At 34.0% G+C, this 72089-nt stretch overlaps 6 protein-coding genes and 1 long non-coding RNA gene across 9 annotated transcripts; 6 read left to right on the top strand and 1 right to left on the bottom strand.

The window, feature by feature from the left end:
- Nucleotides 1–7268: 7268 nt before the first annotated feature.
- LOC132615099 (uncharacterized) lies at nucleotides 7269–9731 on the top strand. The gene is made up of 2 exons (XR_009572550.1): nucleotides 7269–8434; nucleotides 9425–9731. It is a non-coding gene; the product is annotated as an uncharacterized LOC132615099 (long non-coding RNA).
- A 10047-nt stretch (nucleotides 9732–19778) lies between these two features.
- Nucleotides 19779–20751, top strand: LOC132615872 (uncharacterized). The gene is made up of 2 exons (XM_060330469.1): nucleotides 19779–19978; nucleotides 20391–20751. The coding sequence occupies exons 1-2, from the start codon at nucleotides 19939–19941 to the stop codon at nucleotides 20678–20680; spliced, it is 330 nt and encodes a 109-aa protein (XP_060186452.1). The 5' UTR covers nucleotides 19779–19938; the 3' UTR covers nucleotides 20681–20751.
- Nucleotides 20752–22615: 1864 nt separating this feature from the next.
- LOC132615093 (uncharacterized) lies at nucleotides 22616–24516 on the top strand. Its single transcript, XM_060329649.1, has 2 exons — nucleotides 22616–23287; nucleotides 23864–24516. The coding sequence occupies exons 1-2, from the start codon at nucleotides 23206–23208 to the stop codon at nucleotides 24241–24243; spliced, it is 462 nt and encodes a 153-aa protein (XP_060185632.1). The 5' UTR covers nucleotides 22616–23205; the 3' UTR covers nucleotides 24244–24516.
- A 5008-nt stretch (nucleotides 24517–29524) lies between these two features.
- Nucleotides 29525–30685, top strand: LOC132616111 (uncharacterized). The gene is made up of 2 exons (XM_060330709.1): nucleotides 29525–30228; nucleotides 30323–30685. The coding sequence occupies exons 1-2, from the start codon at nucleotides 30094–30096 to the stop codon at nucleotides 30536–30538; spliced, it is 351 nt and encodes a 116-aa protein (XP_060186692.1). The 5' UTR covers nucleotides 29525–30093; the 3' UTR covers nucleotides 30539–30685.
- A 5575-nt stretch (nucleotides 30686–36260) lies between these two features.
- On the top strand, nucleotides 36261–37646 carry LOC132616025 (uncharacterized). The gene is made up of 2 exons (XM_060330638.1): nucleotides 36261–36417; nucleotides 37097–37646. Exons 1-2 carry the CDS (start codon nucleotides 36357–36359, stop codon nucleotides 37396–37398), a joined length of 363 nt encoding a protein of 120 aa, XP_060186621.1. The 5' UTR covers nucleotides 36261–36356; the 3' UTR covers nucleotides 37399–37646.
- Nucleotides 37647–52029: 14383 nt separating this feature from the next.
- On the top strand, nucleotides 52030–53991 carry LOC132614974 (uncharacterized). The gene is made up of 2 exons (XM_060329531.1): nucleotides 52030–52443; nucleotides 53407–53991. Exons 1-2 carry the CDS (start codon nucleotides 52362–52364, stop codon nucleotides 53766–53768), a joined length of 444 nt encoding a protein of 147 aa, XP_060185514.1. The 5' UTR covers nucleotides 52030–52361; the 3' UTR covers nucleotides 53769–53991.
- Nucleotides 53992–58144: 4153 nt separating this feature from the next.
- Nucleotides 58145–63459, bottom strand: LOC132615941 (uncharacterized). Of its 3 annotated transcripts, XM_060330547.1 has the most exons (4): nucleotides 62811–63459; nucleotides 60880–60935; nucleotides 58535–59462; nucleotides 58145–58446 (listed from the first exon to the last, which is right to left on the bottom strand). In XM_060330547.1, exons 3-4 carry the CDS (start codon nucleotides 58937–58939, stop codon nucleotides 58372–58374), a joined length of 480 nt encoding a protein of 159 aa, XP_060186530.1. In that variant the 5' UTR covers nucleotides 58940–59462; nucleotides 60880–60935; nucleotides 62811–63459; the 3' UTR covers nucleotides 58145–58371. The 3 variants fall into 3 exon arrangements, with proteins under 3 accessions (XP_060186530.1, XP_060186529.1, XP_060186528.1); XM_060330546.1 differs by having other exon boundaries at nucleotides 58145–59462; nucleotides 62811–63458; XM_060330545.1 differs by lacking the exon at nucleotides 60880–60935 and having other exon boundaries at nucleotides 58145–59462; nucleotides 62811–63458.
- Nucleotides 63460–72089: the final 8630 nt, after the last annotated feature.

The raw sequence follows: 72089 nt of genomic DNA, 5'->3' as shown, positions 1-72089 counted from the left end.
ATTTAGGCAAAGCGAGTGTCAAATATCCCAAAAAGAGAGGTATATAGCTGGACAGCAGATATCTACCAAGACAATACTCACATAGTACTCTTAAATAGATTTTATCCACAGAAAAACTGTGTGTGGATTAAAGGAGCAAAGAGACTGATCTCTTGCAATATAAGCATACCTAAATTGATACCAAACAGAGCTTTCTGAATTCAAATCAGCAGACAGGACTTTCCTCTAATTAACAGATTTAGTATTCCCATCTCAAACAAAATTACACTTTCACAAATTCAATAAAATGACAAGGCACAGGTATAGGCAATATACAAACAAGCCTATGTTAAGATAGGCACCGCACTTGGACAGATCCAGCAAAAACCACTCATGCTATTTTATAAAAGCTAAATGAACACAGGCAGTTTTTAATGACATAAACAACCTAGATTGGTCAATATAACTGCAAGTTCACCTTTCACTCATCATTGGACAACCAGAACAAAGCATTTAATCCGAACAAACCTCAACTATGGCTATCTAACCTGACATCACACTATGTCACACACAGAGGCATGCCAACATCCAGTTATTATATTTCAGATTTGCTTAATCGATGGTATTCTTAAATTTAAGTTAATCAGATCCTCAATAGGCCTCCCCAAATTTAGAATTAAGGTCTAAACCCACAGCTACAATAGGGAATTAACAAACTGGAAACTACCTTTTTCTTTTAAAGAAAACGTGCTATTGACATGAGATGCAAGTTCAACTTGTTTTTGAAGGAAAGGAAAAAGAAACACATAATCTGTCCTTAATTCAAAAGATTTGGAACCAACTCTATATTCAAAAGAGAATAAACCAGATAAGTAGTTGTTGTACTCATAAAGCAGTTTTAGAAGGTGAAAAGGCCTGCATTCATCACTACCTCTTTCACTCTAATGTACAAATTCAGGCAGTGTGCTTTGAACAAACTGAGCTATCCTAGAATCTTCCAAATAAATATTCAAACTTACAGTCACATTTCTTATCAGAGAGGAGACAGAGCTTAAATCAGATATGCACATATATTAGTGTTGACAAATAGAATAAGGATCTACAAAGACATACATGATCATTTTTTATGTGAAGGCCTTCTCCATCTCAAATTGACTCAAGTTCTAATTAGACAAAGGCCAAGTAGCTTAGGCAGAACTGAGTTATAGTTTACATTAGAATGGATAAAAAAATATACATCAAACTATGTTTCTAAGCTATTCACAGATGGAGCATGATAGCAAAAGCAGCCAGCAACTTAACTAAAGAGAGTACATCAGTTAGGAAGTTCTTCAAAGATAAAACATTACGTTGACAAACCAATTTCAAGCTCTCAAGTCCTGAACTATGTATTTCAAATCAAACTAAGGCGGTGACCTCTTTTCATGAGAAACTACTTTCAGGTGTTTATAAATTGTGAAGACGAGATTTCTTAATTAACCAACTAAAAAAAGTATAAATGAGAAGCTCGAACATGTCACATCCAGAAGAAGAGAGAAGGAAAAATATGGAAACATTATACTCCTACATACTTGAATAACAACCAAAATGAAACACGAAAACAGATCTGAATTTTTTTTCGAAAGTGTTTAACATTGATATTCGACCGAAGTGAAACTAAACAAATACCTATGGGTTTGAACAAACCATCTAAGATTAAATTCCAAAACACGAAAAAATTGAACCGAACTATGAATTCTACTACCATATGCTACAACTCTTAAATCAGTATTTAGAAACAGCATCAAAATGAACATTCTTTTGTAGTGAATTCATTTCTCCATGAAAAGCAGACTGATTTGGGGTGGTTTCCTAAGAAACAGTTTTAATGTTCGAACTCGAAGGTGATTTTCCTATAATTATGATCTTCTCAAACAAAACCTTTGCACCAACATAACAAACAGTCTTATAATACACCTCAACATTTTGGCTATTTAGGCAGAACAAACATTCTTGTAATCACAAAAGAGAAAAACTAGCTGGTACTCATGACTTTGTTCATATAACTGATAACAAGGAATGACAAGGGAAATGCAACACTTATATTCGACCTGGACTATAAGGAATATTCAGTCACAAGTTGGATTAAACTAATGAGATCAGACTCTGGACAGAAACATAGGCTTAGTGAAATATTTTGGTCATTTGGGAATAGGGGAAACATGTTCAGACAAGTATATCCTCTTTCTTTTACTCTTAAACTAGATCAGATATCCAATCAAACCAACCATATACTAACAACAAACCAACGGTAGCAACAAACCAATCACAACAAACTGATTATTGATCATTGAACTAATCACGAAACTTCAAAAGCCAAAGCGGGATTTGACAATAAACTAAGCATAAACACATGAACCAAAATAGAATTCAAACACTGAAATTACTTAAGGCATAAAAATTATTCACCTTTTTGGGGTGCAGCGAAGTGGTTGCGAAGCCTTCGATATACACTCGAAACACTTCAAATTCGAGGTTGCGAGACTCGGATTCACAACAACCACAGAACAGACGAAAAAAAATTGTTTGAGTATTTTTTATTCGATATTTTGAACTATCACAACGAACTACAAATTTGATATTTTGGAAAACTTTTTGGGATTTTTCAACTTTAATCTCTAAGGGGTTTCTGCGGCTAAAACAACCTGTAACCAGTGTTCCAAAAATCCTCCCCTTCAACGAACATAGAAATCATTATTTATAGGGGAAATCTAGGGTTTGCTTGTGAAGAAGAGAGAGAGGAACGTGAAGCAGGGGAAAGTGGGGAACAGAGGGAAGTGGGAGCGGGGTGTAGGCGGCGGTGGTGGGGGATGAAGATGATGAAGGAGAAAGAGAAAGAAGGGAGCGGGGGACAAAGGGAAGTGGGGGACAAGAGAAAATGGGAGACAGAGGCGTGGTGGAGGCGTGGAAAGGGAGAGAGAGAGAGAGAGAGCCGAAGGAGGGAGAAGAGAGAGGTGAGCGGGAGAGAAGAGAGAGAGAGACAAGATGGGGGGTGGCGGCGTGGCTGAGGAGAAAATGAAGGAAACAAGGGTTTCCTTTGTTAAGTGAAAGGGGCGGTCGGATCGGGTCACGGGTATTAGGTTGGGTTAATCAATTTTTGGGCTGGGTATTAAAACGAATGGGCTGGTAATTATTTTAAGAGATAATGGGCTAGTCCGAAAATAATGTTGTTGATTGGGCTCTGATTTGGGTTAATGAAATTTAAATACAAGACCTACTTTAACTAATTATATATTAACGGGTGCCAAAATATTATTTAATATAAAAGTATGCAATTATTGGTGTTCAGATAAAAAATAAAATTATATGAGGTTATAATAGCCGTGCAATAATATATCGAAAGTCCACAGTAAATAAACACTATTATTTAATTATGCGAAGATAAATGCGATGTGTGTGCGTAAGCTGGTAAAAAATGCTGAAATGATAAGATAAAAAATAAAAAAAATAACTATGAATTATAATAAAGCTGGTAATAATAATAATAATAATAATAATAATAATAATAATAATAATAATAATAATAATAATAATAAGGGTAGTAGAAACGGTAATAAAAGATAATGACGGGATAATGCAATGCCGGTATTAATAATGAGCTAATAATTATAGTAAAATATAAATATATTTTTTTAAAATTTGCCAAAAATATTAGAAGCGTAAACAGGTATTTCGGAGGAGAGGCGGGACAAAATTGGGTGTCAACACCCTGCAAAAGGCCGGCAAACAATCTAGTATAGCAGCGTACGACGTCCATATAAATAGCTGCATAATATATAAATACAAATCAGTGATCACCAAGTAGAAGACGTTTAATTAAATTAATACTGTAAAGTTAAATAGTTTTACCGCATCGTCCGTCATGTGATCAAGCTGGTCCCGGAATGAAAGAATACTGTGGTGTGTATCCACATTCCGGTCAAATCCCGTTGTCCACCTCCTCGCATAAGGCATGTCAATCTCGAGGTGATGCCTAGGTAGGGCTGAAAAGGCAGCATCCTCTCCCACGCTCATAACTATAAGCGATATTAGAAAATACGATTTTTAAGTTGTCGTTTCAAGAGGTTTGTCTACATTAAAGGAACGCACACTTAAAATATTACTTGGAGAAGAGCAAAAAATTCACACACATCTCTGATAACACCAATAGACGCTCGGCACAGGCATCTGTAAAGATATGCCAAAACAGCACCCCCAACTGTAGTCTCCCAAGCGGTCTAGATGCTCTAGGAAAACCAAATAACGTAAACTGACAAAGGCACTCGATGAGTTCGGGAACAAGATGCCCCCGAATATAATAAGCAGGTACAAACGGGCATGACGATCAATATCGTCCTGCGAGGTGTCGTCTACAACTGGATCCAGACCCTCCAAATAAGTGCAGAGTGCATTAATCTGAACCCGACTCTGTCCCGACATCTGGCCCTCAGCATCAGGCACGAAGTGGGTGAGCCTAGTCAACTTTGTCGCCCACGTCTGACCAGGAGGAGGCTCGTATCGAGTGTATAGTGGCTTTCCATCTACCCGCAATCCAAAGAGGACCTCCACATCCTGAAGTGTAATCGTGGCCTCACCAGTGCGAAGATGGAAGGTATGTATCTCTGGCCTCCACCGCTCAACCATGGCCGTGATGAGCTCTCAATCATGTTGTACCCGACCAACGGATACGCAACGGTAGATGCCGCCCCGAAACAATATCTCCAAGACGCGAGGGTGTGGGGGGTGCTCGCGTAAAAAGTTCACGCTCTCTGCAGCCTACGGGGACGGAGCCTAGTAGATATCCCTATATTACCAGCCCATAATAACTCTGACCTATGATTGCCTTGCAAAGACAATACTAGTCTATCAGCGGGCCCCGGGTGATCATCGGGCCCCTGGTGATCATTGGGCCCGGGGGAAACATTCGGATCCATGAAAGAGTCCGGTCTGTACAAACTAAATTAGTCATTATTCTTGAAATGAAAGATAAATTATATTAACTAATTAGTAATTTGTAGGGAATATGTGAATTATGTAGTATTATATCTTGTGAATAATTAAAATGGGATGTGCAGTAAATTTAATATGTGATAGTAAGGACACATATGTGATGGCAAAGACTTTTAAGTTAATTACTTTTGAATTATGTGATGGCAAAGACTTTTAAGTTAATTAGTTTAGGAATCGAAATTTAGCAGTAATATTTGTTTAGAACTCTATTTTGAATATGTGATATATTTTTAGTTGACCAAATAGCCAACACAACTACGATAAAATTAGACTAAAAGAGTATATTCGTCGACCACATATTTTCCAACAAACTTCACATTTTTTTCGTTAACTTATGTATTTATGAAAAGAAGAACTTTAACTATTCTTTGTTAGATAATATTTTTTTATTTAACATATATATTCATGCTTTTAAAATAATATAGATTAACAATTCATAATCATTTACAACTTGTTTGGATGGTTGTTACCTATTGTATTATATTATGTTGTTAGTTTAAATACAATGTTTGCTTTGATTGTTACTTTAATTTTATTGTTATGTAACGACGAAAGGTCCTATTTTATGTAACCACTAATTTGGTCGTATACAATACAACACAATACGATACATTATGAAACAATACATAACAATCATCCAAACAAAGTGTTAACAAAATAATAATTCATTACCAATCAACTTCTTTCAATTCATAAACAATATTTAACAACTAATTAATTCATAATCAATATTTAACAAATAATCAATTAACAAAATAATAATTCATTAACAATTCATAAACAATTAACAAATTAACAACTCATAAACATATAACAAATTAAAAATTCATAAACATTTAACAAATTAACAATTCATAAACATTTAACAAATAATAAATTAAACAAAAAAATAAAATCGGAACAGTGGCAAAGCCACTGCCCAGTCCGAACAAGAACAAAAAAAAATAATTTTTTTTTGGAAAATAGCAAGGATTAAATGTTAATCATGCTTAGAATATAATGTATATAACAAAATAATAACAAAAGTTCATAGTAGAAAACCTTAATTGAAGATTTTTTGTAGAGTTATTTTAATCTAGTTGTATGCCGCTTTTTTCCAAAATTCGAACTTAGAATCTTGCTCTTTGACTTGAATATACCGAGAATCTAAACTTTCCTGACGAAATTTAATAGAAAACGACGTTTTTGGATGTGGGGACCACCTCGGTTTCGCCTCCAATGGCATTTTTCAAATTTTTTTTTTTGCCACTGGAGGGACCAGTGGTGGAACCTGACGGGATTTATGTTGGGTCCTATAACGCAGTATGTTACTGCGCTATAGGTGAGAGAAAAATTCCTTTAAAGCACTTAACGGGGCCGTTACGGTTAAGTGCTTTAGCGCAGTATTTTACTGCGCTAAAGGTAGTTTTGTAACTTTTTTTTTTGTTGGGGGTATTTTGGTTCAAAATATTTTTTTTGGGGTCATTTTGGTTCCGGACTCCCACCCACCAACCCTTCATCTAAAACCCATTTTCCCCTGCTCTCTGGGCCAGCTAGAGGGGAAAGCAACTAAAGAAGTTGCTTTAGCCCCTCCACCCCCCCCCCCCCCCCCCCCCCCCAAAAAAAAAAATTAAGGCCCCAATTTTTTTTATTTTATATACTTATATATTATAAAACTATAAATAAAAGAGACTAGATTTTATACTTCTTTTCTTGAAATGTGATATATGTAATTGAAATAAATAATTCTAATTTTATACTTTTTCCGTCCCATTTATATGACATTCTTTCTTTTTTAGTTAGTAAAAAAAAATGACATCTCATTTTACCCTTTATGAGATGATTTATAGCCACAAAAATTCTTTGGCGTTTTTTAAACCAAAAGTTTCAAAAATCTTTCTTTTTTCTCTTATACTTCGTGTCCAATCAAACGCCTTAACATAAATTAGAGAGTAATAAATATTATGCAATATATAAAAGTGAACAAATTGATGACTACTATTTGATAATATTAAAAAGATGAAATCTCTTGTAGAGTTGATTGTTTTTTATAAATACTTGATTAAACCATTTTTTTTTTACTTCAAAATAGACTTGAATTGTTTGAAATGTATGAAATTATTTTGGCATCTACATAGTGTTCCGAAATTGAGATTATTAGATTATGAAAAGTAAGAAAATATTATCGTAACCATCTATGTATGTTTCTTAGACAAATTTTTATTTAAACTTTAGTGAATAGAGTTATTAAATATCTCTAATAGTGAAGCTAACATGTAACGGTGAATAAACAAGATGAACTATATATCATCTTCACGAAAAAAGAAAAAAAAAAGAATTAGAATAAAAATATGTAAAATTTTATTAGATATTTTTAAGGCCTCTTTAGAGGTTTGACTTTAGACCACCGATTTCGTTGAGTCGCCCCCTGTTCTCTCTACACTTCCTCTCCTTGTTTCTTTATTTCCCCAAATATTCATTCTTGCTTTTTTGGATATAGAGTAAGACTATACTAATGTTTGGGTAAAAATATTTTCATTCACTTATTAGTTTACAATATGTATTACTAATGTAGCGTTTTAGTCCTTAAACCCAGGTTCACCATGGCCCTCGCCGACCTTATAGCTAATTCAATTCTCTCCCTACACTTTCTGCTAATCATCATTTAACCCTACTGCTTCTCCACTAGTGTGCCTTTCTATTTTGCTTCTGCACTTGTTTCAAACAAAACTCCTTTTCTCTTCTCTAATTATCTGATAATTTAAGTTTCTGTGGAGAAACCCACCAAATAACGAATAAATTGACTAGGACAACTCTACTAGAGATCTTCTGAAGCCCTTTACAAATAAAAAAAAAAGGAAAAAACAAGGAGAGAAAGCGTAGAGAGAACAGGAAAAAATGAGTTTTAGGTGAAGGGTTGATCGGTGGGTGTTGGGATATTAAGATATGATTTATTTTATTTTATTTGTGATGTTCATGTCTACATGGCATTAAAAAATTAATTAATATTGTCATGTCAGATTTTTTGGTTAACTCATCTAGTTGAATGATTTTATGAAAGTAAGTCCAATATTGAGTGATTTTATTAATATATAGCAAAATTTAATAATTTTACTGTATAATTTTTTAAAATTGAGTGATCTTTTGAGATATTTACTCTGTTTATTGGTCAACTGACCCGTTGGAAAGAAGTGAACATGTGAACGTTATAAAATATAGCACGCCATCGTAAGTCTAAAAAAATGCTAACCACATGGTCCTCAACTCTCTTTAGATACAAATAATAATCATCAAAAATTGGTCTTCTATAAACCTCAATTGAGCCTTGTAGCCAAAAAAAAAAAAAAAAAAAAAAACTGGAAGAAACAGATGGCTGAAGAAATGAAGAACGAGATTCAAGATCTATCAACTAAACCCATCACTACTCCAAGTGAAGAGCCTGCTAAAGGTAACACTTGAAAACTATCTTGTGTCTATAAATGTTCAACACTACATTAGAGATTTTGTGTTAGAGTCCAAGAGTAAAAAAATTCCTATTAGTAAATAGCATCTCTTCCTTAAATAAACCTTACAAGACGCAAATTGAACTGATCAAATCAGTGGATTCTGGATAGTAGAAAATATATGGGCTAACCACTTTCCGGATCGGTATTGAAATTAGCCGGTGCTTGAAAATTCATTGAAAATATCTACTTTTGATGCAGATCCATGAATTTCGAACTTAAACAAGTAAAAATTCAGAATATTATCTTGTGTCTATAAATATGTTAAACACTAGTACTATTCCTCTGTCCCAAAGTATCTATTGTTTTTTTGCTTCTTGAGATTCAACTGATATGAACTTTTACCAACATTTGGAAGAAATTACAATTTATAATGATTTTTTTGCAGTTCTTGAATATCTGAATTTTAATTTTATAATATTGAGATGATCTATTTTATTTTATTTTTAATTACATAGGGGTAGGGGAAGGGGAAATGGGGAAGGAGATTACAATGCGGGGATTCGAACCCTCACTAATAAGGTGAGAGTTCAGGTAGCCAACCAACTGAGCTATTAGATCCCTATTGAGATGATCTAATTCACTTTAGCTTCAAAGATTAGTCGAATTGACTTTCGTAAAGGAAAAAAATAACTCCTATTTTTGGACGGAGGGAGTATGTGTCTTGATTTTCATCATTATTAATGAATCATGTTAGCACTAATGGATATTGTGGAATGTATACAATCTCCCTATTCTAATTAGTCAGACATCTCATGTTTGAATCCGAGAATGAAAAAAATCACAGTAAATAATACTACCTCTCCCTAAAATGGGCTCTACAAAGCGCGTATTTGAGTAATTATATTAGCGAATTTCGAATATCAGATGATTACCTTGGTTTTTTGCGAAATAATATGGAAATATATGTTGTCATTTTTTATTTTTTTTGTCAGAATCAGAGAATGCACAAGAAGTAGTAGAGAAAGATGAGGCAGGAAAAGCAGAAGATGAGGGGTTGGTGCACGTAGTTGCAAAAGCAAAAATGCCAACACCTCCTGGCAAACGACCTGGTCCTACCACTGGTTGAAATAAATATAAATATTAATACAATAAGCTTTGGAAATTCCAATATTGTTGTTCATGTATTGGTTCCTTTTTAGTTTCTTTGTGTGTGTTTGTTGATCTTACTTTTAGTTTGAGTTTATTTTAACAATATGATGGAGGAAAAACATGTGATAATACAATTTGGGTGTTTAAGCATGGTGATTATTACCAAACTAGTGAATTTGGCTGCATTTCGCGCAGTCGAGAAAAATATTATCAAAACGATCAATAAGAAAACACTTTAATGATTCAAATCTATATATAATATAAAGCTAAGCATAGACAAGATGATGTAGCAACTCTCTATGATCATCATTTCTATTTATCTTTTTTATCCTTTTTTTGGCATTTGTTGGATTTTCTCATCATTTTATGTAGTTATTCAATTATTAAATATCTAAACATTTGGTTCTCAAAATTAAGGTCATGCACGAAACTGCTCAAAAGTGCAATTAAGTAGCCCAAACACGTTCTCATGCGCGAATAGCAAATTAAAAAAAAAAAATGCACGAATAGCAGAAGAGAAATTTTAGGAAAAGCACTAAATGATATTAAAGAGGCCCTAATGACTAGCGTATATTTAATTATCTGCAGGTTAGGATATGTTTGATTTGCTAAGCCTCTTTCACTTTTTCTCCGGACATTCGAGCTTCATTTGTGTAATATTTCTGCTTTTTCTTTTACGAGCACTGTTACGAGGTGTTTTTTATATGTAATAACAGTAAAATACAATCCATCCTCTTCTTTGATGTGGGGTCATTTTTGAGTCCTTTTATTGCATTTTTTGTTGTTTTATGCTAAATTATTGATTTGGTGCCATTTACTCAAATTGCAATGTGTATTTATATTAAGTGAATGTTGTGCATTCTAATTTATCTTTTAACGGCAATTTAGCAAATGCAAAGTCTGTTGCGTCAAGAAAGTTTGTATCTGTGCCCAACAATTTGAGGCATACTAATACACATGGCAAGACTGGCAAACATAGTACATGAGTTCTTGCCCCGTCAATCCGAAATTCTTGGGTAACATGAAAAAGGAAAATTATCATTTTTGTTGCATATCTAATATAGAGTTATTATCATTTTGTTAATTTCATGTTCATCGTGTATTCTCTCGTTTGATTTGTTTGTCTTTACATTTTTTTTTTCAAGTTATTTATTGTAAACAATTTTTTTCTTCTTCTTAATTTTTGACGGGTGTATTAAGATGTGCTAAATATTAAAAGAATACGGATAGTTGAATGGGAAGTTCTCATTGTATCAAAATTGATTCATCGTATTAGTTTCATTATTTCTACATATTAGAAGGGTTGATTTTAGTTTTTGAAAAAATTATATCAGTATATTTAATTATATTGGTCTAGAAAAATTATTTGATTAAATTCAACCATTATGTCTTACTTGTGGGTCACGACTTATTCCCTGATGAAAAAGTATGAGCTGTGTTTAAATAATTTTAAGCACAACAACAACAACCCAGTGAAATCTCATAACGTGGGTTTGAGGAGGGTAGAGTGTACACAATCTTATTCTATTTATTAATATTATGCAGAAGTTCTTGTATGTACATGTTCTTTCAAAGTATTATTCTTAAAGACTATAAATACCTCATTTATGGGGTGATGTTATGATTGTTAGACTGGTTGTTGGTTGCTCCGGTAATATATTTATAGTTGTTACCAAAAAAAAAAAAAAATGGCATTGACTTTTAGTTAGTTTTTTGTTTCAATGATGAAGTGAACAAACTAACGACAGAAAAGTGATTAGAAGAGCAACACTTTGGTTTGTTAAGGAGTTAAATGATTTTTTTTGTTTTTCATTCGGTGTCCGGTATCAGTATTGGAGCCCGATTATATTCAGATTCGCGTCGCGTAAGGCCCATTTGGGGGAAGTGCTCTCTATCAAGGATTTGTCATACTCAGCGCTCGAACCCGAGACCTCTGGTTAATGAAGGAGCAGCCCCATCCGCTGCACGATATCCTTTAGTGGTTGGAGTTAATGATTTAAAAGATGTATAAGAAAAAGCAAAACTCTGGTTTGCGGTGTGTCGGGAAGTACAAATTCAAATATGCTTTCGTCTAGCAGTAACCTTTTTTTTGTTTTCAAGTTAAAGCCACCTTCATGGTGGGGGTGAGGCAAAAAGAGATCCTTTAAAGAATTGGGAATAACGCAATAAAATAACGGAAAAGGTTCAAATATGTCATTGAATTATCGGAAATGGCTCATTTATGTTATTCGTTAATAGTTTGGCTCATTTATGTCATTGAACTATCAAACATGGCTCATCCATGTCATTTTTCATTAACGCAGGTTTTACAATACCAGATATGACACTTGGCTTCCAATTAGAGGTCCATGTCGTTTAATTAAACCAGCACAGATTTGTGGGTCGGATTTTAGTTTAATTTAGGATTTAATTTGTGTTGGTTTAATTAAACGACGTGGACCTCTAATTGGTGACCAAGTGTCATATCTGGTATTGTAAAACTGACTTTATTGAAAAATGGCATGGATGAGTCATTCCTGATAGTTCGATGACATAAATGAGCCAAACTATTGACGAGTGACATAAATGAGTCATTTCTGATAGTTCGATGGCATATTTGAGCTTTTTCCGATAAAACAATGTGTTTTTGTTAAAAGTTCATTTAATATGTACACATATTAAACTTAAAATCCAATTATTAGCTCATGAAGTCGTCGTTCTAAAATTTAAAACTCATATAGTTGATATCCTGACTCCGCCATTTGCACTATCACACGGATTCTCAACCATATGATTAATAATACATGGGAAAAGGGTCAAATATACCCCTGAACTCTTGAAAATGTCTAGATATATCCCCTGTTACAGGTTTGGCTCATCTGTGCCCCTGCCGTCTAACTTTTGGCACATATATACCCCCAAAGTCGTTAGTTGCATTGCTGGATATTCCTAATCCTAAAAAAAAAAAAAAAAAAAACTGATATTGCCACATGGCATTTAAATTTAGAAAACCCTCCAATTATAACCCACGCCACAACTAATAGAAGATTTCTTACTTGCAGTATTAGCTGAAAAATTGAAACTTTTCAGTATTTTCTATCCATTTACATAGAAAAAAGATGAATCCGAGTCTCAAACCTATCGAAGTGTAAAAAATCTAGGGCTTCAATACTTGCACTTTCTCTGTAATTCTTTGCTCTTTGGGACAAGAAGTGGAAAAAAAAAAATCTTGGTGGGTTTGTTTTCTTCTTATTTTCTTTTTTCTTTTCTTTTCTAGGGTGTTATCAATATGTTTTGTAAATTCATAAAAGAAAGTCAAGAATGGAGATATGAAAATCTATATATAATATAAAGCTAGGCATAGACAAGGTGACGTGGCACCTCTCTATGGCCTAGAAAACTATTTATCTTTTTTCTCCTTTTTTTGCCTTTTTTATCTTTATTTTTGTATTTATCTTATTTTTAAAAAACTTAAAGTCTCAAACAATTGATGAGAAACAAAACTAAAAGTCTAAAACACATTTAGTGAGGCCACGTTCCTTTCGGATATCTGTTACTACTATTAAAACACGTACAAGTAAATGGAAGATGATAAGACCAACTTTTCATTTCCAAAACGCTTAATTTTTATCATATAAAACTAAACTAAAGGGTTGAAGATGAGTAAACCAACAACAATGGATCATTTCTTTAACTTTTGTATCTTCGCTTCTGAAATGCAATTTCTTTAACAGAAGGGAAAGAGAGACTATCTTATGGTCCTTCTAAAGGTTTTGTGTGTAACGAGAAATATTATGGAGTAACAAATATTTCTCTTTAAAATAAAAAGCTTTTTGAGAAGGTATTGCACTATAATTCCTCATACGGGGAGGTATCCAAAAAAAAGGACCCATTTGATTGAAGAATTTATCAAAAAGTCATGAGAGTGGTCAAAAGGCAAAAATAATTATTTGGAGAAAGAACCATATTTTGATATTTTCACAACAAATTAGGAGGAGAAAATGATACGGAGGAAAAAGGGATTGAACTGGCTAATCACTTGATGATCCGGTGGAGAATAGGAACAGAGAGTCGCTCCCATACGAGCGTATTTTGTTTTGTGATTTGAGAGGAAATGTTGTTTGACGGTTACTGAAGGGAAGAAGATGACACGCTCATGAGAGAAAAAGGAAGACCAAGCGATGAGTGGAATTAAAAAAAAAAATGAAGGAAAAAGGAGAAAGAAAGGTAAGGGACTAGCAAAGCCCACAATAAGGAGCCGAAATTGGTGCCAACATATTTCTTCAACTTCTTTATTCTGCAATTCCTTTCTTTTTTTTATGTTTCCCTAAAATTGTTTTCCATTTTATTTTTTCATATCTGTTTTTTTAATTATAAAAATTAGTGTTCTTAGCTTTAATTTTGTAATATTATTTTGTAATCCCTAAATATCATTACTCTAATAAAATCCTAACCCTCTCCATCACTTCGCTCTATGTCCTTGAAACTCAGTAGCTCTCTTCTAACATACGAGAATTTGAAGCTCTTCTCCATTAGAAGCAGCCAAATTTAAGTAGCAACAAACAAAATTTCATTAATTGCATGTGTTTCTTCTATTCAAATGTTTTGTGTACTATTTGAGTATGTTATACTAATGAACTTTAGTATAATTATTAAATATTTTATTATAGCTTATGATTGTAATTTAGCTTATCATAAAATAATTTGTACTCATAAGAAATAATTTTACCTAATCAATTTTGTATTGAAAATGAAATGAGACATAAATTATTTTGTATTTGAATTAATTTAGAATTCAAAAACTTATAAAAATAACGTTCTTATTAGTGTAAATGATTTTAAGGGTAGTTAAGTCACTTTAACATAAAAAATTCTTATCAGCACTTTTTTTGCCAAACACTTCTGCAGCTTATTATTAGTTTCAGCACTTTTATCCAAACGTGTAACTGCTTATTTATCAAATCAGCTTCAGCACTTAAAAATACATATCAACACTAAATGCTTATCAACTACTTTAAATCAGCTAAGACAAACGGGCTCTTAGAATACCAAAGTAACTAATAATATTTTCTAAGTGAGAATCTTAATTTTTCTTAATTTTCAAAAACTCTCTTTAAATCTAAATGACAAATAATATTTGCAGATACTATCAAACAATTTCAAGCCCTTGACCTTTTAACAAAGGTGATAAGAAAAAATTAAGCATTGAAAAATTATTTTGGATAGCATTACTTTGATCATAAGCAATCTAATTCTGACGCGATAAAATTGTCAACTTCCTTTTCTGATGCTTTTATAGGTTTTAGTGTGTTGAAAGTTTTGACAAGAAAAGGAGTTCATTGAAAAAGTAAACAAAAATTAAGGAAGGAATAAAACAAGAAGTAATAACTACACTAAGCTTTTAGTGTACTAAAGAACAAGTGAAAAATTAGTGTTAGGATGCACTTTCTATATTTTAAAATCAAACATGAAAATTAAGTATTTAAAATAAATTATAATTAAACTTCTCCACTGAAAAAATTCAACAAGCTACGGAACAGGGGACAATCATTTTTATCATAATTATTTTAACGAATTTAGTTTTAGCTCCTTAACTTTTTATTTAATTTTCATTTTGTTATATAAATTTTTTAAATTGTTACAATTTTATTTTTGAAAATTAGCGAAGTACACGATCAATTACTAGAAAAGAAAATCGTTTAATTTTAGAATATAAAGGAAATAAATTTGCGAAGGATAATTTGACGTGTTTTGCATCTAATTGGAATAATATATGTGGTCTATTTTAATGACCGCGCAAAGCGCGGTTAAATTGACTAGTTATTAATGAAAGGAAAAAGAGATGTATGGTCTTCTTGGAGTGTTAATTGATGCTGTTAAATATGGATTGTGGCCACTTCCGCTATTGATAATGGGGTGGCCATAAATTCCACCTCAGCCAGTTCATCTTCTAATTTTTAATTGATTACCGTAATTGGTATAGTATTATTATTTTGTAACTAATGGTGCTTCTTTGGATGAAGATGAAAGGTAAATGGATTAGATGGGTTAAAAGGGAGGGTGGGTCGGATTATTTCGCGGGTCGGGCTATTGGAGGGGTGGATTAGATGGGAGGGGTACATGTGGCAATTTTTGATATTAAAAATAAAATAAATTAATGGCCCCTAAAATTCTAACAATGCAACTAACGTCCTTAGGGGTATATATGTGCTAAAAGTTAGACGGCAGGAGTAGCCAAACTTATAACAAAGGGTATATCTAGACATTTTCAAAAGAATCAGGGGTATATTTGACCGTTTTCCTATAATACATTGTATTATAGTAAATATCAGAGAAATTCATTGAGTTTCAAGCTATTCACTAAGATGACTATCATATTGAGATCGAAGGTTGGATACCTTTATATTACTGCAAGAAAAGCATAAAAAAATATGTGCATAAAAATTTATCCGCATATTTTTTGCATGTATTATCTCAAGTATTTCTATGATTGAATAATCACATGCCATAGTAATAAATTAGCAATCTATGCCCGTGCACCGAACATGTTATTCATTTTAATTAGCTAGTCTTTAAGGTTTGTATTTGAAAGAGAACTTTTAAAAACATTCTAATTGTTATTATATATAGCAACATATACAAAATGTATTTTATGTGCCATTACTTTAGTTATAATTAGAAAATGGAGCTTAAAATTAAAAACATATGATGGAATTAAGTCTTTGCGATAGAAAGAGCCGGACTTTTTTCTCAGTGTCATAACAATGAAAGTTGTTCATCGATATAAAAAAGAAAATTAGAAAGAATATGAGAGAAAATTAATATTTTGATTATAGATTTTTTCTTCTAAATTCTTTAATATCTTATATGTATACAGACAGGTTGATATCCATCTCAATTAACTAACTACTCAGATCCAAACATAAGAACCATTTTTGTATATATTAGATTTTTTTTAAAAGAAAAACTAATAAAATATTTTTATTAAATTAATTAAAAAAATATATTATATTTTTTTCATTAACAATTATAGATAAAAAGAATTGTTACAAAGAAATCAAAATTAAAAAGATATATGTTATAACGTAAATCACCACATTCCGAAATGAAGATATAAAGGAATACATTTTATAAATATAAAGAAACAATAATCAGAGAATACAAAGGAGAGTCAAATAAGTAAAGTATTGACAAAGAAGGAAAACGGGCAGGGGTGAATTTGTGTGTAAATTTTGGCTCACGTGAACACATGGTCGCTCGACTAATCTCGATATATTATGTGTATAATTCTGAAAATATATCTAATTTTAACTAAATAAACACATGGTCATAATAGGGTGAGTGGATTATTGGTCAAAGGTTATCTTTGTATTCTGAAGGTCACAGGTTCAATCCCCAACTCGGGAAACTTTTTAAATTTTTGCCATTATGTTCTAAAGCAATGGTGAACCCATCCTCATGAAATCCTGGATTCGCCTCTGAAAACGGGGATAAAAGTCACTCCCTCCTTTTACTTTTACTTGTCCACGTTGACATATTAGGAGAAAGAAAATTTTCTTCTTCTTATTTTACCCTTCACATTAATTACCCATTTTCAAATCATTTCGTAATGCTATTGAGACTATACACCAATAAATATGAATATTATGATAAAATATATATTTTATTTATTAATTTTTAAAGAATGTGAAAAGTTAAAAGTGGACAACTAAAAGTGTACGGAGGGAATAAATATATATAGGAGAATTATATTTGAAGTGCATATGTGTATACATGAGAAGAGAATAAATACTCAATACTATGACATATGTCTACGTGGAATAAAAAGGTAGTTGGTTAAAGTGTACAATGTATATAATTTTGGTACAAATTTGCATTACTATTGTTCGTCCTCTCTTCACGTTTAAAGTATTGACAGAGAAGAAAAACGGGGATAAAGTCACCTCCTCCGTTCACTTTTACTTGTCCATGTTAAAATATCGAGAGAAAGAAATTTTTGTTCTTATTATTAATTTTACCCTTCACGTTAATTACTCATTTTTAAATCATTTTTCAAGGCTATTGAGATTTACCCATATTACTTGTCAGTTTCCCTTTTGCACACCCCTTAAGAAATCATAAATAAAATATGTATTTTACTATCTTATTCCTATCTCTCTCCAATAAATATATTCTAATCAAAATTGACTATTTTCAAGAGCATTTATTACTAAGGGTAAGATGAAAAAGATTTAGTTAATTTTATTTTGGTTTTGTAAATGAACAAGTAATTTGGATATATATTTTTAGTAATGTGGCCAAGTAATATGAGACGGAGAGGGTAAGATGAGAAAGACTTAATTAATTTTATCTTAATTTTGTAAATGAACAAGTAATTTGGACATATATTTTTAGTAACGTGGCCAAGTAATATGAGACAGAGGGAGTACTTCATTTATTAATTTTTAAAGAACTTGAAAAGTTAAAAGTGAACAAGTAAAAGTGCACGGCGGAAATAAATATGTGTCAGAGAATTAAAATTGAAGTGTATACGTGCATACATGAGAAGGGAATAAATATTCAGTACTATGACATATGTCCACGTGGGATAAAAAATAGTTTAGTAATGTGGTCAAGTAATAAGAGATGGAGGGGAACTTCATTATTAATTCTTAAAGAACTTGAAAAGTCAAAAGTGAACTAGTAAAAGTACACGGAGAAAATAAAATGTGTCGGAGAATTAAAATTAAAGTGCATACGTGTATATATGAGAAGAGAATAAATATTCAGTACTATGATATATGTACAATTTATATAGCTTTTGATATAAGCATTCATTGCGGTGTTAGTTCCTCTTGAATACTTATATATATACTAGTTATGTGAGGCCCGTGCTAAGCCCGGGTCCAAACTCAAGATATAAAAATAGATATTTTAATTAAAAAAATATAATTTGTGTTAATACAAGTGTACAACAACGACAACCATATACCCATTAGAGTCCCACAAGTGGTTAATTACGTTAGTAATAATTAAATTTCATATAGGTATATTTTCAATATATGAAAGTAAAACTTTCATTCCACTCCTTTAATATTTTAACTTCCATTTTTATGAAATTATTTACTTCAAATCAAATGCGGAGCCAGAATTTGACATTTATAAGTTATGTATTCTAATTTTCTAAAGTTATTTTGTTCTAAATAAATAATCTATACATAGTTAATGAACTTTAAAGACAAATACATAATTTAACTTGTGCAGCGGATGAAGCTGCTCCTCCCTTAATTAGGGATCAGGGGTTCGAACATGGATATGAAAAAATCTTTGGAGGGAGCGCTTTTCCCGAATAAGCGCTATACAATGCGAATTATCTGGATTAATTGGGCTCAAATGCGAATATCAAGTCTCTATGTTTTCCTTTATATATAATAGTAAATAGAAAAACGTTTACTACTTCTAATGATTTGATCATTTGATATGACCAGTTGAGTCATTCCAGTTGGGTTGAGTTGGGGTTTTGTGAGGCGCGGCGTGGGGTGGGGGAGGGCGTTGGTGGGAGCGGTATACGCGTTGCATATAAAGAATAACATAGATTAGTCAAATTTGGATCAATTGGTGGCAGGGGTGGATGCACCAAGAGCCGAGGGTGTTCACCCGAACACCCTCGGCAAAAAATTACAGTGTATATATAGGGTAAATTTTCTGTATTTATGTGCATATATTAACTTTTGAACACCCTCAGCAAAAAATTACAGTGTATATTTAGCTTCTTCTTTTTTCTAAACACCCTGAATGAAAATCCTGAATCCGCCACTGATTGGTGGTCCTTAATATCTACTTTCACACAAAAAAGTAAAAGGAAAAAAAATTAAGATGTATATCCTCATTTCCTTTATATATAATAGTAAATAGAAAAACGTTTACTACTTCTAATGATTTGATCATTTGATATGATCGGTTGAGTCATTCCAGTTGGGTTGAGTTGGGGTTTTGTGGGGCGCGGCGTGGGGTGGGGGAGGGCGTTGGTGGGAGCGGTATACGCGTTGCATATAAAGAACAACATAGATTAGTCAAATTTGGATCAATTGGTGGTCCCTAATATCTACTTTCACATAAAAAAGTAAAAGGAAAAAAAATTAAGATGTATATCCTCATTACCAACTTAGCTTGGCCCATTGGAAAGAAAAAACGAATCAAGTAAACATTTTAAAATAGGCCGCCTAGTATAAAATAATGATTTACGAATGAATGAGCGTGCCTGGTTGTATATATTTTATTATAAACAGAAAGTAAGTAATGAACCTTTCAACGTTTAATCTCCTATAAAGCTCATTTGATCCACGAGAGACAGACAATAGCTAGAACAAGAAAAAAAAGAAAAAAAAGAAAAAAAAAGATGGCTGAATTCATCACAGATACGAAGAACAAGATTCAAGGTATGAGTAAAAGACTGTCTGAAAATTTTCACTCTTTCTTGGCTATGATAGCATATTAAAAATGTATAACCATTTCATCTGTTGTTCGTGTCTTGTGTCTTGAATTCTGTGAATTCTAAAATTATATCAAAGTTCATAGTCGGTTTGGGAAATTCCTTGTCCAAATAAGATTAGGAATTACTTGAGGTCTATATAAAATGGTTGTAATTGAGATCTTTGTACAATTCTTCTTATTCATAGTGGAAAACTTTCTCTACTTCTGCTCCGAGCACGTAGGCTTGTCCGATCCTCGTTAATTCCTTACGTTTCTTCTTCTATATTTGATCTATGCATTACTATACTTAAAAGATTTATTTACTTAATTATATTTTTTTAAAATAATAATTTGGATACATGTGTTCAATTTTGTCAGAACCAGGAAAGGATCAAGGATCAAGATCAATAGATGTCCCACCAGAAGAAAACCAAGAACCAGCAAGTGATGCACCAACAGGAAATGCACAAGGCCAAGGACCAATAGTAGTAATAGGACCAGGAGATAATGCAAAAGGCCAAAAACTTGTAATAATTGATGAATCTGTAGAAAATTCAAAAGAACAAGAAGAAGAAGAAGAGGAGGACAGTGATTATAACCCTGAAGAGAGATCAAATTTTTCAAGACCTCCAGGCAAAAGATCAGCTCCTAAACCTAAGACTGGTTGAAATAATTAATACAAACCTTGGGAAATTCCAAATTGTGATTATAATTCCAAGAAACTCAGTTGTTTTGTCGATTCTGTTCATTTTTAATATTGTTGTTCTTAATCTATCCCGAAAAAAATATCACAGGAACAATATATATATATATATATTTTTTTTTAAATTTAAGATTATAAGATTAAAAGGTCTCTCTTATTTTGTTATACTCACATTATCATGAGTTGGGGGTGGGATTTGGTGGGGGATGCATTATACGCATGCATAGGATAACATAAATTAGTCAAAAGTTTATCAATTAGTAGTCAACAATCAATATCTATATTTGACATGAATAATATACAATTTAAGAACTAAAGATGTATCCTCATTTCGGAAGCTACCGTTCGTTACCATTTCTCTCCATTTCGTCAAGTTATGCTTTACATTTCTGACACCTATCACTTTTAAGAAATTAATGGACCAAATTAATTAATTTAATTAACTAATACTATTAATTAGTCTTAACCAAAGTCAGGTGTTTCCTCTTCCCCGTAATCTCCTTTCCTGCCTCCTAAATTCTCAAGAAAGTAGAAGAACGAGTAACACTAAATCCAGTTTGACTATGATCAAATACATGTCGATAGTTATAAGCACCGATCGATGAGGGGACTTGCTGGACTTTATGATATAATACTAGACTAGTTTAATTAACCATTCCGGCCAACAAAAAATGAGCAAGATTCTATATGAAAAGGGACATCCTACTAAGTTAAATGCTTCTCAGCTTTAAAAAAAAAAAAAAAAAGGCTAACCATATAATTTCGACTCCTTTATATATATATGTATGTATGTATAGACACACACACAAGCTTGCTACGTAAGTTCCATCTATTCATTTGGAAAGGACCTTGAGTATTTCTAGGAAATTCTTGAAATGAAGTATATATATATATATATATATATATATATATACTAGCTTACTAGGTAAGTTCCATCTATTCATTTGGAAAGGACCTTGAATACTTCTAGGAAATTCTTGAAATGAAGGTAAGGTGGATTCTTACATCGAGGCATGTTTGCTAAACAACTTGGTTTGCTTTCCTTAAGCAGTGGGAGATAGTGACAATATATTAATCTCATTCTACTCCTCAAGAGTAGTGTCAATCACTTGATTTAGTTTGTAGTTCTTGTTAGACTTGTTGAAGTATCCTAATAATGATTCGTAGTCTCACTGCTAAAAATCACTATTTTCCGGCTGAATTTTCCACGGAAAAATGTTCAGTCGCTATGTCCACTGAATGTCGGTGGAAAAAGTCTAAATAATAATATTCTCACATGAAAAAATTAGGAAGTTTTTCAGCGTTTCAGTGAGAATTTGTTTCAACTTTGTGTGTTTCCAGTAAGCTAGTTCGATGAGAATGAGATGAAAAAAATCATGTTTTATAGCGCACAAAAAACTTCTGTCTAGCTCCAACTCCGGGTATGTGACACCAAGGATTATGCATTGGTTCACTCCATGTTTGACAGTTAGAGCTTCAGCCATATTTTTACTTTCACACTTAATTGTAATAAACTGTCCCATCATTGTCATCTCTAATTCACTCTCATTCTTTGTCAGATAGCTCCAAGCCTCCAATCAGTATTTACCTTCACTTTTTCATTTGTAGGCTTTTGCCAAGAGGCTAGTTTTTATTTTAAAGTTGGTGTCACTTTTTCAATGGTGTCACAGAACAGGTCCAGGTTACATCTTGGGAAGGTTTTGTGTACCACATACTTATAGTCCATTCAGTTTGTGTCATCATCTTGAAGGGGATATATAAAATATTTGTATTCTCCATATTTGCAGGCACAACTACTTTTCCAAATTTTCAGTTAATTACAAGTGGAACAATGTGTAATAATGTGAATAACACGAATAAAAATAAAAAAAAACCAAGAAGAAACAGTGAATTTCAAAAGAACCCAATATTTTGAATCCAAATACGTTCATCTTTTTTTTTTTTCCTTCTTCCCAATTCTAACGCCCTTCCCCAAATTCCAGTCACAACCAAACTCCAAACTAAAACATAGTCCAGGAGCATTTAGGATGATTTCTGAGTGCAAAATTATATAAATTATGACAGAAGAAATATCATTTTGAGAGCTTCGCTCGGTTGGCCTTCTAACTCTGACGAATGCCTCTTTTCTGTTCTCTAAAATCTACAAAAACCAGAAGAGAATAAGATACTATACGTGTACATGGAATTACATAAATAACTCAAATTTTCATTAGGTAGTTAACAACATTTTAGGTTGGCATGAATAATATACAATTAAAATGAAGATGTATCCTCAATAGTTCCAACTGGCCCATTGGAAGACAGAAGGAATCATGCGAACTTATACAATAGGCATGTACAAAATAATAATTTATCTACTACGAATGCACATGCATGGTTCTCAACTTGATATTAAATAAAGAAGTAAGTAATGAATTATGAACACACTGAATTCCTATAAATTAAGCTCATTTGCCCCTTGTGGAAAAAATATCTTGGAAAACAATAAAGATGGTAAAATTCATCGCAGATACGAAGAGCAAGATTCAAGATCTGTTTGAATACCTTGTTTCATGTGGAAAATCTTCTAAAGGTAAGAGTTGAAACTTCCTTGTTTACATAATTATCCATCTCATTGAAAGTTTAAGCGGGTAGAAAGAGTATATTTTTACTACTTGAATATGTTTTCGGTACGCCCCTTCACGCGGGACACTTTGATTGTTTTTCGAGAGTCAATGCATTGTGAGACTGAAACCCAGGATTATATGTCCTCTCTGATACCATATTAAAATGCCTGACTATTTCATCTGTTGTTTGTGTCTTAAATTCTGTGAATCCTAAAATTATAACAAGTTTCTTAGTTGGTTTGGAAATTCCTTGTCCGTATCAGTTTAAGAATTACTTGAAATATATTATAAAGGATTGTAATTGAAGATCTTTGTTCAATTCTTCTCATCATAGTGAAAAACTCTGTCTGATTCTGTCCCGGGAATGTAGGGTTTGCCAAACTTCTTTATCTCTTCTTCTTTTGGTTAACTCACGACCTTCTGATCCACAATATCATCTAAAAAGTTAAGTTGTTCGAGACAACTCATTTTTACTCACTTAATTACACCGAAACATTTCCTCAAAATAATTTGTGTGTATATATGTGTGTCAAAACCATCAGGAAATGACCAAGGGCCAGCTAGAGATGTACTAGGAGATGACTTAGGACTAACAATATTTATGCCAGAAGAAGACCAAGATGGGCCAGCAAGTGATGTACCACCAAGAAATGCACAAGACCAAGGACATATAGTAGTAATTGGACCAGGAAATACAACACAGAACCAAGGACAGCCAACAAATATACCACCAGTAGATGATGCTCAAGAAGGCCAAGGACTTGTAATAATTGATGACTCTACAGGAATTAATGCACAAGAACAAGAACAAGATGATAATATTGATTTTGAACCTCTACCAGATGGATTTGTACCTGAAAAGAGAGCAAATTTTTCAAGACCTCCAGGCAAAAGATCACCTCCTATTCCCAAGACTGGCTGAAAATAATAGGAGTAAATACAAGTCTTGGGAATTTTAATATTGTGATTATTTCAAGAAACCCACCTAGTCTTGGAATTTTATGATTGTAAATTTTCGTCTCTCAAGAAAGTGTCATAGGAATTTATTATTGTAATTTTTGACTATTGGGGCGCAAGTTCAGATTGATTCCATATACTAGAGCATTGGTATTGACCTGGGGTATTTGAGAGCTCAACTCGGCATTTTCTCAAGCAGCAAGCGCATTTGCTTGATATAACTATCGAATGAAAAGTTTAATGTTAAATTATGTTTATACATATAAAAATATATCATTTCCCTATTTGGAATAGATTTAAAAAAAAAAGTGCATCACATATATTGCGATTATGAAATACTATTATTTTGGGTGGGTGGAGCCGGAAAGAGAATAACGTACTATACGCCTACACAGAATTACATAAATTGGACAAAATTACCTGAGGTAGTTAACAACATTATGTTCACATGAATAATATAATATAAAGGGGTATCCTGGTTTCCAAGTGGCCCAGTGGATGATTTATTGATCCACAAGATTATTAGACCAGCGTATAAATAACCCGACCTTTTCGGATTAACAAAAACTAACACTCATTATCTTAAGGCTACCACCCGTTGTCCTCTCAGACGTGGTAAATATTTATTCATACTGGATGTTTATACCAACTTAATGTAATTTACTATGATTTAATGAAGTGAATACATGTATTAACTAATCATGGTTAAGTGATAGTTATGCATATCTGACACATGTTATGTATGTATTGATTTAATGTAAACATCCAGTACTGATAAGTTTTTGCCCTCATACATGGGGGTGTGTACTTTACCGAGAGAAAAAACCAACAAAAGGCCATCAATTATCGAGGGATTACCAACAAAAATTGACGGACCACATTTTCCTCCACTATCACTACTAAAATAATGTGTTTTATCGAGGGAAAAAAAACTAATAGAACACCATTGGTTATCAGTGATTATTGACCAAAAATTGACGGATCACTTTCCATTAGAGATAATAACATCAGTAAAAATAAAAGCTAATGGTGTCAAAAACACACCTGAACTATCGTTTTTCTGTGAGTTTTCTACTTGAAATATCAAGTGTGCGATTTTTCTGCTTGAACTATCACCAATTATTTAGCAAAACACACATCAACTATTAGTTGTTCTCTTTTCTTACCTTAATAGTTGAGTGGAAAAGAGAATAACTGATAGTTGAGATGTGTTTTGATAAATAGTCAGTGATAGTTCAGGTAGGAAACTCACAAACCTATTATTCCACATAGAAACTCACGAAAAAGTGATAGTTCACGTGTGTTTTTGACCATTATCTCTTAAAATAACTGACGGACACATCAGAAAATACCGATAGACACCATCATGTAATTAAATTAAACATACAACGATAGTTCAGATAACCCAAAGGAAAAAAAATTAGGGAAATAGCATTTTTGGTCACTGTATTATTGCTTAATTTCGATTTTAGTTCTTATGTTATTCAACTTAGTAATTTAAACTTCAATTAGTAAACTCGTGTGACTTTAGTCCTTCAAGCTAACAGGCGTTAACTTTATGTATTGCAATTACAAAAGTAACCAAATCACTCATTATCTTTTTGGAGACTAAAAAGTAGCCCAAAGAACACATTCACAGGAGCAAAGAGAGGCTCAATAAGATCAAAGGTTTTTATTTTTTTTATTTTTTAGAAAGGATTTTGTTTTCATCATTGTGTTACTATTTTTTATATAATTTTCAGATTATTATTTTCATCATTTTTCAAACTTGTATCTGATTAGACCACTTTGGTTTAGAGAGTAGAGTCAAATGAAATCCATTGTTACCCTGTCCATGAAAACATAAACAGGAAAAAAACAACAAAAAAAAAAAGACAACAAATTTATAGAGACTGGAAGCAATGGCATATACCGCTGTGATGTAGCAGATTCCTAACTCTCAACATATACCTTAAGATAATTTACCCACCTAAAGAACTTTAAGTCTACTTTGAAGAGGAGTAAGAGGATATGTAATGTAAAAAATCAGATTTGCCCTTTTCTGAACTAACACCGTTAAGCTTCTGTGAGTATAGGGACTAAAATCATACAAGTATACTAAGTGAAGGTTAAAATTGCTAAGTTTATAACATAAGGACTCTCACGCCCCAAACTATGGCCTGGGGGTAACACGACACTCGGTGCCTTGCTTCATATGACCGAGCGAACCACATGGCTTGTTGAATCAACATGGGGCATGCGCTGATGCGGAATATAATGTAGGACATGGACAATCTAAATAAAACATGTAACCTCATAGTAATACTGAAAATATTGTTTAAACATAATACGGATAAAGTCTGAAAATATAATAATAAATACTAAGCCAATGTTGGTTATACGACTCTGAACATTTATCGTAAACATGACTGAATAGTCTATGAAACCTCTAACATGAGTCTGACTGCTAAACTGTTTACTGGGACAAGGCCCCTGGCATACCCTAACTGCATGAGTGAAATAAATGTAAATAGAGATAACACCCCGAATAGAATGGGGCTCACCAAAAGCTAATACGAGCAAGTCCTAACGTGCTGATCCGTCGTCCTGTAAATCTGCATCGTGAAATGCAAATCCCCAGGCAAATAAAGAGGATGTCAGTACACTTGAATTGTACCGGTATGTAAACCAACTGAATGAAATAAAGCATGGCACGTGAAATAATAGAATTGAAACTGAAGTTGTAAGCTGAGCATGAACATGAGCATATCTAAGATGAGTATACATATAACATGAGTAAAACATTTTTAAGTGGGAGAACCTTAGCATAACCAACATGTAACCACCACGTAAGAACGCGGCGTCTGATCTGTGCCCGACCAGCTAAGTCATCCTGTACCTTGCCGGGGACAAGACATGACATGAACATGAATGGATTTAATAACCCGTAATAGGTAAACATGAAGGTATCGTCCTAACTGGGCGGAGCGATCCTTATCCTACGCTGGCATACGTAGTTTCAGGCTATCTGAGTCTTCTCGATAATCTGTGCAACTCCCAAAACATGAACATGGATATATTTGGCTTAGTAGCCCATGAATTATATAGTCCTGATTGTAAACATGATTCGTGATTGTAATGTAACATGAAGATAGATACATAGTATAACTTGTATGAGAATATGGAAGCATGTAGGATTTCATGAAAATAGACGTAATAGGTCTGAACTTGAGAAGAATCCCAAAAGCCTTAGTCTTGAATCCTTTAGATGGGTTTCCTTGAAAACCCTAGGTTAGGAATGATGAACCCTTATTTAATATTCATGAATATATGTTTGAATTCACTTGAGATGCTTAGAATAGGCTTACTTTGATGTATTCTAATAGTGGGAAGAAGAGAACTTCGTGCTAGGGCTTGAGACTGTGAAAAGTGGAAATAAAAACTGAACCCACGTATTTATACTATTTGTTGAGGCGGGAAAGTATGGGCTCAAAGTACATCCCGTACTTTGAAGTACGACCCATACTCGTATCCCGTACCTGGATTGTCTAAATCCAGTGACAGTGATTTTTCGCATGACTTGTATGGGATAAAAGTACATCCCGTACATATTTGTACGCCCCATACATATATCCCGTACCTCGATTGAAACATTCCAGTGACTTCTGATTTTCCCATGCAATGTACTCCCTAAAATTACAACACGTGTAATAATGTACAGCTAGTACAATTGACGTTACACGTACAATTACCGTTCTGGGAAAATTTTCTAATCCCAACCTTGTCGTATTGGTTTCTAAGTCCTGAGTCATGAACGTAACTTAATTAAGAGGTACAAGGTGTTACAATATCTCCCCTTTGGGATCATTCGTCTTCGAATGATGGGTCATCATTAAGGACTATATTGTGGATGTTATTGTGTTATAAATGAGAAGAATAAATCTTCTATTTATAGAAGTATAAATTTTCTCCTACAAGAAAAGGAATAAATATGGTAGAATCTTTTTCACAAAGAAAACTTTTTCTACCAAAAAATCTTTTTTGAACTAGAACACAATTATAGTAAAATTCAAATAAGGTAGGAAATTCAGGGCAAACCCTAACGCAAACTGCCATAAAGAAGCATTTTTTGTGTAGTGATATATATTACATGACCCAGTAATGAGAGGAGGATGATGTCAGTTCTTATAGAGGAACTTCCTCACTTACAATTTATTAATGTTTAGTTACACTATGTTTTAGGCCTAAGAGCACATTTACAGTTTTAATTCAAAATGTATGACATTTCATAAATAATCTTCATGATTTCGATGACTTTATCATCATTGCATTATGTTTTTCTAAAGTCTCGTCCGACTTTTTAGTACGAATTTATGATGCTTGTTGAGTACCAATCATGTACTTAGGCTCCCCTTGCCATGATTCCCTGTATAAGAACATTTCATAAATAATCTTCATGATTTCGATGACTTTATCATCATTGCATTATGTTTTTCTAAAGTCTCGTCCGACTTTTCAGTACGAATTTATGATGCTTATTGAGTACCAATCATGTACTTAGGCTCCCCTTGCCATGATTCCATGTATAAGAACATTAGACATTTTGCCGTGAGTTAGTGATTCTCGCATTCCATTATACACTTGCTAACCCCACTATGAGGCTTACACCGATCTCATGAGGTCGGTTTTTTCGACCTCAATTGAGATCGGTCTTTTGAGGTCGATAAATGCAGTTATTTTAGTAGTGTCTAGAGGATTCCATTTGGTACATCGCCTTTCTTTTGTATAGTAGGGATACACATCCCGTGCCAGCTGTGTTCATATGTCTGATAGTAGAGGTTCCATGATACATCGTGGGTGGGTTATCTAATCTCCATAAGTCATCATATTATTTGCCAACATGTTGCAAGAATAATACTTTAAAGTACAATATTATGATTAGGCTAATGAGCCACTTGATACAATTATTGTAAATACGAATATTTTCCTGAATTTTGACATGCATTTTCATGGATAGCTATGTTTAGTTAGTTCGCTCGATCAAAGTCAGAGACATTGGGTACTGTGTCATTTCTCACTCTGGGATTTGGAGCCTGACAAATACATTATGGATTTTTATCTTCATGTTTTCTCTCTCTTATTTTTTTCTGTGAAAAAAATATTATACAAGTCTTTTGGAAGGTTTGTTTTCATTCAAACTATCATTTTTTCTAGATAACTTCTTTTCCCATGGTACGCTAATATTTCGTGTAAACATTTCTAAATTCCTTTATCTGAAGACAACAATATCTACATAGATGTTCCCATGGATTATGTCCAATTAAATACACGAATTATTAAAAGAAAAATCGATTAGGTGGAGACCTCCATTTCCAGTCAACAGACCAACTTTGACGTCCAGCTAGGTCAACTGTCTTATTCACAAGGATTAGTCTTATTTGAATATTTTAGTACTAACACGCTGTCACATGGTTGTTATGCTCTATAACAATAAGAAGTACTAATAATAAATGAGCCTTCCAACAATTATTCTCCTATATATGAGACCCGCACTTTTGTAACCCAGAAAAAAAAATTTGAAATCAAACTAACCCATTAAAAAAAAAAAAAAATCAAACTAGGCTTCACGTATAGATTCTGAGCGTGAAAGGGCCAAAGTGTACATTTACATTTTGTCCCTTTCACGCACAGATCTACATTTACATTTTGTCCCTTTCACGCACAGAATCTGTGCGTGAACCCTTCCCTAAAACCCCCGACCCAACCTTTATTCTTTCTCTTCTCTTTCATTTTCTCCATCTTCACCCTTTCAACACACTTTTGCACTTCCAAAAACATGTCTCAAAGTTTTGAAACTTCAATGTTTGCTATACAACCCGATATTTGCGAATGCAGTTATTACTGTAAACTAAAAACATCAAAGACCCAAGATAATCTGGGTCACCGTTTTTGGCGTTGTAAAGTGCCCAAAGTAAGTGTTTTTACATTTTTTTAGTGTTTCTTTTTTTTTTTACGTTATTCATATATTTTACTTTAAAAAACTAATTTTCTTGTAATGTTTATAGGATATCGGCGGTTGCAAATACTTTCAGTGGGAAGATAGCATTCACGTGGATAAAACGGTGGCGGCGAAGTTTAAAAATTCAGTTTTGGATAGAGACACCGCGACTTCACGTATCTCTAAAGATACCGCTAAGTTGGACTCGCAATTTAAGCTTGTGGAAGCTGAAGAAAAAATTGAAGGTTTGGAGGTGTTGCTCACCGATTCCGAAAAAAAATGAAATTTGCTGAAGGCTAAATTTAGAGAGGCTAAACATGAAAAAATAGCTTTGAAAGAAAAACTTAAATTGTGGAAGATTATTTGTGCTATGTTGTTGTTCATTATTTATATGTATTTTGTTTATTAAGTTTAATATTTCTATGAATTATGTTTTTTACTAATTGTACCTTTTCCCCTATAATGTAATCCACACCCTTTATGTACTAATGTAGTTGTGTTTCTTTGTTAAAATGTCAATTAATAATAGACTTTAACAATAAAAGAAAATTAAAAACATGCCAAACTAATTCAAATTGATGACTTCATCATAAAATAAAAATACAAATTAACAGCCTTAGTCCGAAACTTAAATGACCCATAATCTAAGACAGTGAGCCTAAATAGACCCTAATCGTCATCAGAATAGAAGTCCTCAATATCGTCCTCAGAACGATATTGGCGGTCTCTTAACACACATTTTTTTTCAAGAGATGTTAGTTCTCTACCGGTTGATGATGCTTGTTCTTCAGCTAACTTTAGCATGTAAAATCTACAATGTCTTGCCAGCATTCTGTTATTTTCTTTTCTAATCCTTTGTACGACCATCTCGCAAGTTGCTGGACCTACTCGAGGCATGGTTAATGAGTACCTTGTTGGGATTGGAGCGTTGAGATTTTCCAAGTCACGAATAAGACGTTCTGATTCGGCAATCCGATGTGACCATTCTCGGCTTAAACCGCAATAATATTCTCGCGGATCTGAATATTTCACACTGCAAAAATCATCATTACGCTCTACAAGAAGGTGCGGATTTAGCTCGTCTAGTTTGAAATCACCGGTATTACTTGAAAAACTGCTATGATTTGAACTCTTATCATCACTGCTATTTGGTTCTTTTGGAAGGAGTAAAGACCAAGCTGAGTTTCTACTACTCGACATTGAATATGGTGTAGTCTAATAACAAAAGAAAGGGCTACTTATATAGTTGCAAACCCCAAAGTACCCTCGGGGGGGGGGGGGGGGGGGGGGGGGGGGAGGGTCTTTTTGACCCTACCTACTTACCTTATTATAAAAAAAATGTTAATCTTCATTGGACATTTCACAGTCCGAATCCCACTTGGATCTAAATCTTGTGCTACCATGTATACCATATTCTACCCTATGGTAACGTTTTTGCATTCGATTGTTCTCTTCGCGAAAACGATTAAGAGCAAAATTAAACTCTTGTGGAGTTCCGCGAGGCATTGACATAGCACGTTTTTTTGGGCGTTTAAGCCCTATTGAAGCTAACTTTTGCTCCAGTGCTTCAGCCTCCCTAACACGCCAATTTCACTCCTCTCTCATTGTTTTATTGTATTCTTGATTGAATCTTTTGTTAAGGTTATTTGAGTAATGAAAAGCATCATCATCTAGTTCCCATGTCCTACCCATTGCTTCAAATATTTTTGCTGGGGTAAAACATGTAATAGAATCAAGATTTCCAAATTGGTTGTACAATGTCATGATAACTCGTTTTACAGTGAATACTAGTTGTTTGTCAATCAGGTTATATATAGTACTGCATTTTTTGACCGTTTATTTGAATTAAATTCATATTACGCAATGTTCTTGTGCACAATAGGACATGACTTGACAACACATCATGCATGCCAATTTCAGCTTTTTTATGACACCTAAAGGACCGATTGGACAACACAATGCTGAATTTTTGACCGTTTATTTGAATTAAATTCATATTACACAATGTTCTTGTGCGCAATAGGACATGATTTGACAACACATCATGCATGCCAATTTCAGTTTTTTATAACACCTAAAGGACCGATTAGACAACACAACGCTGAATTTTTGACTGTTTGTTTAAATTAAATTCATATTACGCATTGTTCTTGTGCGCAATAGGGGTGAATATGAATCTATTTAAGAAGAATGTTGGACGAGGTAAAAACTCATCCATTTCATAAGTTTAAGTCTCTTAAGTCATTCAAAAAACCTATCTTAAGTCATACAAAAAATGGCTCAAGATATTCAACCAGTTAAGGTTTCAATACATTGGGATGGTCTTATTCTTGATGATAATAGTACAGTTCGTTACAGTAAAAGACCAAACGTTCATGTTAAGCGTATCTAGAACTTAATTTTTTTTGGGCATGATAAGCGTTCATGTGGGCAAAACTCCCGTGGTGGCAGCACATCTGGAAGTAGAAGAGTGTCTAGAACTTGATTTTTTTTTTTAAGTCTATTGTAATTTAATGATGTATTTCGTTGCTAATTGAATGAAATATTTTTCAATTATTATGAACCTCTCGTATTGGATGAATTATTTTTAAATTTTATATTTATTTTTGCATATTCAAAAAGTGCAGATTACACAATACAATAACAAAATAAAAAAGACAAAAAAGAATCCGCACCCTATAAAATATGGTACTTAAACCTAAATATAACAAGTTTTCAAACGTACTTCGGAGCACTGTACAACCCCTAAAACGACAATCAAAATGTATATGTATACTTGATGTAATGAGCCGATATTATTGTACACTAAAAAAAATTAAGTTCTATATAAAATATTTATATTCCGGTGTTTTGAAACGTGACTAATCTTCGGTCAAAGTACGCAAAAAACCTTAATTTTTGAGATTGAGAAGAGAAAGAATAAAGGTTGGGTCGGGGGTTTTAGGGAAGGGCTTCACGCACAGACAGATTCTGTGCGTGAAGCCTAGTTTGATTCTTTTTTTTTAATGGGTTAGTTTAGTTCCAATTTTTTTTTTATGGGTTACAAAAGTGCCGGACTCCCTATATATAAAGCTTGATGAGCCTAGGAAATTCACAATACACAGAAAAAGAAAGTCAGCTAATTAAGTTCAGTGCAGAGACATGAAGAGCAAGATTAGAGTTCTGTTTGAATCTCTCATATCATGTGGAAAACCTGCTAAAGGTACGTTTGAGTTGAAGACTATAATCATGTTTAGGAATTAACTATCAATGTTCTACTCAGTTAATTTCATAGTTTCTTTTTTCTTTTTTTAACTAATACAACCATTTATATTATTTTGAAAAGGGAAAAGTTTCAAAATTATTCTGAAGTATTCGATTTGTCTTACATTTGTCCTATATTTTACCTTTTGGTCCATGAATGCCGAACCATTAATTTCTTCTTTTATGCGTCGTTCTCCTAGTTAAAGTTTTCCAGCTTAGCTCTCACAATTGCCATATAGACAAATTAATACCCAAATTTAATTCTAAACCATATTTTTTCCTTTTTTTTTTTTTTTTTTTTTTTTTCTTAACACTCCCTCAGGAGCTCCCCTTTTTGCTTCCTTGGTGGCTCGAACCCACAACTTCGAGTTGAAGGGCTGAATGTACTCCTAAACAACTAAAAAGATCCAAATATACCTTACGTGCTTCCACCTATCAGACAAATTATACCAATTTCCCATAGTGTGAAATCATAATTAGTTGGAGAAGCATACATCAAAAGAAAGATAAAGGTGGACTTCCATGGACCGGAAGGTAAACTGAGGACTAGGGGTATATATGGATTGGGTTGGTTTGCATTTTTTAAATACCAACCTAAACTAATTGTGTCGGGTTTTTAAATCGATAAACCAAACCAAACCAATAAACTTCGGGTTTTCCAACCTCAGTTTTTTCGGGTTTTTTGGTTTTTTTTTTTCCAAAAAAAAAATTCATACAAAATATAACTTTTACTTCAAATATTTCTTTAGCCCTAGTAATATACAACTATATAATTAAGGTATTTCTTAAGAAAATAACAAAAATATGAAATGTGTGATGGCATTGTAATAAAATATTCAACAAAAAAGATAATGAAATAACATAAAATAAATTTAGCTAATTAATAAGGCATAATGAAAATGATCATCATATAAAAATACTAAATCATGCTAAAATAAGTACGGCTAGTAAGTATTACTTACAGAATAAATAAAAAAGAAATTAAGCTAATTATGTCATTTCATTATCTAAATTAACAATGCAAAACTAAAGAATAGATTTATATATCCAAAATTATTATCATCCCTAGTGTTAGGATTGAATTACTTTTTTTAGCATTAATATTGATTTGGTTTTGACTTTCTTTCAGTTACTAACATCTATGAGCTATAAATCTTATTGGAACATTCAAAATTTTAAGTCCAAATTACTTGAAATAATATGTTAAAAGACAAAAATTATGAAAAAACTTAGGAGATATTAATAAATTAAATTATAAGTAAATCTTTTATGTATAAAATATTTTAAAATTTTATATACATGTAATGTCGGGTTGGTTTGGTTCGGTTTGACTTGTTTTAGTTAAAACCAAACCAAACCAATTATGATCGAGTTTTTTCCAACACCAAACCAAATCAAACCAAACCACTAGTCAGGTTTTTTTCTCGGTTTGATTCGGATGATCAATTTAGTGTGGTTTATCGGTTTACTTTGTACACCCCTACTGAGGACAAACTTAAGACAAATTAAATAGCAAATGTTAAGGGTATATTTTAATCCTTTCCCTTCTAAAAAATATTTTGAATTGATTTTAGTGCAAATTCATATATATATATATATCCGAAAACGTTTTCAAGAAAACATTTTCTATCAACCAAACGAACATGAGAAAATAAGTAAGAAATTAACTTATTTTTCACTACCCAAATGAACATGAGAAAATAAGTGGAAATTCACTTATTTTCTAGGAAAACATTTTCCTCCATACCGAACACACCCTAACTCTCCGAGGATTTTCTCGGGAGTGGAAAATCTCATCCATTGAAGGCGAACCAATGATAAAGGACAAAGTATTTGCGCGTCTGTGAGCTAATTTTAATACATGAATCTCTTTGTGTTTCTTCTATTCAGACAACATGAAGGTGAAATAAAAAGCAATGAAATAGCTAGTTTTGGACACGACCAGAACATTATTTCGGATGATGCTATAAGTTAACTAAGTAAATGAAATATTTGATTTACCAAAAAAAAAAAAAAAAAACACGGAGCTTTTCATACCGATCTGCAAGACTCTACTAGACACGTCCTTGTATAACGAGATTCACGAACCTAGGCTCTGATACCAACTGTCACAACACTAATTACAGATCGTGCGGGCACCTACCTTATTATCACTAGTAGGCGCACCCTTATCCGTTAACACATTAATCATTAGCCAATTTTATGGGTAGCTATGTTTAGTTAGTTCGCTCGATCAAAGTCAGAGACACGGGTAGCTATGTTTAGTTAGTTCGCTCGATCAAAGTCAGAGACATTGGGTACTGTGTCATTCCTCGCTCTAGGATTTGGGGCGTGACAAATACATTATGACTTTTTATCTTCATGTTTTCTCTCTCTTATTTTTTTTCTGTGGAAAAATATTATACAAGTCTTTTGGGAGGTTCGTTGTCGTTCAAACTATCATTTTTTCTGGATAACTTTTCCGATGGTACGCTAATATTTCGTGTAAATATTAATTGGTCTAAATTGCTTTATCAGTAGACAACAATATCTATATAGATGTTCCCATGGATTATGTCCAATTAAATACAAGAATAATTAAAAGAAAAATCGATTAGGTGGAGACCTCCATTTCCAGTCAACATACCAACTTTGAAGTCCAGCTAAGTCAACTGTCTTATTCTCAAGAATTAGTCTTATTTGAATATTTTAGTACTAACACGCTGCCACATGGTTCTTATGCTCTATAACAATAAGAAGTACTAATAATAAATGAGCCATCCAACAATTATTCTCCTCTATATATAGAGCTTGATGAGCCTACGAAATTCGCAATACACAGAAAGAGAAAGTCAGCTAATTAGGTTCACTGCAGAGTCATGAAGAGCAAGATTAAAGTTCTGTTTGAATCTCTCATTTCATGTGGAAAACCTGCTAAAGGTACGTTTCACTTGAAGACTATAATCATGTCTAGAAAGTAATTATCAATGTTCTACTCTGTTAATTTCATAGTTTCGTTTTTTACTTATAGAAACATTTATATTATTTTGAAAATGGAAAAGGTTCATAATTACTCTGAATTATTTGATTTGTCTTACATTTATCCTCTGTTTACCCTTTTGTGTGTCGTTCCCCTAATAGTTTTCCAGCTTAGCTCTGACAACTGCTACGTGGAGCTATATAGACGACAAAATATACAAATTTACTTCTAAAAATTATAAATCAAGAGACAACCAAATGTACCCTTACGTGCTTCCATCCATCAGCCAAATTATACCAATTTTCTGTAGTGGGAAACCATGTAAGTAGTTGGCGGGGCATATTTTAAAGAGAAAGATAAAAGGTGGACTTCCATGGACCGGAAGGTAAACTAAGGACAAACGTAAGACATATTAAATCACAAATGTTAAGGATATATATTTTAATCCTTTCCCTTTTGAAAATTAATTTGAACTGATTTCAGTACAAATTCATATTATCATATATATAGTCGATCGCAACGTGCTTGATATTGAACAGTTCTAGTCATAGTTGTTGACTTGTTATTACAGTATAGTGGAAGTAGTATTGTGAAGTGTGAACTCATTTGGGTATACTTCTTTCGTTTTGTCTGAACCAGGAGATGACAAAGACCAAGGATCCATAGTAACAGATGACTCAAAACATGCACAACAAGAACAAGAACATCAAAAAGTGACAAAAGATGAACAAAAACATGCACAAGGCCATGGACTAATAGTGAAACATGAACCAAATATTGCACAAGGACAAGTGAAAGATGAAACAAAAAAAGCAAAAGAACAAGTGCAAGGGGCTTTTGTATATAAAGCACGTATAACAACATATCAAAAAATAACAATATCTTCACTACAAGCAAGATCTCCATCCAGACGAAGACCTCGTTCTCCTCCAACTGGCTGAACTAATACAATCCTTGGATATTATATTAGCACTTTTTTTACTTTGGAAAAACCAATGTGTGGTTTTTTCCAAATTTTTAGTTTTAGTCCTGATCTTTTTATAATATTTGGATTTCTTTCCTCTCTTTGGGAAGGAAGGGCAGAACATTTACCATATAATTGGCTTTTTACTTTTCCTAAAAGGAAGGCTATGTCTTTTTTTCGAAGGAAAACATGTTTTGGATTTCTATAATTCAGAATCCTTCCTTATCAGCTCAATATTCACGATGTTATTTTTAAGAGAGCCTTGTTTAGGGGATGTTATTTTTAAGAGAGCCTTGTTTAGGGGAAGAAGTATTCTCTTAATATTTTTGCACTCTCTTTTATATTAATGAATTGCTTTTATGTAGGTCAATTGATCAAATATTATTAAATTATTTGGTATCTTTTTGTATACTTCTCTTTTATTGTCTGATTTATTATTTTTTAAAGATGTATTGTGTTAATTTATACACGACACCTAATTATTTTGATGCCAACACTACTTTCTCAATTTTAGTAGTTCCGGTTTATCAAATATGAGATGGGAAATTAATGACTTGTATAATTTTTTGTAGTTTCTTTCATAGACAATGAAGGACACAGTAACATCGGTTCTTTTACCACCAAAAGATGTGATGCAGTGGATGAGGCTGCTTCTTCCTTAACTAGAAGTCTCGGGTTCGAGCCCTGGATATGGAAATATCCTTGATAGGGAGCGCTACCTCCTGAAATGGGCCTTACCCGGCACGAATCCAAATATAGTCGGGCTCTAATATGGATACCAGACATCGGGTGAGAAACATAAAAAACACCTATTCTTTATATTTCTGCATTCATCATGGTCACACTTGGCAAAACTAACCGTAGAAGTGCACAAATAGCCTATTTCAAGACCTCCATTTAAGTTATATTAGGAGTTCCTACACTTTTGCAAGTTTATCCACTTAAAACACAACGGATAATTAATTTCAAACATGTGATATTTGAAATTTTGGTATTAACGCCTGAAGTTGGGTTTGCCAAAGCCTAACTTCTAAAAATTATAAATCAAAGAGAACTTTAAGCACATTCGTTTGAAGTTTAGCCATTTTTTACCTTAACTTGAGGCACATAAACGTGAAGTTTAGTCATTTTTTTCTAAACTTTAGCACATATGCCTAAGGTTCAGTCATTTTTTGCTCGAATTTTCAGCCATATTTGCCTCAATGAAATTTTTCCAAAAAAAACTTTTTTTTTCTTTCTGAATTTTAACAATCCAACACACAAATCTACTCTAAATGAGCTCAAATTTGAAACAAAAATTCCAAATATAGTAAAGAACAAATTAACCACAAACATCAATTAGTCAAAACAACGACAAATCTAACAAACTCATATATTCAACAATGTTAATTTTGCAATATCTTCAAGCTTTTCCAATAACACCCATTGATTTGAACTTACATTTCATATTCAAAATTCAAGATATTTCTTTCTTCTTTAAAGCATTATAGTTTAATTGCTCTAGATCGAAAAAAACACTATTGTACAACAACTAAGAAAGAAGAAGAAGAACTATATTTCAGCGTGTTTTGATAAGATGTTTGCTAAAATTGGATACAAGTTAAATAATTTTAAAAATCGGCTACAACGTAAATGACAACTACCAGATGGAACGCCCCATGAAATTAGGGCAATTTGCACGATTGCTCTTATTCAGGGTGATCTTTAATTTTTGCTCTTCGCCTTAAATAGCCTCAGGTTTAGGGTTCAAACTCCGACTCAATAAAAAAAAAAAATAATTCGCAAGACAAAGTGTCGTAGCAAAATGAATGCCGAACTTTTGAATTCCTGCAAAGTAAAATTAGGCAGAATTTTAAGGCACATTCTGCCTTATAAGACAGACTTTTCGTGAAGCCTTGCCTTGCGATTTTTTTTAACGGAGCGGTGTTACGCCCTATTTTGAACGGGTCCAATATAGTTTGCAACTTCCCGGTTCTTCTAACTGGTATAAAAGGGTTAGAGTCGCCACCTTATTTTTAAGGAAAAACAGGAAACCAGTATGTATTTGTGTGTCCACTCCATTTTAAGTCCACGAAACATATGAGATTCTAGATAAGGGTTTTATTTACCCCGTGGGGAAGGTATTAAGTATTCCACAGAGTCTTCCCGAAAATAGTCCTTAAACGTTGTTTAACTAAACACTAGAGGGGGATTATCTATCTGTTTATCATTATTTTTACCTGTTTTCAAAATGTTGTGATTTCATGAAAAGCTACACTAGGTGATAATATACTAAGTATATACAGTGTATAAAAATGTATTTATATTAAGTATCAAGTATTTATAAAGAATGTATATTAAAAAAGAATATATAAAAGAGTATAAAGAGAATGTACCCGGGTAAGTATAAAAGTGTATAAGGATTCGATAGTCTTCGGGTTCCTTCCGAGTGTCTTCTTCGGGATGTGTTTCCGGGTACCTCGTAAGCATAAAAGTGTATAAGGATTCGATGAAGTCTTCAGGTTCCTTCCGAGTGTCGTCTTCGGGATGTGTCTTCGGGTACCTGTATAAACACTTAGTAAAAGTGTTAGTAAGAGAATAAATAACTATCGAATGAATTAAAGATATAATAAATAAACTTAACATTAAAACCCGTCTTTTGTATATGGGAGGCCTCGGAAATCGACGAAAATTTCTTCATCGGCCAAGAGTGTAATATTTGTAATAAATTGTAAAATGAAAGAAAAATATGTTAGTTAAAGAAGTTTGAGAAAGTCAAAAAATAAGGGATGTTGCATAAAGATTTTAAAATGTGATTTGACATAAAGCCTTTGAAAAGTGATATAACATAAAGTCTTTGAAAAGTGATTTGATATAAAGCCTTTAAAAAAATGATTTGACATAAAGTTTATTAAACTTGACAAAAGGGAGATAAAACTTATTTTGACCCTAGAATTGGTGCAGTATACACGGTGTAAGAATGTATATGTATATGGTATATGTATAAAATATAAGAATAAAAAAATGAAAATAAATTTAAATGTAAAAATAATTTATAGACAATGTAGAAAAAATATAAAGAACAAAATGTGTAAAATATAATAAAATAAAAATGAGCATGTAATGTGATGATATTGACAAAAAGGTAAAAGAAAATGCTTGCAAGTGTATGAAAAATATTTAGAGGGGAGTAAAAAAAATGTATGCAAATTTAAAGAAAAAGTAGAGAAAATGTATGAAGAAAATGTAGAGATAATTAAATAAATATAAACAAAATTCATGAACAAATATAAAGACAGATGCATGAATAAATGTTAAGATAAATGCATGAATAAATATAAATTAGGACAATGCATGAATAAATGTAAAGATAATGTATGAATAAATATAAAGACAATGTATGTAATGTATATAAAAATATAAAGTCTATGCATATAATGAATGTAAAGACAAGGCATATAAAAGCGTAAAGACAATGTATGAAAAAAGAAGAGAAAAAAATAAAAGAGGAGGAAGATGCTAGTCTTCCTATAAAAAGAAAATATGGAGAGTGTAGAGAGAAGAAAAATATATGTGAGGTAGTGCATGTGAAGTGGTGAGAAAAATGAGAGGGGAAGTCCTCTTTTATAAAGGTAAAGGTAAACCACTTTTTATCTAAACCAATGTGCCAAAACCATGGGCTTCACAAAACCATGGACTTTACAAAACCATGGCTTCTCAAAACAATGTGCTAAATCTTATCTGTGTTTAAAATTAGTTCCTCCGACTTCCATGTACTAATAGACTGTAACTAAAATAATAAAGTATAAAATATATATTTAAGGTAATTTCGTGAATAAAGTAAAAAATGTGATTTGAATTAAGGAGACCTGTTAATTAATTGAAGTAAAGATGTATTAGCATGTTGTTTATATACAAACGACGGTAACAAAATAATTATTTAAAGTGAAAAATAAATTGATAAAAATTCCTATTATTTAAAAACAAGGACAATCATCAATAAATTATATTAAAGTTAAAAAAATGTATAAAAACAGTATTTTGTGCTATTTAATGAATAGAAAGCCTAAAGAAGTTAATTTTTAAATATAGAGGGCCAAAATTTGGTGTCAAAAGCTTGTCCCTCTTCGACCGGAGATGATGAAAGAGTTTTTGAATGAAGACGTTGACGTGTAGCCAATTTTGGCTCGGCAAGGAATTGTTAAAATGATATGTATAGAGAAAGAAACCAGAAGTTAGTAGAGCTTTGACAATACTCTTTGTTCGTCGACGGTGTTGTTATAAGAAGAAAAATGAAAATGGTAAAGAGGGAAGAATTGTTTGATGACGAAAAGCATTCACGTACCTTCGGCATCGCTTCCAAATTTGTCTCAGTATCGAGTTACGAGACGCTGGGAGGATGTAAGGTTGCATACATACTAGGGGGAAGAATGACACTTGCTCTGATATGACCGAACTCTGCATAGAGCTTCCTACATATCTCGTCCATCATGAGATTCAGGTCAATGTAGTTCGAAAGGTGGTAGCTAATAGATGTTGTGGCAAATTTTGATCGTCCGTTCAAAATTTTGTCCCAGTGTTGTTAGAATGGTCCTAGAAAGTGTAGACGAAGAACGGTCGTGCTCGAATTCGAGCTACCTACGTATTCCTGAGATAGGAGTCAGACCGATTATACTTCGGGAAAATGATTTATTGCTATAGGGGCAACCGAACTCTGAGCCATGGATTGAAATGGACTATAGAGTTGTGTGTCAGGATCCTGATGAAACTTCAGGTTGTGTGCCGAAGCTTTAAATGGAGATGGGCCCTGGATAGTGTATGAGAACCTTGATGCATACTCCGGCTTGTGTGCCGGAGCCTTGGAATGAAATGATATCTCGTGTTGTGTGCCGAGATCCTGATGCATACTCTGGTTTGTGTGCCAGAGCTTTGAATGGAATACCCGCATTAGAAGGTGGGCGCCTGGAGTGAAATTGAAATACCCATATTAGAAGGTAGGTACCTGATTGAATGAAAATACCTGCATTAGAAGGTGGGTGCCTAAACTGGAATTAAAATACTCGCATTAGAAGGTGGGCGCCTGACTAAATTTAAAATACCTTCATTAGAAGGTGGGTGCCTGAACTGGAATTAAAATGCCCACATTAAAAGGTGGGTGCCTGAACTGGAATTAAAATGCCCACATTAGAAGGTGGACGCCTGAACTGAAATTTAAAATACCCACATTAGAAGGTGGGTGCCTGAACTGGAATTAAAATGCCCACATTAAAAGGTGGACGCCTGAACTGAAATTAAAATGCCCACATTAGAAGGTGGGCGCCTGAACTGAAATTTAAAATACCCGCATTAGAAGTTGGGTGCCTGACTAAAATTGAAATACCTGCATTAGAAGGTGGGTGCTTGAACTGAAATTAAAATACCCGCATTAGAAGGTGGGTGCCTGACTGAAATTAAAATACTCGCATTAGGATGTGGATGCCTGACTGAAAGTAAAATACCCGCATTAGAAGGTGAGTGCCTGACTGAAATTAAAATACCCGCATTAGAAGGTGGGTGCCTGAATTGGAATTGAAATACCCGCATTAGAAGGTGGGTATCTGACTGAAATTAAAATACCCGCATTAGGAGGTGAGCACCTGGCATAAAGTAAAATACCCGCATTAGAAGGTGGGTGCCTGACTGAAATTAAAATACCAGCACTAGAAGGTGGGCACCTATAATTTTTTTTTTCTTTTATGCGTTTTTCGTTGTTTTTGTTGTAAAGAGTATTGGAAAATGAAGAAGGGAAGAGAATCGTGTCTTGACTTCAGTTGGTACCAACAATTAGTTTTGTGCATAAGAATTTCATCAGTTTCTTCCCAACTAACCGAGATTGACTTTGAGATAATTCCTAGAGCTTCAAGTGGTACCTCAGACATACTTAAGTATCGACAAGATTTGTTCGTCTTGCTTCAAGAAAAGGTTTTGGACTATACCCATCCTCATGTTTCAAGTGCCCTTACTAGAAATAAAGTCCCTTTTTTCACACATATTCAGTATTTTTGAACCTTGGGACGTCTAGAGAAGTACACTCACACTCATACTGATAAATATGTTCAATGCATATAATTGTGATACCATAAGCTTGGTCGTCATGTAAGTATCCACTAATGTGAGAACCCTTGGCATAGGATGACGTAGGGCTTGTTATGGGTTTGTAATGTAGGCTTGGGAAAAAGGTATGATATCATTTCTGTAAGGAGTGACTAATCCTTCCCTGAGCGTTGCACTATGGTTGTGCTTTGTATTTGTGTGCTCTTATGCTGATCTGCTTCGTTTTGTTGTCCCTTTCTTTTGTACTTGTGCGACTTCTTTTGCAAGTTGGAGCTTTGTTTTTTGGGAGTTCGGGGTTGTATGCTCGAGACTCTGTGGGGATTAAGAGAATTGACCTAGGTTGTATGCCCGAAGTCTTGCTGCTAATTCCGGGTTGTGTGCCGGAGTGTGAAAAATAAAAAGGAATAACAAGTTGTATGTCCGAGATCCTGAATGATAACTGATATTTTTTTTTTGCTCCTTCTTACTTTGGAGGTTGTTGTTCGTCTTTGGTTTTATGGGACCTTTGTATTTTTTTTTGTTTTGTTGGCAACTTCAGCTTGGATCTTTATCCGCGGAAGCACGTTTCTAGTGCGCTCAGCGAGGTTGGGCCAAGATAGGGATAGTGCGTGTAAGCACTCAGAAATAGTATAGTCTTATGATGTGGTTGTCAAAGAAAAGGCTTTAGGCTCAAAGGGGGAATGCTAAGGATAATGCCATTTGGTAGGATAGAAAGACTCAAATGGGTCAAAGAAGGCCTACGATCCTTTCCTATACCAAGTGTTACTCATAATTTCGCCTCAACAGATATTCAGGCCAAGTTCTAGATCACAATGCAATGCAATTGAATGATATCTAAAGCTCACCACACAATGCATATGAAATAATGAGGTTGGTTTTGTCCTTGTCTTATAAGCATACAAGAAAATTTTTCAAGTGTCACTTAAGGTGTGAATGAGAGATACCAAAAGAATCTATGGTTTACCATGAAGTCAGTCTTCTCCATCATATCGATTGTTACGTGTTCCTTTCCTATGCACACTCCTAACTGTGTTGGTACCAACCAATTCAAAGATATAATTCTATAAAAAAATTGTACTTTTTGAATAAGGGGTACCGAACCCAAAAGGGATGCCTACGTATCTCATCAAAGAAGAGAATCAGGTGTACGTAGTTCTTGCAGATAAGATATAAGAAGATGTGCTGATTGAAGGCAGAATTTTACAAGTACCCCGACAGACAGTAGAAGGGTGTGTCAATCGTAGGCATGGGGCTTTGAAAATTATTCAGGAAGGGATCAATCGTAGGATCAGAGCTTGGACAATACTATAGCCAGTTGGCCGAAAAAAGGACTGATCGTAGCCAAGATTTGAAAATACCTTGACAGGCGGTCAGAAAAAATGAATATCGCAGCCAGAGCTTTGAAAATACTCTAAGAGGCAGCCGAGAAGAAGGACGTCAACCGCAGATGGAGCCTTGACATTACTCCAGTACGCTGACAAAATTGTTATGGAGGAGAAGGTCGGACATTGGTAGAGTTTTGACATTACTCTGCGTCCATTGGCATGGTTGGCTATGAGGAAATGTCAACATCAGCGGAGCTTTAAAAATAATCTGTGTCTACTGGCAAGGTGATAAGAGGGGATGTCGACTTTTATGGGAGCCCGTCGGTAAGATTGCAATGATTGGGTACCAAACTGTTTGCGGAGCTTCGACATTACTCCTTGTCACTTGGCACGATTATTGTATAGTTAGGGGGAAGGATTTATTTGTGTTGAACCCTTGGGGTTGAAAATAAAGGCCGACATGCCAAATTTCCTTGTCCTGCGATGCTTGGAAAAAGAAAAAAAGCTTATATCCCAAATTTTGGGACCAAAACCAGGTGACGGTAGGGGTAAGGCTGGTATTGACACTGTTGGGTTTTGAATTTCAGGGGATTGATTGACGCTGTTGGAAGATTTTTTGGAGAGCATCTTGAATTGCTCCAAAGTAATTATCCCAGATTAGATTTTTATTCCGGTGAATTATTTTGAAACAGTGGGGAGACCGAACCCTTATGTAGGGTTGCCTATGTATATTGCCAGGACAAGAATCAGGTTAGACGTAGATCGGGAAGATATGGTGTTGTATGTAATTTGTATGATTTCTATGAATTGGTGGTTGTATTGAACATAAGTGAGGCTATGAACAAGAGTTCGAATCTGAAAAAGTCTGTTCCATAGAGGGAAAAAATGTACAAGGCTGTATTGACATTTCTTGAAAAAGATGGTAAAGTCCAAATGATAATAGCGAAGATCGGAAATGGGTATAAAAAATAATGTGATTGTGAAGGTGGTCGTTAAGACCGAAAAATAGGTGTGAGAGTTTGGAAAGGCACCAAGCTCAACACAAGTCAATCAAAATTGTTCGATAAAGCAGACAAGGCGGAAGAAGGTATGTCTAGTATATATGTACAACCAAAGAATGTCTAATAAATTCAATATGTAAAACAAATAAAGAATATGTAAGATGCAAAGAGCATGTAGCAAATAAAGAATATGTGACAAATAAAAAATGAAATTAATCCGGCTAGAGCGGTGATCAAAATTATTCGTACAACGGCCTAAGAATTCTAAGAGTAGATTCACCTAAGCTGATAAAGAATATTCGGACAACTGCGAGATATCAAGTAGTAAGACTAGCCTACCAATCTCTGAAACTAAGGAGTTGGAAGAAGGTTCGGAGGAGCGCAAAGCACAACTCGCGTGTACAATTTGTTTATGTGCACGGCCAAAGACTCAACTGAAAGTGCGAGGACAGTATAAAAAAAACTGTAACATGTAGTGTCTTCAAACAAATAAGGAACGCAAGTTTGGCTTTGGCTTGCGTCCTTTCAAAGATAATATTATAGCAGTTCACGATATATATAACAAGTAATAATACTAAAAATAGCTAAATAATCACATATCCCTCAAGTGCTCACTTAAACTAAGTCTGTCAAGGTTAAAACCTAGTCAAGTCCCCAGCTGAGTCGCCATTCTGTTATGCCCTATTTTGAACAGGTCCAATAGAGTTTGCAACTTCCTGGTTCTTCTAACTGGTATAAAAGGGTTAGAGTCTCCACCTTATTTTTAAGGAAAAATAGGAAACCTGAATGTATTTGTGTGTCTATTCCATTTTAAGTCTACGAAACATATGAGATTTTAGATAAGGGTTTTATTTACCCCGTGGGGAAGGTATTAAATATTCACAGAGCCTGCCCGAAAATAGTCCTTAAACATAGTTTAACTGAACACTAGAGGAGGATTATCTATCTGTTTATCATTATTTGTACCTGTTTTCAAAATGTTGTGACTTCATGAAAAGCTACACTAGGTGATAATATACTAAGTATATACAGTGTATAAAAATGTATTTATATTAAGTATCAAGTATTTATAAAGAATGTATATTAAAAAAGAATATATAAAAGAGTATAAAGAGAATGTACCCGGGTAAGTATAAAAGTGTATAAGGATTCGATAGTCTTCGGGTTCCTTCCGATTGTCTTCTTCGGGATGTGTTTCCGGGTACCTCGTAAGCATAAAAGTGTATAAGGATTCGATGAAGTCTTCAGGTTCCTTCCGAGTGTCGTCTTCGGGATGTGTCTTCGGGTACCTGTATAAACACTTAGTAAAAGTGTTAGTAAGAGAATAAATAACTATCGAATGAATTAAAGAAATAATAAATAAACTTAACATTAAAACCCGTCTTTTGTACATGGGAGGCCTTGAAAATTTCTTCATCGGCCAAGAGTGTAATATTTGTAATAAATTGTAAAATGAAAGAAAAATATGTTAGTTAAAGAAGTTTGAGAAAGTCAAAAAATAAGGGATGTTGCATAAAGCTTTTAAAATGTGATTTGACATAAAGCCTTTGAAAAGTGATATAATATAAAGTCTTTGAAAAGTGATTTGACATAAAGCCATTAAAAAAACGATTTGACATAAAGTTTATTAAACTTGACAAAAGGGAGATAAAACTTGTTTTGACCCTAGAATTGGTGCAGTATACACGGTGTAAGAATGTATATGTATAAAATATAAGAATAAAAAAATGAAAATAAATGTAAATGTAAAAATAATTTATAGACAATGTAGAAAAAATATAAAGAACAAAATGTGTAAAAAATAATAAAATAAAAATGAGCATGTAATGTGATGATATTGACAAAAAGGTAAAAGCAAATGCTTGGAAGTGTATGAAAAATATTTAGAGGGGAGTAAAAAAAATGTATGCAAATTTAAAGAAAAAGTAGAGAAAATATATGAAGAAAATGTAGAGACAATGTATGAATAAATATAAACAAAATGCATGAACAAATATAAAGACAAATGCATGAATAAATGTAAAGATAAATGCACGAATAAATATAAATTAGGACAATGCATGAATAAATGTAAAGATAAATGCATGAATAAATATAAAGACAATGTATGTAATGTATATAAAAATATAAAGGCTATGCATATAATGAATGTAAAGACAAGGTATATAAAAGGGTAAAGACAATGTATGAAAAAAGAAGAGAAAATAAAAAATAAAAAAGAGGAGGATATGCTAGTCCTGCTAGTCTTCCTATGAAAAGAAAATATTGAGAGTGTAGAGAGAAGAAAAATATATGTGAGGTAGTGTGAAGTGGTGAGAAAAATGAGAGGGAAGTCCTCTTTTATATAGGCAAAGGTAAACCACTTTTTATTTAAATCCATGTGCCAAAACCATGGGACCATGGGCTTCACAAAACCATGACTTCTCAAAACCATGTGCTAAATCTTATCTGTGTTTAAAATTAGTTCCTCTGACTCCCATGTAATAATAGACTGTAACGAAAATAATAAAGTATAAAAATATATTTACGGTAATTTCGTAAATAAAATAAAAAATGTGATTTGAATTAAGGAGACCTGCTAATTAATTGAAGTAAAAATGTATTAGCATGTTGTTTATATACAAACGACGGTAACAAAATAATTATTTAAAATGAAAAAATAAATTGATAAAAATTCCTATTATTTAAAAATAACGACAATAATCAATAAATTATATTAAAGTTAAAAGACGTATAAAAACAGTATTTTGTGCTAGTTAATGAATAGGAAGCCTAAAGAAGTTAATTTTTAAATATAGAGGGCCAAAATTGGGTGTCAACAAGTGGGGGTTCAAACCCAAAAACTCGGAGTGTTTTTGACCTTTTTTGAAGCGAAGGAAAAAATTAAAGACCAATAATTTGAGGAGCAAAACTTAAAGACCCATCACCTTTGAAGGGAAATTCGTGCAAAAGAAATGATGAATTCTTTGCAAAATTAACTCAACTTTTATCCGGCTCATGTTTACACGGGATGGATATGATTCATTTTTGTTAACTTGACTTAGAGCTTGTTTGGATTGGCTTATAAGTTGCTTATAAGCTGTTTTCAGCTTTTTTGAGTGTTTGACTGACTAGCTTAAAGTCGTTTTGTGCTTAAAATAAGCCCAAAGAAATAATTGGGCCCGTTTGACTTAGCTTATTTAAAGCAACTTATAAGCTGCTTTTTTTAAGCCCATCCAAACAGGCTCTTAATGCGTTGGATCCAAAAATGGATAATCAAATTAACTAGTCAATGCACGGGTAGCATCGTTTTTGTGCGATTGCCCTTCTTTTGGGGTGGTCTTTAATTTATTCCCCTCAAATTGTTGGTCTTTAAGTTTTTCCCTTCGCTTGAAAGGGTGGTCGAATATATCATGAGGTTTTGGGTTCGAACCCTTGCTCAGTAAAAAAAAATTCACAAGGCAAGACTTTGCAAAATGTTCTGGCTTAAGCGGCACACTTTGCCTTAAGGCATAACTAAAAGTTTGCCCCATAAAACAGAATTTTTCCCTAAGGCATAGAATTTGCCTTATAAGGCAAACTTTTAGTTATGCCTTAAGGAAAATATTGTCTTATGGGGCAGACTTTTAGCTATGCCTAACAGAAAAATTCTGCCTCATGGGGCAGACTTTGCCTTAAGGCATAACTAAAAGTTTGCCTTAAGGAAAAGTTTTGCCTTATGCTGCAGACTTTTACTTATGCCTTAAGGCAAAGTCTGTCCAATAAGACAGAACTTTTCCTTAAGGCATAACTAAAAGTTTGTCACATAAGGCAAAGTTCTGCCCTCTCCGGCAGACTTTTAGTCATGCCATAAAGGCAAAGTCTGCCGCATAAGGCTGAACATTTTGCAAAGCCTTGTCTTGCAATTTTATTTTTTATTTTTATGACTAAGCTAAGGTCATTGTTTTAAAAGGCAGTGTCAGGACTCGCCCCGAGGCGGGCTCGCCTCGGGGCAAGGCAGTGGCAAAACGCTCTGGGGCTAACGTGCGGGGCTTAGTTCCTATGAGGCTTACGCCCTAAGAGCCCAACCGTACGCCCTAAACACGCCAAACGCTCAACGCCCAGGGCTCGCCTAATAGTTCTTACACAAATTATATTTTAAATTCCTTAATTAAAATCATTCACCCTCATAATTATTTAACAAAATAATGATACTTTATAGTTTTTCATCTATAGAAATAGAAGATTGGGTGTAACTCATATAACAAGTCGTAGTATTGGATATTTACTATTTGAGAACGTCGTGAGGGTGAATATCATTTAATTTTTAAAAATAAAACACATAGCGGAATAGTACATTTTCACTTGTCATTGGTCATAAGTCCTATATATCAGAATTATCATATAATTTTATATTTTGTTCATGAAGAAGTTATGTTTTAATTGTAATATTGATAAATTTTATTGATTATTTGCTTATAGGGAGATAAAATGAATAGTATGATAGTAATAGTGTTTTAAGAAACTGTGTTTTTTCCGTGTTTGAAAGTTAAAATGTTAGAATTGTTTTGCATTTCATAATAACTTTTATTTCATTGTATTGTTTATACTTGTAAAATTATGTTATATATAATTACAAGTTATAAGCGGTGTATAATGTATTGCTTTGATCATTTTTTTGTGAGGATCAAGCGCGCGCGCGCGCTCACACACACACCATATATATATATATATATATATATATATATATATATATATATATATATATATATATATATATATATCATTTATTTACAGTTTTCTTTTATTTTTTTAATGTAATTTTACCTATTTAAAAATATTTATTATAATTATATTATTTTAAAAAATACTAAAAATTAAATACCCATTGAGGCTTACGCTCCGTGCCTCGAGGCTTACGCCTCGTCGAGGCGTATGTAAAATGCCCCGCCTTACGCCCCCGCCTTTTAAAACACTGGCTGAGGTTCAAACCCAGAATCTCGAGGTATTTTAAGCGAAAGGCAAAAATTAAAAACCATCAATTTGAGGGGCCAAAACTAAAGACCACCCCAACAAAGGGATCGTGCAACTTGTCCTTAACATAACAAGTTAAAATGCAACCCAAACTTCAAATACACAAAATCAATTTGTTTGGAAATTGAAAATTACGTAGATTTAGAAGAATTGAAACTAATTATTTAAGAAAAGCACATTATATTTCACTTTTTCTCCACGCATTATGCTCTTGGACTTTGGAATAGATAGCTAGAATCCAAATAATCAGGCTAAATTTCATTGGTAGTCAACTGACATTTAAATAGTAGTATAAAATTATTTGATTAGCTAGGAAAGTTAATTTTCTAGTGATAGTCCAACTGGCCCACTGGAAAAAGACAGGTGTAAATTTGTTATCATATATGAATATTATAGCCATAACACGCTATCGCGTGTCTGAATTAATATTCACAAATATGGTTTCCAAGCTCTATCTTTCTTAACTGTCATTATAAAAGCTTTATTATTTTGAAATTTTTTGAGAGATTATATACGTATATGTCTTCCATGGTGAGAACATGACGAATTCATCGATCCAAATCGTAGCAACATTCTTAGTATAAATATTTGCTCTTCAAAAATCAAATATATGCAACAATTGCAGATTTTTTCTCGTTCAAACTGCATTTTTTCTTGATAAATAAAGAAAAAGTTTCCCTTAAAAACTAGTACTACTATGTATTGTCTGGTAAATACTTTCCTGCACATAGCACTTATAGTAAATTAAATTAACTTAATTATCATGGCTAAATGCTTAAATAAGGTGAAAATGTATATTATTTAGTTATGATTAATTGATTAGAAAAACAATGCAAAAACATGATATGCATCTATTTGTTTAGTATAAATATCAGATGTGGGCAAATTTTTGTTCATATTGCCGAGTATATAGATTCCAATTAATTATTCTAGGTTGCATCCTTTAGCAGACAACAATATCTACGTTCACATGGATAATTTCCAATTGAATTGAAAAAGAATCGATTAGGTATGAAATAACGAAACTCCATTTCCCATCAACAGTTCAATCTTAAGAGAACTTAGTCAACTAATCTCTTATTGGAAAGAGAGATGTAATTATGTGAATATTATAGACAACAACTAGCTAACCACGTCTCGAAATTAATAATTTCTCACATGGTTCTCAAGCTATAATTTAATAACAAGTACAATTAATTAATGAACCTTTCAACATCAAGAGCCCGTTTGGATTGGCTTATAAGTTGGCTTATAAGCTGTTTTCAGCTTTTTTGAGTGTTTGGCTGGCCAGCTTAAAGTCATTTTATGCTTAAAATAAGCTCAAAAAAATAATTGAACCCATTTGACTTAGTTTATCTAAAGCAGCTTATAAGCTGAAAACAGCTTATAAGCCAAAAAAAATAAGTTGGACTACCCCAACTTATTTTTTTCAGCTTATAAGCTGCAAACAGCTTTAAGCTGTAAGCCAATCCAAACGGGCTCCAAATCACCTATAAAGCTCATTCTGATCTGTTGGAACTAGGAAACAGTACCTCAGAAAAGAAAGAAAAATGGCTAAATTCATCACAGATACGAAGAACAAGGTTCACGATCTATTCGTATACGTTGTTTCATGTGGAAAATCTTCTAAAGGTAAGAGTTGAGAACCATATATCTTTTCTAGAAAACATTGACTCTCTTTCTTACTAATAATACATGTTAGAAACTCTTCCTTTTGTTATTGTTGCTCTAAGTTTTTTAGTTAGCATTTGGCCATAGATTTTGGATATTTATCTCCAAATGTTTGTTTGGCCATAAAAATTACCTTTTTAAAGGTGTAATGTTAAAATCAGACAAATAAATTAAAATGAAGGAAGTACTTATTAAGAGATCTACTTATATTTACTTAAGAATTTACGTTATACATGCTCACAATGTAATAAATTGATAGATTATCAGCGTGATTTAAAATGTTAACATGTTGCTTATTATTTATTATACATTACAAATCAGTACATTTGGAATCAGGGAAGGATGCCCAATATGAGATATGGGTTATTCGAATCGAGTAATTTTATCTCAAATTCAATATGTGTTAAGATATCTATTACTCACTCCGAAAAAAAAAAAGAGTGTCCACTTAGCCATTTTTTTAATAAAAAAGAGTGTGCACTTATCAAATCAAGAAGACTTAAATTCATCTTTTCAGATTTGCCTACTATTAAGTGTTATGTGATCAAATCCACCTATTTAATTAGGGACAATTTAGTCAAATTACCTATTTTTATCTAGGAGTTAGTATTTTTCTAAAGAATGTGCAAATGGCTAAATGAACACTCGTTTTTATCCGGAGGGATTAATATGTAAAACTATTAAATTATGAATCCGATAACTCAAATTGTCAGTGGGTTCATGTCATCCCAAACACAAAATTCTAAATTCTTATTCCGCTTCTACTTATAATTATCTCTTAAATGATCTGATTATGTGTAATTTTTTTTTTTTTACATATTTAATACGCCAAGCATTAAGCTCTTATTCAACAAGTGACTTGATTGAATAAATATTTTATCCTTGTCAATGCATAAAATTTAAACTCGTGTTCAATTTTGTCAGAACCAGGAACTGATCAGCGAGGGCTAGCACAGGACCATGGACTAGTAATAATACCAGGAAATGCACAAGATGGCTATGCACCAATAGTACCAATAATAATAGGTGATGAACCAAGAAATGAACAAGGCAATAATGGACCAATAGTACCAATTGGTGAACAACAAGACTTTGCAATTTTTCCACCAGGAGATGAAAGGAATAATTTTATTGATTTGCCAGAAGATGCACAAGAAAAGGACAAGGAAAATAATAATGAAGAATATCATGGAGGTCCTGTACACCCTGATGGTAAAGCATATACTTCAAGACCTCCAGGCAAAAGATCACCTCCTGGTCCTAAAACTGGTTCATATAATAAATAAACACAAAAATGTATAAATCCTACTAATGTTGTTCATTTGAACAATATGTATCCTGCATGTGTGCCTGTGGAGTTGTGTTTTTTATTTTTGTCTTTTTGTTATTTACTTTGTAGTATTTGTTATGTTCATCTTTCTCATATTTCCTGTGTTTAATCAGTACTGGTTTATTATCAATGAGGAGTGTTATTTTAGAATATCACCTAAGACATAAGAAGGAGAGTGAATTAATTGTGTTTAATTTTGTCGAATTTTTTACTTCTTAAGATTTTGTCTAGCTCGAATAACAAACTGTTGAACTGATTCTTTTGAGAATAACAATTTCTTCAAACTTGATAAAATTTTATACATATTAGTGTGATTCCTGTTAATCAAATTGTAATCTGTCTATATAAACTAAAGGACAATATGTTTATTTCAAGCCCACAGAAAAACTGTGTTTCCTTAAAGAATTTAGTCCCCTCACAGTTGCCAAAGGTTTAGATTAATTCTTCCCAGGATAGAACGAAATTCTATTCTGTAATACCGGCAATGGAATTTGCAGAATTTCAGCGAACTCAACGAATGGTAGTAATCACACGATACTTACTGATTTTTGGTTTTGAAAAGAATGCAGTATGAGGGGAAAGAAAAATTGCGTTTTTCAAAAGGCAAAAATGTTTTCAGTTTTTCGTTTTCAGTGTGTAAAAAATGAGGCGAAGCCTCTGAAAATTTATAGCTTGTTATTTTGATCTGAACAGGTGTGAAAGTGCCTGTTCGGTGAAGGAGATGACCAATTATGTCCGTTGGAAAAAAATTCCGTTGGGAAAAAATAATTCCGCGAATTTAACGAGTTAAGTTAAATTTCGCGTGAATTAATTAATAGCCAGATTTGAAATATTAAGTAACGAAAATGGAAATAAAATAAATTTGGTCCAAAAAGATTATCAATCAGATCATTTGACCAAATCCAAATCCAAATCCGAGCCGAGCGACGACGACGGCGCGAGGGGTGGTCCTCTTCTCAACCCTTTATGAGCTAGAGAATGTGTTGCTTAATATAAGCACACACATAACACTTTCAACTCCCAATGTGAGAGAAATGTTCACTTGAAAGGTTATTTTTTCAAACTTTCATTTCCCTCCACTTTTGTTTCCCTCCATTTCTCAATTCATACTTCATCTTTAAAGTCCCTCACTTAATGCATTTGTGGACTTTAAACTTAACAATCCCCTACATGAATGGGGAATGGCTATATATGGAACATGCCTAAAAAACAAACTTGTGTGATTACAGGTAAGCATTAACCGCATCTGGGTAAGTTGGTTTCCCTTTGAACTTTCCATAGTGAACATACATCGGATATACTCGATTAATCGGTAGATTTGATATCTTTGAACTGTCGATCTTTAATGTATATCTAGACAACATATGTCACACACTTAACCCTTAACCATTTTTGGTTCTTATTGTTGTGTTCGTTTCAGCCTTGAACACCGCCTGGTTTCATGAGTGTGTAGAGAACTGGCCTTACTCTAATTCTCCTTGAAGCGGCTTCCACTTCACGCTCACATAGGTGATTCCTAAATGTGTCATCCTGTAGATACACAATTTGATATACTTCGCATCAAACTTATAAACCATTAAAAAGCCTTTGCGCTTTATCCTTGTTCTTGAACATTGTCTTATCATGAGAATGGATTGAGTTTGACGACAATGTTGAACTATCATTCATAACTTTGTTTGATCTCCTTGAACCTAGATCTTGGGATTTCCAGTTAGTTAGGTGGAGTTACCATTATTATTACTTGTTCTTGACCATAATCCTATTCCCTCTGATGATTTATCAACCGCCTCTCTAGTTAGGCCTTTCGTAAGTGGATCCGACACATTATCCTTTGACTTTACATAGTCAAATTGTGATAATTCCACTAGAGAGTAATTGTCTAACGGTAATATGTCTTCGTCGTATGTGATGAGATTTTCCGTTATACATGACGCTGCCAGCCCTTCCTATTGTATCTTGACTATCACAATGTATACATATAAGTGCCACTAGTTTAGGCCAAAACGGAATGTCTTCCAAGAAATTTTGTAGCCATTCAGCTTCCTCACCAGCTTTATCCAAAGCTATAAACTCTGACTCCTTTGTAGAGTGAGCGATACATGTTGACTTGGATGATTTCCATGACACTGCTCCTCCTCCAATGGTGAAAACGTATCCACTTGTGGATTTAACTTCAGATGATCCGGTGATCCAATTTGCATCACTATGTTCTTCAATTACCGCAGGATATTTATTATAGTGCAAAGCATAGTCTTGGGTGTATTGTAAATACCCCAAAACTCTTTGCATTGCCATCCAATGAGTTTGGTCAGGATTACTTGTGTAACGACTCAGTTTACTTATTGCACAAGCTATATATGGTCGTGTATAATTCATAATGCACATCAAACTTCCCAACACTCGAGCATAGTCTAACTGAGACTTGCTTTGACCTTGGTTCTTTGTAAGAGCAAGGAGTCTATCGGAGTCTTTGCAACATTAAACTCCAGATACTTGAATTTTTCAAGTACCATCTTAACATAGTGAGTTTGTGACAATGCTAGACCTTGTGAAGTTCTATGGATCTTAATTCCTAGAATTAAATCAGCAACTCCTAAGTCTTTCATATCAAACTTGCTAGCAAGCATACACTTAGTAGCATTTATGTAGGCAATGTCTTTGCTCATTATCAACATATCATCAACATACAGGCAAACAATGACTAAGTGATTTGGAACATTCTTAACGTAAACACATTTATCACATTCATTAATTTTAAATCCATTTGTCAACATTGTTTGGTCAAATTTTCCATGCCACTGTTTGGGTGCTTGTTTAAGTCCATAAAGTGACTTAACAAGTCGACACACCTTCTTCTCTTTTCCGGGAGTTATGAACCCTTCGGGTTGATCCATATAGATTTCTTCCTCTAACTCTCCATTCAAGAAGGCTGTTTTCACGTCTATTTGATGGATATGGAGTCCGTACACCACAACCAACGCTATCAACACTCGAATGGATGTTATCCTTGTTACCGATGAGTATGTATCAAAATAATCAAGACCTTCTCGTTGTCTTAATCCTTTGACAACAAGTCTTGCCTTATATTTATCACTAGTGCCATCATCTTTCATTTTCTTCTTGAAAATCCATTTGGAGCCTAAAGGTTTGTTTCCCGGAGGAAGATCAACCAGTTCCCAAGTATGATTGTTTAATATGGATTCTATTTCACTATTGATTGCCTCTTTCCAATATTGTGCTTCGGTGGAAGACATTGCTTCCTTGAAAGTTTGAGGCTCATTCTCTACTAAGAATGTCAAAAAGTCTGGACCAAGGGAAGTCGATGTTCTTTGACGTTTGCTACGTCTTGGATTCTCTTCGTTAGGCATATTTTCCTTTGTTTCTTCCCGAGGTCGTTTAGGTCTTTCACCTGACGACTCACATTCTATTTTATACGGATAAATATTCTAAAAAAATTCAGCATTATCAGATTGCATTACCATATTAACATGAATGTCGGGATTTTCTGATTTATGAACCAGAAAATGATACGCTTTACTATTGGTGGCGTATCCTATAAAAACACAATCAATAGTTTTTGGGTCCAATGTTTACCCTTTTGGGTTTAGGAATTTGTACTTTGGCTAAACACCCCCACACTTTGAAATATTTTAAGCTAGGCTTTCTACCTTTCCATTGTTCATAAGGAATGGACTTTGTTTTGCTATGGGGCACTCGGTTGAGTATTCGGCTTGTTGTAAGGATAGCTTCGCCCCACCAGTTTTGCGGTAAACCAGAACTTATCAATAAGGCATTCATTATCTCCTTCAATGTTCAATTCTTTCTTTCCGCAATTTCATTGGATTGTGTGGTGTATGGGGCAGTAGTTTGATGAATAATTTTATATTCTAAGCATATTTCTTCAAAGGGAGATTCATACTCTCCACCCCTATCACTTCTAATCATTTTGATTTTCTTGTTCAGTTGTGTTTCAACTTCATTTTTGTATTGTTTAAATGCATTAATATGTTCGTCTTTGCTATTAAGTAAATACACATAGCAATATCGAATGCTATCGTCAATAAAAGTTATAAAGTACTTTTTCCCACCGCGTGATGGTGTTGACTTCATATCACAAATGTCGGTATGAATTAAGTCTAAAATATTGGAATTCCTTTCAATAGGCTTATAAGGATGCTTAGCATACTTGGATTCAACACATACTTGACATTTGGATTTATTGCATTCAAACTTAGGAAGTATTTCCAAGTTAATCATTTTTCGCAATGCTTTATAATTAACATGTCCCAAACGTGCATGCCATAAGCTATTTTACTCAAGTAAATGAGATGAAGGAGAAATTTTATTCATATCAATTGAGATTACATTGAGTTTGAAAAGACCCTCTGTGAGGTAGCCCTTTCCAACATACATATCGTTTTTGCTAACAACAACCTTATTAGAAACAAAAACACATTTCAATCCATTCTTGACTAGTAGTGAAGTTGAGACTAAGTTCTTCCGCATTTCTGGAACATGAAGGACATTCTTGAGCGTCACAATCTTTCCATACGTCATCTTCAAGGCAATGTTGCCTGTTCCCTTGATTTTGGCAATAGCAGAATTGGCCATGAAGATCGTCTCGTTGGGTCCAACTGCATCATAAGAAGAAAAGAATTCCTTGTTAGAACACACGTGGCGAGTAGCACCCGAGTCTATCCACCATTCTCGCGGGTTACCTACCAAGTTGCATTCGGACAACATGGCACATAGATTATCCACTTCATTATTCATTTCAGCCATATTGGCTTGACCTTTCTTCTTCTCCTTATCCTTTTTCGGAGCACGACAGTCTGAAGCCATGTGTCCAATTTTGCCATAATTGTAACAACTTCCTTTGAATTTCTTCTTGCTTGGAACATTCTTCCCTCCAGAAGCCCGCTTCCTTTTCTTTGTACTTGTCGGGGCAGTTTCAACGGTGTTTGCCCCTATTATTGCTTGTTTTCCATTGGTCTTCTTCTCAACAGATCTGTTGTCTTCCTCAATTCTAAGACGGACGATTAGATCTTCTAATGTCATTTCCTTACGTTTGTGCTTTAAGTAGTTTTTAAAATCCTTCCACAAAGGCCGCAACCTAGAAAGCTCCATTGACTACCATTCCTTCCGCAAGAAGATCTTGTGTAATCACTTGAAGTTCTTGGACCTGCGACATGACAAATTTATGATCTACCATTTTAAAGTCCAAGAACTTCGCAGCAACAAACTTTTTCAACCCAGCATCCTCGATCTTATATTTCTTGTCCAAAGCATTCCATAATTCCTTAGACGTCTTACAGCCGCTATAGACATTATATAGACCATCATCCAGCCCATTGAGAATATAGGTTTTACGTAGAAAATCAGAATGATTCCATGCCTCTGTCAGGACGAAATGTTCGTTGTTCGGAGTCTCTTCTAGTAGAACAGGAACTTCCTCAGTAATAAATTTTTGCAGATTGAGGGTTGTTAAGTAGAAGAACATTTTCTGTTGCCAGCGTTTAAAGTCTATGCCCGAAAATTTTTTGGGCTTCTCTGCCGCAGCCATCGCAGGGACAGTTGTGTTGCGACTGGAAGAGGCGACAATCTTTGCACCAGAGCCAGTAGCGTTCTTGACAGTGATATCAGCCATTTTCTGTTTGACAACAAAACAGAACCAGAATCAATAAATAGAACGCACAAAGTAATAATGTCGATGAAGTTTTTATATTCTTCTAATCGAACACACAAAGTAATAATCTCGATGAAGTTTTTATATCTTCAAATCGGGTAGATTACTGGAGTAGAAAATCCGAGGATTTTAGTCTCCAACCAGAACAAAATATTAGATGAAATAGAAGTATAATTATTAAATTCTTTAAGTTTGTGATTCCTGTTAATCAAATTGTAATCTGTCTATATAAACTAAAGGACAATATGTTTATTTCGAGCCCACATAAAAACTGTGTTTCCTTAAAGAATTTAATCCCCTCACAGTTGCCAAAGGTTTGGATTAATTCTTCCCAGGATAGAACGAAATTCTATTCTGCAATACCGGCAATGGAAATTGCAGAATTTCAGCGAACTCAACGAATGGCAGTAATCACACGACACTTACTGATTTTTGGTTTTGAAAAGAATGCAGTATGAGGGGAAAAATTGCGTTTTTCAGAAGGCAAAAATGTTTTCAGTTTTTCATTTTCAGTGTGTAAAAATGAGGCGAAGCCTCTGAAAATTTATAGCCTGTTATTTTGATCCTAACAGGTGTGAAATTTTTTTTCACGAATTTAATGAATTATGTTAAATTTCGCGTGAATTAATTAATATCCGAATTGGAAATATTAAGTAACGAAAATGGAAATAAAATAAATTTGGTCCAAAAAAATTATCAATCAAATCATTTGAGCAAATCCAAATCCAAAGCTGAAGCCGAGCCAAGCGCCAACGACAGCGCGAGGGGTGGTCCTCTTCTCAACCCTTTATGAGCTAGAGAATGTGTTGCTTAATATAAGCACACACATAACACTTTCAACCACCAATGTGGGAGAAGTGTTCACTTGAAAGGTTGTTTTTTCAAACTTTCATTTCCCTCCATTTCTCAATTCATACTTCACCTTTAAAGTCCATCACTTAATACATTTGTGGACTTTAAACTTAACAATTAGTTGATATTTTAATATAAATACAAGATTTGAGTTTGAGCTAGTTTTGTCGAACTCGTAATCACAATGCCGACTCTACCTTTGCCTATCAGCACGAGTCCAATTTAGTTGGATTTATAAATTTTGAGTATCAAATGGTTAAATAAAAGAAGCACAGACTAACTTTCCAGAAAATTCTAATGTCTTTCTTAATTGTAATTATATAACTTCTATGTCATTTTTCATAAAAGAATTTGGGAGATAATATAGGTATATGTCTTCCATTGTTAGAACATGAAGGATTCGTCGATCTAACTATATATGCACTGTCTTTGCAACATTCGGATGATTGGACACATATGACTTTGTTTTTTAAAAGATAACATTTTAAAATAGAACACATAAAATGCAATTACGATAGTTGGGAGGTACCTGAAATCAAGACCCCAAATTGACACAATTAGGTCAAAATTCGATGAAACTTTCGCCTGAAAATGCACAAGTCAAGATTGGGGTTATTGATAATTTTGATGTTTTCCTGACTTTCAACAACAATGTGATTCTATACAAACGTGTAATTGAAGTTGACGGATACCAAATCTGGCTCTAAAAATGGTCGCCTGACTTCAAGCAGGAAGAGGATATTCCTATTGTTCCGGTATGGGTGCTCCTACAGGGCTCCCATTTCATATGCACTCATGGCTGTATACTAAACAAATCACTGCTGAAGCAGGTACACCTATAGAACTTGACATGGTTACTGAATCCATGAATAGACTAAGCATGGCTAAGGTAAGAGTAGAAATTGATTTATTGAAACCTCTAATTCATAGCGTTTGGATTGTAACGGGAGATGATAATGAACCTTTAAGAGGTTTTGCCCAAAAGCTTGAATATGAAAACATTCCCAAATGCTATAAGCATTGTAGAAACTTGGTCATGTTTTGATTGAATGTCGAATATTGGAAAGGAAAAAAGAAAAAGAAAGAAAGGAAATTGAGATAGTTAGACAGCACAATACTCCTAGAGAACAAATGAATGTATCTGATGCTAACCCTCAGGAAAATAGGATCAACAACTAAAATGGAGATGAGGCTCAAGTGAAGCAGGTTGAATCGATGGTTACATATAAAGATCAGACCAACCAAAGAGGCAGGGGAATTCAAAGGGGGAAAAGTGCCCCCGCTTTACCCCCTCCCCCCTCCCACAAGGCAAAACAGAGGAAAAAGTGCTCCACCAAAGCAAACATTCAAATCAACTAGGCGAGTGGATAGAACACATCCTGTTACTTACATCAATAATGAAGAGATTTCCAATAAACAGTCTCAAAGTCAGGATGAGACATCTAGAATTGAACAAGCCTCTACCATGATTTCTCCTGATCACAATGTGATAGAAACTAATGGGGAAGGCGAACAGATGACCTGCAATGAAACTGATATTCTAGAGCATGTTGAAGTGGAGGATAAAGAGCAAGAAGAACTAGTTGGAGTCAATGAAGCTAGTGGGACACCTTGTGGTAAACAAATTGTTATAACTGATGAGACAAATACCCGTAATGATGCTCGCTAAATAGTGTCTTTTACTATCAAGAACCCCATGATCTACAAGTTGTGTTACAACAAGAAGAATGGCAAACAGTTAGTAGAAGGCGCAAGAGGAACTCTCAAAGACATAAAAGGAAGATGAATGAGACATGGGAGGGAAGCAAAGATAAGGATCATAGCACTGGAGCAGAGGAATTCTAGGACCCAATCTCAAATAACATTTTTAATGCTCTTAACAACATTGAACCACTCCAAGCCACAGAAGAAGCAAAAATGGTCAAAGGAGATCCACCTAATGAATGGGCAGAAGGAGAATCCATAGAAGAAAAAAACACAGATGAATCTTTAGAAGGATCTATGGAAGTGGAGAAAGATGATCAAGACAATGATACAAACACAAAGGGAAATGAAAACAACATTATTGACCGAGGTGACCTTAGCACTAAAAACGATCCTGACTTTGTGGCACCTAGCAAGTATCAACGAAGAAAGCATGCACAAAAGGCTTCTACTACTAGGAGCCAAAGAAAGTTATCTAAAAATTCCTCCAACAAGAACCTTAAATGATTAAGGTCCTTAGTTGGAATAGGGCATGAAGTCTCAAGCTGCAACTGAAAGATTGAAGAATATAAGAAATCAACACAACATTTATTTGGTTGCTATACAAGAACCTTTCATCACAGAGGAGAAAATTGGATTCTATAAACAAAAATTGGGTATACATGGATGCTTTGTGAATTCTAGCAGTAAAATTTGGGTCTTTTGGAGCCATGATCTGAAATGTGATATCTATGCTAATGATAACCAAATGCTTACCTGTAAAATCCTGCATAACAAGGTCAATGTGGAAATTTACATATCAGTGGTGTATACAAGGACCAGATCTGCTGGTAGGGTCAATTTGTGGGAACATATGAGGGGCTTTACATCCACTATCAATCATCCCTGGATAGTATGTGGTGATTTTAACTGCATACTTGACCCTGAAGAAAAATTAGGTGGGATCCCTCATAATTTGAGCAAAAATATTGATTTTTTTTGGAGTGTTTAACTGAATGTGGACTCTCAGATATGGGATACAGTGGTAATCCCTTCACCTGGTGTAATGAAAGGAAGAAAGAGGAAATCATTTGGAAAAGATTGGATAGGATGGTGGCTAATGATGACATGGGAGCTAAGTTTACCTCTATCTCTGTCCAACATTTAGCAAGAGTGAGTTTAAATCACTATCTTCTTTTCATTACCCTACAAGATCAGACTTCTAACACCATAAGATATTTCAAGTTTTTGAATTTTTGGGTTGAACAAGAAGGATTCCAAGATATTGTGAAAGAGCAGTGGAACCAACATGTGGAAGGGAATTCTTTTTGGATCATTCAACAAAAATTAAAAAGGGTGAGCAAAGCCTTAACTGAGTGGTCCAAAACAAAAATAGGTGATATTTTTATTAAGACAAATCAATTAGAGGAGCAGGGGAAGATTTGTGAGGAAAAATATATGAACACTTTGGATCAAGCAAACAGAATGACCTTAAGGGCCTGTTTGGAAAGCCACCTGGTAATTGGAATCGGTGCAATTACTAGGATAGTAATTACACATTAGTGTAATAATGTAATTATAGTGTAATTGCAAACGTGTTGTTTGGTTACACAAGTGTAATTACACTGCTAGTTTAATTTTAAAATAAAATTTAATTATAAAAATATTAAAATTAATATTTAAAAAATATTTGCCTTTAAATGATATTAAGTTAGTTATTTAATAATAAATTTTTTCTTCAAAATATATTAATTAATAATCATATATTTGTAACTAATATTGTAAAAAATAATTGATATATATATTTCAAATTAATAATATTTAATTTTAATTAATTTTATAAAATTAACAAAAGACTTTTTTTTGGTGTGAACATCATGGATTGGATGTTTGACAAAAAAAATTATAAATATAATTCCATAACATTATTCAAATGTTTAACACAAAAAATCCAACAAATGTAACTGAAAAATAAACAACATGCAATGTGAAAGCAAATAACTTAAAATCGAAAATATAACCTAAATTCAAAAGAAAAAGGAAAAGTTTAACATAATACTCTTATGTCAAATTCCAACATTACATAAGTAGGTTTCATCGTAACTTAAGTAAATAATTCAAAAGAAAGGGAAAATATAAGTCTATAACCTCATTCACAACAAAATTCTATTTTAATAAGTTAACACGGCCTGGGCGTAACACAGCACTCGGTGCCTTACTGCATGTGACTGAGCGAACTACATGGCTTGCTGAATCATCATAAGGCATAACATGAGCGGAATATAACGTGAATGCATGATGAGCTTTTATAAAATGCAATAAGTCATAATACTTAATCAAAATACTTGTTTAAACATGAGTGTGGAAATAACATGAATGAGCCAAAATGGCTATACGACTCCGAAAGTGTGACATGACATAACTGACTTGTCTAGTCTATGAAACCTCTATCATGAGTCTGATTAGAAAACATGCTTACTGGGACAAGGCACTCAGCATACCTTAGATGCATAGCTAATTATAAAATAAAGAGTTGACTAAACCCCGAATGAGATGGGGCTCACCAATAAGCTGATACGAATATTGTCCTACTGAGCAGATGTGTCGTCCTGTAAATCAATACCTGCATCGTGAAATGCAGGCCCCCGGGCAATAAAAAGGAACGTCAGCACATTGAATGTACTGGTATGTAAAGTAACTGAAAGAAATAACATGGCACATGGAATAACATGATAAGAACTGAAACTGAAAACCTGGATATGAACATGAGCTTGAGCATGAGCATGAGCATGGATACATATATATAACATAAGTAAAACATGATAAGTATGGAGAGCATTTCATAAACCGAGAACATGATATCACCACGTGGATACGTGGAGTCTGGTACCTCGCCGGACCAGCAAAGCCCCCATACCTTGCCAGGGTATAAGGTGGTAACGTGCCTAATGGATCCATTCAGTGTGAAATTAAGGAATCGTCCTAACTGGGCGGAGCGATCCTCGTCCTACGGTGGCTACGTAGTTTCAGGCTATCTGAGCCTTCTCTGTAATTCGTGCAACTCCAAAAAACATGAACATGATATAATTGGCTAAGAAGCCCATGATTTTCGTGAATTGACTTGTATTTGTCTTGTAATCATGATTTCACGAAATAACTTGTAAACATGGTTTCATGAAATAACTTGTAAACATGGTTTCATGAAATAACTTGTATTTAGAATGTATGTATCTTGAGTCATGGCATGAATATAGTTATATAACACAATTGCATGAAAACTTGTAGACATGTAGGATATTCATGAAATAAGCATTTTTATTTAAAAACATGCATGCAATAACCCATGGAATACAAGATATGGGTTTTCATGGATTACGGACGGATTCTCAATAATCATAAAGAAATATTAAGAACTCAATGATGGAATTATAACAATTTATATATAATATAATCATGGACATGGACCTAGGGCTATCATGAGCATGGTATAGAAACCCCAGTTTTAGTAGAGATCATAATTTATGGATTATGAGGCGTGGGAAAGAACAATGATATTCCCACATGTAGATAGTAACTCTACGTACCTGGTAATGCCCCAAACTTGAATTAAAGACTCTAACTTTGAAGATGTCACGACCCAACCCCGTGGGCCGCGACCAGTGCCCGAGCTGGGCACCTATACGTACCCGATACCCCAAATTAGCATATTAATAGAATAATAATATAATAATAATATTAGTGGTCGCTACAGAATTTAGCAGAAAAGCAGACTTGGCACACATAGGCCGATAAGGCCATCACAGAACAGAATATCCCAAACATATGTACAGAACCCACACAGATGTATCCACAGACCTCTACAGAACATATCATAATCATAAGACGGGACAGGGCCCCGTCATACCCTGAACAAAGTACATATCCAGATAGCAGTGACAGACTGTACCAAAAGATGGGCTCTGTAGAAGAGAGCGCCCCAAATAGCAGAAATAGGATCCTAAACGTGTGGATCAGCGAACCTGTCGTCAGTACCTGCGCGGCATGAAAACGCAGCCCCCGAAGAAAGGGGGTCAGTACGAAATATGTACTGAATATGTAAAGCAGAATCACAGAAGTCAAATCATAATGGTTACAGAAAATGAGTACAGAATCCAGAGTGTCAAATGCATATTTCCAAAACAGACAGAATGCGTACAGAAACATATGTCATATCATATCATATCCGGTCCCTGACACGGGACTCGGCAGACAGAATGTGGCCACCCTCCCGACGCTGGTGCCACTATACAGAGGAATCAGAAAAAGGGGCGTGGCCCCGTATCATATAATGTCATATCAAAATGGCCATACAGATCAGATCAGAATAGGCGGACATGGCACATCATACTCCACAGACCCATGTACGCGTATACCTGCCCCCTCACATCGGGACGCGGCGAACAATGCAGAGAATTTCGCTTGACAACATATCCTGGCCCGGGCTCAGTGTGGGAAACATTGGGACATCCACGAATGGAGTAGTGAGAGACTAATGCAATTTAAAAATATCATAAATGTTTTCAAAGACTCGATGAAGCGTATCAAAGACAAACCAATCCAATGGAGTCGGACGGAATCATAATAAATGTATTTCGGATATCATAATAAATTACAGAAGTATAACTTTCCCGAAGTCATTCCGAGTGTCAAAATAATTTATAATATTTAACAGAATATTTAAAATAATATTCGTTAAGCGATTAGTAGAGTAATTAAAACATTTCTTTCAAAAATCGCTTAAAAAGGAAGCTTTAACACATTAGGGGCAAAACCGTAAATAGCGGGCCCGCCTTGGGACAAACAAGGCGGCGGACTCAAATTGTGCCCTCTAAGCATATAGTATCACCTAAAAAGGTTATACAAACATTCTATGATTTTCTGAATAATTTAGAGCAAAATTGCATAATTTCAGAAAAAAGCGTATCAAAATGGTTCAATTCTACTGAAGGAAAAACTGAAATTTTGTCTTGCGGATTCCGAGGGCCAAGAGGTCCTTCGAGGCCCGGATCCAACCCTAACACACTAGGGGCATGCCAAGGGAAGAATTGGGGTTGCTTTACATACCTTTCGCGCTCCTTAAGCCTTTCCAAACCCACTTCCCGTTTCGTCGAAAAACTGCAATTGGTCAAGTTTACCAATTGTGAATTATTAATGCCATTATTTCAACTTTAAGCATATTTGGCTACCGAAATTTCGGCAGCACTTCCCCTATACATATGACACCCCGAGAATTCAACTCGGCTATAAATCATCAACAACAACCCAAACGACAACAACAATATCAACAATGAACATTAAAACACAAATATCCTTCAACTAGTCATTTTTCTCACAAGTTGACATAATCTTCAATTCAACCCAACTTTCAACTAAGATCAATAATTTCATATTCAACAACCATCATGATCATCACCATATAGTTCTAGAAACATTTCATATCGTTTTCCTTAAGATATACACTCGATATACATGATATACAATCTTCCGCCAAAATCATAACTTATGCAAAACATCAAATCTTTGGCATACAACTTCATAACAAGTTTCCAACTTCCAAATTCATCAACCATAATCATAATTCACATCTTAACAACTTCATTTCCATAATATCACAAAATTATTCTAAAGTGACATAATCATCTACATTCCAACTTCAACCAAAATTCATTCAACTTTCATTCCCAATATAATTTCCATCATAACCACAACTAGAATGCAACATAAAATTTAACTCATATATGTATACAACATATATACACCCATGGCTACATATATATATACATACCCACTTTGCAAACTTCCTTATTTCCATAATTTCTACTCATTTCCACATACCACAACATAAACAAACCTTCATAACATAAGAAAAAGAAATTGATTCTTACCTTTTTCTACAAACTTCTTCACTTGAACAAGTTGTCAACTTGAAGAAATAAGTGCTCCTTCTTCCAAAACAATTACACCAAGTTGTAGAGGACACTTAATTTAGTAGGAATTCAACAAGAACATAATTTTAGAGGCAAGATTTTGAGGGGTGATTTTTCTATGGCCAAACCCGAAATGCCCTCTTTTTGTTCTTGTTTTTCTCTTGTTTTTCCTCCTATTCTTTCTCTTGAAAGTTCTATGGAATTTGGATGATTAAGTGGTCTTTTATTCATTGACCACATGACTTAATTCCATGGGCTTGGATCCTTTTTATGGACCATGGCCGAATGGCTCCTCACTTGGGCCTGATTTTTTTTTTTTTCATTTTTTTGGGCCAACTCGGTTGGTCCCGAGTTGGGCCTAGCCCACTGACCTTTCGACCTTAAAACGTTCATATCTCCTTGTACCGACGTCACCTGGGAACCCACGACCTATGGATGGAAAGCTAATTCAATTATCTACAACTTCTATTTCAAGGTATTTTCGAAATTCCAAACTTACAATACAGTTTTTGCCCCCCAAAGTCAGGTCACCCGAAAACGTTTTTTTAAAAATATTCGTTTGGAGGGTTTCCACTTTGATTTGGTCCAAAGGTACTTCATGAGTTGTGTTTAACTTTACATATGTGATTCATATGACTTTTCAGATGTTCCAAAAAAAAATCTCGGTATGTGGGCCCCACCCCAGCAGATGCTCCGAGGTTCAAAAATACGGGATATAACAGAAGAGGATTTCCAAAATCTTGAATTCTTAAACTTTGAGATGGGTTTTCTTGAAAACCTTAGTTTTAGAATGATAATTTCTTGTTTAAATTACAAGGATATGTATTAGAATTGACTTGAAATAATTAGAATAGGCTTACCTTGTTTTCTTGATGATGGAGAAGGGTAGGAGGTCGTGCTAGGGATTGAAGGAATGAAAAATAATGATTTGAACCGATATGGACGAATATATACTGTTCTGGAAAATTGAATTTTACGCCCAGTTAAATACTGGCTGTATTTTGAAATACAGTCCGTATTCCGTATGGACTACACTGCGTCTCTTCAGTAAAATGGCCATAACTCTTTGTACAGATGTCCGTTTGACCCCCATAATATACCGTTGGAAAGGTATTTCAAAGATCTACAACTTTCTTCAAGGAAGATTTCTGAAATTCCAAATAATGTTTGAAATAAGGGCCGTATTTTGAAATACGGTCCGTATTTAACGATGTAACCTCTAAGTGTCAAATTCCAGAATGCTCAGAAATCTTTGGTACCAGTTTACGACTTGAAATACGGGCCGTATACTGAAATACGGTCACTGTTCATGGGCATAAACCACCATCTTACAACTGAAGAGGAAATTTCAAATTCCCACATTCTTTATCTGGTTTTCTAAGTCTAGGATCATGGTCAAAGCTTAGGTTAAAGGAACGGGGTGTTACAATATCTACCCCTTGGGATCATTCGTCCTCGAATGATGGGTCATGGTTAAGAACATGACTAGACATGGCTTGAATACATGAACATGAAAGAAACATGACGTAAAATATAAGAGCTTGACATGGTTACATGGGAACATGGTCATGGATCATGAGAACTGAATACGTGATTACATGGAAACATGTACATGGGGAACATGAAGCTGAGTAGCACCTACATGAATGAGAATCATGAAACATTTGTCCTCGATTTATGACTAGCGATTAAGAATCGCTACTAACTCTAGAATCTACAAAACTTATGGCAGGACTTCCTTCATAATTCGGACCCTCACAATATTTCTCAAATGCCTGTCAACTGACTAAAGTACCAACACACAACTCACACGGTATCTTAATACGCATGATGTGACATAACGTGATTACTACATCTTGAATGTAGCTAACCTAAATACTGAGCTGGCTTGAACACACGAATATTGGTTGAATGATTACGTGATTACTATATATGGGGTTTGGAATAAAATCCGTAGGCACGAATAACATGAGTACTTAAAATAGGCACGAACATAACATGATTACCTGGGCGTAAGACGCATGACATGGGACATAAATATATGAAACTGGATGACATGAACTGTCATGAGATATGAATACGTGTAAACTTGGATATCGTAACATGGGATCTGAGTGTCGAAAACATGATTGTTGAATACTAAGCGCGGGTAGGATTTGGATACTTAGAGACTTGATCATAGACGTTCTTATGTCACCATGGTAATATGAGATAGGAGTATGACTTAGGCTTTGAATGTAAGCGCAACTCGATGTGAATGCGACATTGAGTCGTATAACCTGAATATGATCCTAACATCGGTATTCATAAATCTTTATCATAGGCATGACATGAATAAGTCAAATCAGAGTAGAATACTCGTGAGATAAGTATCACAGGGTACATGAAAAGATATCTATTTGAATATAGGAATGCACCTTACTTCTGGTTATCTTATTAGCTGTCACTCATGATTATGAATACCTTGGCTCATCTTGCTCATTCTCGTGAGTGAATTATAGAGGATTGAGAGAAAAGGAATTATTGGTACTATTCACATGAGATACTTTGCTTTAGAGAACAGACATGACATGGTGCATCGTACATGGAGGACGTAACGTGGAACATGCGTACATGGGGACGTGATTCATATGGCACGAAATGTGAATAGCATGACATGGGACATGGGTTCATGAAAAACATGGCGTTTACATGAGTATCTGCATACCATGGCGTATGGACTTGAGTTCATGAGCATTGAAGTAAGACTAAGGCATAAGTGTGACTTGCGTGGAGTACAATTGTAGGCTAACTCTTGGGTACTCATAGATGTAAGGCATGGATAAAGTATTACCTTTAGAACTTAGATATACTGAAATGATGGGACATGATTCAACATAGCTTACTCTTATCATCGTGAGTAATTGCCCCTGTTATAAATAAGGCTCATGAAAAAAATAGATTATAGGCATGAATAATTCGTTCCTCGAGCATCTAAGACATGGGTAGAAAGTTACTTTGAACATAAAAATGGCATAGGTACTTCAGAAAAGATAACGGCATCCTTTGTGTCAAGCTACGAAATGGTTTAAAACATTAGCCAAAGAAACATAAGCACGAATTACATAGAATCATGGGTAAGACATCCATTTTGGTTCACCTTCATTATTATCTAACAAAATCATTGTTATGATACCGCTATAAGTGGGATGCATAGCGAAGTGGATTGGGGCACGAGTATGTGGTAATCATGGATAACATAATCATAGGGGTCAAGATCATCATCAGATTTGAAAATCACTTAGATGCTAGAACATGGACATGAGTATAAAAGCATGATAGATTCGTGTGACCTGAATGCGGTTTTTAACTTTAGACATGAGCACACTTGATGTGAGAAACATGAAAGGACATTCCCTTGCATAGCTTACTATCGTATGAAGACTTAATTCTTGTATCTTAAACGTGGAGTGTAAAGCTCTAACATGGGCATGATATGGGTACGAAAGGCACGAGTAGAGTACGTCTGGGCATTAGTACCATATAGTACATGAATTACTATGGAATTGAAACCGTTATACCCTTAAAACCCGCTATTCAATCTAGAACTTTATCTCATAACATAATTATCTAGTACTTGATCCCAACAGCATGACAAAAATCACATTCTACGCTCCTTATCTTGGCTACATGAAACTGTGATCCTCTGACATAATTTCCTTAACACCTATCAACTTACGAAACACACAATCTATAGCGGCACCGTATCACACGATCTCCTCCTTAGTTCAAAAGCTGACGTTTAAAGCCTGTGGATCCCTTGAGTTAGCAATAAGTGGTCATCTAGTGGTTCCGCTAATTTCCTCTAACATACTGATACTCATTTCTTCAACTTACTTCAAGCAGGTCTTACTTATTGGGAAAACTAGATTACTTACATAAACGGGTTTCTAATGTACATAACTGGCATACTAGCTTTGTCAGTCTTGGGGGAAACTCTTTTTTCTGATAGCACTTAAAGGCTCTTTTTTCTGTAGCTTACTCTCTTACTGCTTAGATAGTTTTCTTCTTTCACCAATTTCTATACCTCAAATTTAACTCAAACCCTTTG

Source organism: Lycium barbarum, chromosome 10, assembly GCF_019175385.1.
Source record: "Lycium barbarum isolate Lr01 chromosome 10, ASM1917538v2, whole genome shotgun sequence".
Lineage (NCBI taxonomy): Eukaryota > Viridiplantae > Streptophyta > Magnoliopsida > Solanales > Solanaceae > Lycium > Lycium barbarum.
This window is presented reverse-complemented; position numbering and strand designations above follow the sequence as displayed.

What these genes read in the sequence shown, in the direction of transcription:
- LOC132615941 (XM_060330546.1), bottom strand. Translation starts at nt 59,459, where the DNA reads ATGGCTGATATCACTGTCAAGAACGCTACTGGCTCTGGTGCAAAGATT.
- LOC132615093 (XM_060329649.1), top strand. Translation starts at nt 23,206, where the DNA reads ATGGTAAAATTCATCGCAGATACGAAGAGCAAGATTCAAGATCTGTTT. An exon ending in ATGTGGAAAATCTTCTAAAG is followed by an intron (nt 23,288 to 23,863) that starts GTAAGAGTTGAA and finishes CAAAACCATCAG; the next exon opens with GAAATGACCAAGGGCCAGCT.
- LOC132614974 (XM_060329531.1), top strand. Translation starts at nt 52,362, where the DNA reads ATGGCTAAATTCATCACAGATACGAAGAACAAGGTTCACGATCTATTC. An exon ending in ATGTGGAAAATCTTCTAAAG is followed by an intron (nt 52,444 to 53,406) that starts GTAAGAGTTGAG and finishes CAATTTTGTCAG; the next exon opens with AACCAGGAACTGATCAGCGA.
- LOC132615872 (XM_060330469.1), top strand. Translation starts at nt 19,939, where the DNA reads ATGGCTGAATTCATCACAGATACGAAGAACAAGATTCAAG. An exon ending in TACGAAGAACAAGATTCAAG is followed by an intron (nt 19,979 to 20,390) that starts GTATGAGTAAAA and finishes CAATTTTGTCAG; the next exon opens with AACCAGGAAAGGATCAAGGA.
- LOC132616111 (XM_060330709.1), top strand. Translation starts at nt 30,094, where the DNA reads ATGTCTCAAAGTTTTGAAACTTCAATGTTTGCTATACAACCCGATATT. An exon ending in GGCGTTGTAAAGTGCCCAAA is followed by an intron (nt 30,229 to 30,322) that starts GTAAGTGTTTTT and finishes TAATGTTTATAG; the next exon opens with GATATCGGCGGTTGCAAATA.
- LOC132616025 (XM_060330638.1), top strand. Translation starts at nt 36,357, where the DNA reads ATGAAGAGCAAGATTAAAGTTCTGTTTGAATCTCTCATTTCATGTGGA. An exon ending in ATGTGGAAAACCTGCTAAAG is followed by an intron (nt 36,418 to 37,096) that starts GTACGTTTCACT and finishes TGTCTGAACCAG; the next exon opens with GAGATGACAAAGACCAAGGA.